At 39.5% G+C, this 72,089-nt stretch overlaps 1 long non-coding RNA gene and 1 pseudogene across 1 annotated transcript; both read left to right on the top strand.

The window, feature by feature from the left end:
- The first annotated feature begins 23,106 nt into the window (after positions 1 to 23,106).
- Positions 23,107 to 58,092, top strand: LOC125243772 (annotated as a pseudogene).
- On the top strand, positions 41,126 to 43,062 carry LOC125243773. The gene is made up of 3 exons (XR_007179118.1): positions 41,126 to 42,143; positions 42,229 to 42,279; positions 42,385 to 43,062. It is a non-coding gene; the product is annotated as an uncharacterized LOC125243773 (long non-coding RNA).
- Positions 58,093 to 72,089: the final 13,997 nt, after the last annotated feature.

Here is a 72,089-nt window from a genome sequence, read left to right as displayed (position 1 = left end):
TCTAACCCTAACCCATATAAGTCAAAAGTCACACCCACCTAAGTCCCAACTAATGCAAGTCCCACCCCTAAAAAGTCAAAGTCCCACCCATATAAGTCAAAAGTCACACTTATATAAGTCCCACCAATAAAAGTCCCACCCCAAAAAAGTCAAAGTCCCACCCATATAAGTCAAAAGTCACACTCATATAAGTCCCACCTATACAAGTGCCACCCCAAAAAAGTCAAAGTCGAACCCAAAAAAAGTCAAAGTCCCACCTATAAAAGTCAAAAGTCACACCCACTTAAGTCCCAACCAATGCAAGTCCCACCCAAAAAAAGGCAGTCTCAACCATAAAAGTCCCACCCAAAAAAGTCAAACTCCCACCCATATAAGTCCCACCCAAAAAAAGTCAAAGTCTCACCCATAAAAGTCACACCCATATAAGTCAAAAGTCACACCCATATAAGTCCCAACCAATGCAAGTCCCACCCAAAATAAGTCAAAGTCCCACCCAAAAAAAGTCAAAGTCTCACCCATGGAAGTCACTCCCATATAAGTCAAAAGTCACACCCATATAAGTCCCAACCAATGCAAGTCCCACCCAAAAAAAGTCAAATTCCCATCTATATAAATCAAAAGTTACACCCATATAACTCCCACACATACAAGTCCCACCCAAAAAAAGTCAAAGTCCCACCCAAAAAAAGTCAAAGTCCCACCCAAAAAAAAGTTAAAGTCTCACCCATAAAAGTCAAAAGGCACACCCATATAAGTCCCAACCAATGCAAGTCCAACCCCAAAAAAGTCAAAGTCCCACCCAAAAAAAATCAAACTCTCACCCATAAAAGTCAAAAGTCACACCCATATAAGTCCCAAACAATGCAAGTCCAACCCAAAATAAGTCAAAGTCTCACCCATAAAAGTCAAAAGTCACACCCAAATGTAGGGGATGCAATGTCATAACTCGACGCCTGGTGGCGCTAGAGAGACGGCAGTAGGTGCATTCGAAAGCCCGCCCCCTAATTAGTATACCTACCAAGTTTCAGCACTCTGGGACTTACGGTTCCCGAGATAAGAGGGGGGGGCACTTTGGGGGGAGGCACTCTTCGCATTTATCTATATAACCTAACCCTAACCCTAACCCTAACCCTAACCCTAACCCTAACCCTAACCCTAACTAACCCTAACCCTAACCCTAACCCTAACCCTAACCCTAACCCTAACCCTAACCCTAACCCTAACCCTAACCCTAACCCTAACCCTAACCCTAATCTACCCACCTTCTAAAACCTAACCCTGAGTCCGCTAGCCCGCTAGCTCGCTAGCCCGCTAGCCCGCTAGCCCGCTGGCCGCGAACCCTGATGACGGTTACCCGCATGGATAAAAAAGCCCTGATTATTTTAATTCCTCTCTTTTGGATCCCTTTTTATTTTAACACCAAAATTCTTAAATGACCTTTTGACCTTTCGGATACACAGGGCTTATACAGGGCCACTATCACTCACAAATAAATTAAAAAAATATATTAATAAGGCTAAAAAATAGCTATTTAAATAAAATCCTTTTACAAAAAAATTCATGAGGGGTTAAAAAAGTTCATATAGAGAAATTACAATTCAGTGAGTACTAAAGTTTATAAAAATGGAGTGAAGTACAGGTAACTCGACACAGAGTTCCTGTAAAATATCTATCCCTTTCTATCACCTTTTTAGTTTGTTAACATACATTGGGGAATTTTTCTGTGATGGTTTTGGTTTATACAATCTTATTTTCCTTCTTTCTATCATCATGGTGCGTGTATATTTTCATTTTTTGCAATGGACGGGGAAGCGTTCTTGGGCTGTCGATGCGACATCTTCCGATTCTCGTTCTTTTATGCACGTGGAGCGGCCTCTGAGAGAATGGACAGTGCACAACCATATTCGGACTCCTTTGGGGTCCGTTTATTGGACTCATATAAGCCTAAACCCTTGGGTGTATTACCCTAGGGTGGTGGTTTTTTCTGATCAACTAAGATCTAATCGGGTACTACTTATAGCTTTATAGGCCCAATGCCCATATAGGAGAGGCTCCGAGTCGGGAGGGTGGTATAGTCTAACAGGCGTCGGCCAGTGCACTACCTCGGTCTCCCTATTCCAAACCTTCCTAGACGGGTTCTAGGTTGGGGGGAGCTGTTGTATTTTACAACTCCTAACCCTAACCCTAGCCCGGTGGGATTTCAAACCTAGTGTTTTTAACCCTTAGATCAATAGAGATCTAAGCCCGTACCTACTCATACCCTAAACCTACCCAGAGTAGCCCGGTTGGATTTCAAACCTAGTGTTTTTAACCCTTAGATCAATAGAGATCTAAGCCCGTACCTACTCATACCCTAAACCTACCCAGAGTAGCCCAGTGGGATTTCAAACCTAGTGTTTTTAACCCTTAGATTAATAGAGATCTAAGCCCATACCTACTCATACCCTAAACCTACCCAGAGTAGCCCGATGGGATTTCAAACCTAGTGTTTTTAACCCTTAGATCAATAGAGATCTAAGCCCGTACCTACTCATACCCTAAACCTACCCAGAGTAGCCCGGTATAGGATAGACCTGATCTAATAAGCCCTTGGGTGCATTACCCTAGGTTGGTGGTTCTTTCTGATCAATTTAAATCTAATCGGATACCTATTATTTTCTTAAACTTACCCACAATAGCCTTATGAATTAATTCTAGGCCCAATGCCCATATGGGAGAAGCTCCGAGTCAGGAGGGTGGTATAGTCTAACAGGCGTCGGCCAGTGCACTTCCTCAGTCTCCCTATTCCAAACCTTCCTAGATGGGTGCTAGGTTGGGGGGAGCTGTTGTAATTTTACAACTCCTAACCCTAACATAATCAAACAAATCAGAACCGTCTAATCAAGCTCTTCAGGATTATTACATAGATTATTATAGGTGTGTTTGATTAGGGTTGTTGAACTCCAGGAACGTAAAGGAATAGCCCTGTACTAGTTAGCTTATTGCCATAGTAAACTTATTTAACCCCCTTTAAAATTATCTTTCTGTGAGTCTTGCAAACCTACCAGAAATATGCACGAAATTTTTTCACAACGCATATCTTCATCTTTGAGAGTGACTCTTTTGTTTCCGTGAAAAAGCACGTATGTATCCATATTATTTGCAAGTGGAGGTGATAAGTGAACTAGATAAGATGAAGTGAAGCCTGATTGAGCGTGCGCCCGTCCGGTCGAGTGGATACTTCCGGTGTACTAATACGCACTTTGCGCATTAAAAACCTTCATTTTTCGTTTTTGGTTTTATTGTATTTTCATTTGTATGGAATTACATTTGATCCAAAAATAATGAACGTATTTTTTCAAAAAAACTAATAAAAATATAAATTGAAACTGAATAAAATGTCTTTGAAACTTAAAAAAATAAATTGCAGGCAAAATGTTTGACTTTGTTTTTAATACACTGCATGTTTTGCTAACAGTTTCTTTTCTTTCTTTCACTGATCTTTACTTACAAAAGCATTTCCAGAGTTTTCATTTGCTTCTGAAGTTTTCGTTTACGATCCCAGAGTTTTCGTTCGTCTTTCTGACACAAATCTCTCGCGGGGGCGGGGGCCAGCAGCGGTGTGTTCTCATTGGCTACCAAGTTTTTGATTGACAGCTTATTCTTGACCTGGAAGTGAAGACGTCAGCGTTGTGTTTACAATTACAATAATTACAATTATTGTGGTGGTGAGCGTCTGTAAGCGGCTTCTTATTTCATTTAAAGATATGAGTTTTGTTTTTGAATTTTATCTGTATTTATCTGCGGCTTCTACTTTGTCGACAAACTTTTAGGAGCATGAGAGATCAAACGCGAGAGAAAATGAATGTCTTGAGGTTTAATTGTACATTAAAGGTTATAATACTGAAGATATTGCATAATGTCCAATGTTTTTGGAGAATATTTGATTATTTCTGATAATTCTTCTCTATTGTTGGGTCTGATTAGGTTGTGCTGTAACAATTTAAAGAGAATACTAGTATCATATACATGTATATTCAGCCGTCAAGAAAGTCTCACTCCAACCAGGTAATCAAGGTTGGCAACCATGGCCATCACTCTACCCATTGTTAGCACATACACCATCACAATTAATGATCACTCAATTCTGAGGGATTCAAACAATATGAAAATAAGTCTTGGCTTGCTGTAAGACAGTATAGACCTCAAAGGGCATTTCAGTACTCCACACAAAGAATGATCTTGTTGCCATTTTTTATCATTCTAATAATTTTATTTAGTTAACATTATCATGTAACATATAAAAGTAGATTTTTTTTAACAATCATCAACAGTTTCAATTGTGACTAAAAAAAAACAGTTGAATAAATGTAAATGAAAATATGAATAAATTCAAATACATTTAAATTCTTTATTGTCACTACAGCATACACACAAGTATCAAAGTGAAAGTGTTGGATGCAATTATGTTGTGAAAGGAACGACCAGAATCCACAAAACACTGACTGCATATTCATGTAATCCACAGTATTCTCATGATATACAGTACATTACTATAAAAATGCACAAGCACCTATTATAGAATACATGTGTAAAATTCATTTTATTACCATTTTTTTAATATAGTGAATAAACTGTATTAATGAATGGAATGAAATGTTCATGTTGTCTGAATACATTTTGGTTTGACTGTATGACTTTCATTCTCCACATAAGCACAAATATCTTTAAGAAAATAGTCCATCTCTGTGAGCCCATAAGTGGACTGTAACCCATACACGTATGATGGTTTGTGGGAAACGATTGTTAATAATTAAAACAGTTTAAATTATTAGCATCTCATCTATTGTTTCATTTCAGAAGACATTGATTCATCCACTGGGGTCACATGGATTACTGTGCCTGCGTCTCAATGTGCATACTAACCATCCTAAATAGTATGTGACATTAGTAATATTCAATACTATTTAGGGCGGATAGGGTGGATAGTATGCACATTGGGATGCAGGGAGTGTCTTTAGGACTCGAAGACATGTATTATTTTCCTAAAAATCCTAATTCATGTTTATCTGTAGAAAGAAAGTAATATGCATCATGGACGGCATGAGGGTGAGTAAAATATATGAGAATTTTTTGGGGGTGAACTATCACTTTAACATTCATATGTTGTTGGTATGCTAATCCAAGATCAGTATGGACTAATAAGAATAAAGTACAACCTCTTGTGTGTTTGTGAACTGTGTCTTGTTTTAATCTAGAGCTCCAAAAAAATTAAAATATTTGCATAATATCAGGTGTCTGAAGATCAAGATCCCAGTCAGTCAAAGGTGATGTGTCTGAACAAAATAAGATTCTTGTCTGATGGGGACAGTGGATCTCTGGGGCTACCACTCCCTCCTCTGGGTCAGCATCAGAATTTTGTTAATGGAAAAGTTGCTCCACTCCCTGGAAAATAAGAAATCAGATGTATTATAATATAACAATACAAACTGCTTTGAATTCCCACATAACAAATTATGCAGACTTAAAATATTTATTTCAAACAAATTATATATAATTTCAGCCATAATTACTTTCATGTATTAGGTTTTGCATTTGGCCATACAGTACTGTGCAAAAGTCTTAGCTTTGTTGTTTTAGCAATGTTTTAATGACCACCCATGTTTATTTTTTGGTCTTTATTACAATGCAAACAGAAAATTCAGGAAATATGCACACAAAAAAATCAGAACAAAATGGATTCTATAAGCAAAAATCAGTATTTAATGTGACCTCTTAGACTTACAGTTTTTTCAAAGGAGAAACTTGTGATCAGATTTTGAAAGTTTTCTTGGCCTTCCAGTCATTTTCCATTCCATTTAGGTTTGAGAGAGCCAGGTTCTCACTATTACTCAAGTGTAAGGAGAGGTCACTAAATACTTGCCACTTTAGCCTGTAGAAGTCTTTTTTTCTGTTTTTTAATAATGCTTACAAATGTAAAGTATTTCCTGGTCATATTCTAATAAGAAGACTGAAAAAAAATGTATATGGTCACTATACCATTGCTAAAACAACATCTAATGGTGTCCTAAGACTTTTGCACAGTACTTTATATGTATTATTATTAAAGACTACCTTTTCCCCTTTAAATATGATCTAATCCAAGGCTGTATGTACAGTACATAACCAGATCCTGTAATGACTGGGTTAAATCAAGACAACACTGCTGTATAAAGTGGTCTCTAAATGAGCTCTAAAATACCTCTCCATCTGAAAAAGCAAAAGCAAGTAATGTTACTTATATTGATTTTGTAAACGTAAAAAAAATACTGTGAGTATCCAGATAACGACGATGATTGATGATAATGATGATTATATCATTCATCTGTGCTAGGCCTAAGAAATCATCTCACTATAGTAGCAGCAGCTACAGATAAAATAATAAAAACGCCTATCTTTACATCACTAAAATGAAATAAGAAGCCGCTTACAGACGCTCACCTCCACACATGTAAACACAACGCTGACGTCTTCACTTCCAGGTCAAGTAGAAGCTGTCAATCAAAAACTCGGTAGCCAATGAGAACACACCACTGCTGGCCCCGCCCCCGCGAGAGATTTGTGTCAGAAAGACGAACGAAAACTCTGGGATCGTAAACGAAACTTCAGAAACATAAATGAAAACTCTGGAAATGCTTTTGTAAGTAAAGATCAGTGAAAGAAAGAAAAGAAACTGTTAGCAAAACATGCAGTGTATTAAAAACAAAGTCAAACATTTTGCCTGCGATTTATTTTTTTAAGTTTCAAAGACATTTTATTCAGTTTCAATTTATATTTTTATTAGTTTTTTTGAAAAGTTACGTTCATTATTTTTGGATCAAATGTAATTCCATACATTTGATGCATTAGAACAACATGTGATGAAAACTAAATAAAAAATATAAATAAAAGAAACTGAAACTCGCTTTTTATGTCCACGGGAAGGTTTGAATATGCGATAAACTATGTGATCCGTTTTTTAAACAAAAATGAAAAAACGAATTATCCGAAAGGACACGGACCCTCCTAATGGAGCTCTTGTGTTCACTGATCCTTTGTTTCTATTGTCGAGATGTTTTCCCCACATAACACGAACCACAGAGACATCAAATAAGGTTGAAGCACATGTAATTACAGAGTTAATTTTATATTTCTGACCTGTTCTTGGACGACTAAAAACAGCAGTTTTGAACGTATTGTTGCACAATTACCACAGCGATAAAAAACGCTGTTTATAATAATAAAATTCTATATCTAGCATGCATTGATAGTGTGCGGGAATACTGCCAGCACAAAATCATCCACTTCTGCTTCAATTATGTCACCGGTTTCGTGACCGGCACTAAGTTTGTGTAGTTGCAGGTAGTTAGTCTATTTTCAGGACAACATGAGGGTGAGTAATTAATGACAGAAATTCATTTTTGGGTGCACTTTGGGATCACTTTATGCCTAAACTTTGACACCAGGAGTAATGATGAAAAAACATGAAAACATATTACAGAAACAGCTGCTGTGACTCTCACTTTTCTGATCATCTTATGACAATATATTTTAAAATTTAACAATGAAAGTTTGAGTTCTCACCAGCAGCAAAATGAACATTACTGTTGTTACTGCTACTTGATAATTTGGTTTGTTTTTGTAGTTGGAAACCCCAGTCCTTTTGCTATCAAAGCAAGTTTCCATCTTTGGGCACCTTGGATTGGACAAAATACTCTGAAGTCTGTCTCTGTCTTTAATACAGAATGGGAAAAAGTGCATCCATCAAATCCTAATCCTGCTTCTGAACTTCCCGTAACTGAGGAAAGGCTATAGATGAGCTGATGACACTAAAAGTGTTACTTTTTTTGTATCGGTACTATTTTTATTGTCATTATTTACTTCTAATGAATTCTATTTAAAAAAATTGTTTTATTAACCATTTATGGGTGGCTGCTGTCTGACGGTTATGTGGATCTTGTGGGTTAAATACCAAGGGATCAAAGATGGACCTCATAATGACACTGAGGAGGGAGATGATGAATAGGTCATCATTTTTCAGAAGGGTTGCACTGTAAAAAGTGAATATGGGTGTAAGTTGGATTATTAGAACTATCTGAGTCTATTTACTTCGTATTTCTGCTTTCCTATAATTGTAAATGATAATTGTACACTCTTTCAACTTAAACGTCTAGAGAGTCACAGATACTCAAATCTCTCTTTCACCCAAAGTATAATTTCCCTTTAAGGACCCCTGATATGTGATATGTGTTCAGTTTGCATCTCGGGAGCATGTGTATAAAATAATTTTAAATAGATTCCTCCGTCTATGCCGCACGAGATATTGGAAATGCTTTGGGCGGGACGTGCTCGGGGAGCGGGACAACATGCTCGAATTTGAATTTCGGCAGTATATTGAGTTTGCTTTTAAAGTAATATTTGTCTGTTCTTTTATTTGTCTTTGAAACTTTAGCTCTTATTTATTCATCGACTTTCTTTCGCCCAAAATGATGACTCATCATTAAGACTTCTCATTTAATTTAAAAACCAAAGTGCTGAAATCATTAAAATGTTAAACATTTTGTGATTATTGAGGTGGCTGGCCTGTTGTTATGTGCCCTGCGGTGTCGTGTGCTGCAAGAAAGAGCAGAAAGTCCAAGTCCATTGACACTTTCTACATTCTCAGTAAATGTACACACCTATGAAATATAGATATTTGGTGGTTATTTATTTACCTTCATTTTGGATTTGCTAAAACAACAAGCCTGACAACCACATAAAGGCATATAAGAGAACTTTTTAAGAGTGTAGAGTGCAGAATTAGATCACTACATAGGCAGTAACTCACACAAATCACACACAAAAAATAAAAGTGTACCATAGCAGCTATATAAATAAAACTAATTTTGACTGAAAAATAAATTTGACTGAATCATTTTTGTTATTGAATAAACTACATTTATACTTGAAATTTTGATTGCTTCTTTTATTTATACTGATTCTTGAAAGATAACTTTTTATGCATTTTATGTTTAGACTCAAATTGTCCACATTTTTTATATTGGTATCGAGTTTAAATGTGTTTCAGTTCAGACACATGAACGAACTCTGCATTGTCTACAATCACAGAAGTGTAGAGAAATATGATACAAACACACGTTAAAAATGTTGTGAGTTCATAAAGCAGAGTCTGAAAAGGGTTCATTTCTCGAGGCTTCACTTGCTCACAGTACCACCTGGTGGTCAAAGAGTGTAAAACAAGCAGATTCATTACAGATGACCACATGTGATCTGTGATACACTGTATTTTGTGGCAGTTAAGGCTTTGAAATAACAGTGAAGAAAAAAATCAATTTGCACATAGGCTAATATATTTATTTGAATTATTTTCTGGCTGTATATAATGATTGTATAACATAAATGTGTAATAAACGTATTGGCTTCAAATGAATGGGGCTAGTAAATGTGTATAATCATTTACATATAATCTATAATCACTAAATACCAAATGTAGATTATAAATGTCTAAATATGAAGTGTTTATTAATTTGCAGCATTAGTTTTGAGAGTTTTTTTAACAGGTCATTTAAGACCGTTCATTATTTTCTTCTTAAATATGGCATTTATTAAAGAGGAGAGTGAAGATATGAAGATTGAAGAAACATTCAGAGTGAAACATGAAGATATTGAGGAACAAACAGGTTGGTTTTATTCTCAGTCATTTGATCATTATTAAAATGTCCAGCTCTACAGAAATAGAGAATATACAGAAGTAGCCAAAAGAATTGTGTGCAACATTAAACCTAATATCTTCTTCTGAATAGAGAACAACTATGGATAAGTAAAGATATTTGTTTTCTTGCCCCCATCTTCTGTGCGTACGTTACAACTTGCATACTATTAAATATTTTTGCATTGCACCATTAAACTGGATTTTGCATGTCAAATAAAATCAGTAATGATCAATACATAATTTCTTCATCAGTATTTATTTAGTCTATCGATCCTTGTTTCAAATACAGTTTCTGAATGATACTCACTTATAAAAACACATGTTATTCATGATTGAGTAGCATTGTATTAATTAGAAACTTATTTTTACCGTTAGTTACATGATGCAAAATAAGTCTGAATGAAGGATAAACCCTGGAGGTTAAGGCCCGGTTTCACAGACAGGGCTTAGCCTGAGCCAGGATTAGCCCTTAGTTCAATTAGGATATTTAAATAGCTATATGTAGTGTACACTAGAAAATAACATTACTGGTGTGCATCCTGGGACAAAACAATGGCACTGACATATTTTAAGACATGTCTGTACAAGTTGCCTTCAGTTAAAACAGCTCAAACATGGATTTTAGTCTAGGATTAGCTTAAGCCTTGTCTGTGAAACTGGGGTTAAGAGACTTCCAGGGTGGTACCGGCCGTGCAGATGACCAGGGTGGAGCTGGCTGTTCAGGATGCCATGGCGGTGCAGGCAGTTCGGGCAGCCAGGGTGAAGCCGGGAGCTCGGGCGACCAGGGCGGAGCTGGCGGTTCAGGGGCCCACTTTTTGGCTGTGGACGGGTAGCCCCCCACTCCCAAAACAATTTCCTGGGGCGGAGCTATGTCTGGGTTCACTGAAGTGGGCTCTGTGGCAGTGTCTGGAGCGGACTTGGGAGCAGATTCATACTCCACTTAAATGCCTAAAGGCACACGTGTGGTGGCCATCTTGACCGAGGGCTCAGGCGTGGCGGCGGGCATCTTGGTCACTGGACTGAGGACTTGAATGCTCTTGGGTCCTGCAGATGGAAGGCAGGCAGATCTCAGCGCTGACCTGACAGTTGTAAATGCTTTGGTCCTCAGGTCAGCGCTGTGGAACCCCATCTTCGGACACAGGGAAGCACCGGAGGGCAGAAATGGATGGATCCATTGGTGCGGTATATGGAGGGCTCCGGCGTGGGGTGAGCTGGCAAGGCCAAGTGTGTTTCAAAGGGGACTGGATGAGGAAGATTCTTCTTTACTTTAAAGGCAGGAACATACCAAGCTGATGCCGATGAACTATTGGCGACGAAAGCAGACTGTGAGGTTGGTTCACGTCGGCAGCGTCTGCGTCCAAAGTTGCCCTGACACACCAAACCGACGCTCGACACCCGACGGCCAAGTAGCACGTCAGTTCTGCACCTGCGTGGGATGAAATGCCTTTCCGTACCAGCAGGTGGCAGTAGCTGAACAGCCAATCAGAATGATCAGATGGCCTGACGCCGATTCAACATTTCAAATCAGCCGAAAAAAGGCGACGAGGACCAACTTCAGCCGACGGTGCGGAACACACTGAGAAAACTGAGAATAAAAACTGCCCAACGGCCGACCGTTGGCTTGATGTGATCTGGCCTTAACTTCTTCTGCTTCAAAAAGTGAACCATTTAAATAAAGAACAATATTTATCAACTCGACCAGACCAGTTCACTTGATGGGAAAGCTCGATAAACTCCTCCACATACCTCTCCAAAGGCCGACCAATCTGCCACAGGTCCTACAGGAGGTCCTCAGCCAGGATAATTTTTTCTTTATTGGTATTTTATTTCCCTGGTAATTAGTTACTTTTATAATGATGTAACTCAGTTACTAACTCCGTTACTATTTGTGAGAAGTAACTAGTAACTATAACTAATTACTTTTTTAAAGTAACGTGACCAACACTGCTCCTAACTACAACACGAATTCCAGAAAACTTCCAGACATTTTTTTCAATTTGAATAAAGTGAAAAATAAAAGACTTTCAAATCACATGAGCCAACATTTATTTCACAATAGAGCATAGATAACAAAAATGTTTAAACTGAGAATTTGTACACTCTTATCCACAAAATGAGTTCATTTCAAATTTGATGCCTGCTACAGGTCTCAAAAAAGTTGGTTTGGGGGCAACAAATGGCTGAAAAACCAAGAAATCTTGAAGAAATTCAGCTGGGGGAACATCTAGCAACTAATTAATTTAATTGATATCAGGTCTGTAACATGATTAGCTATAAAAGGCATGTCTTGGAGAGGCAGAGTCTCTCAGAAATAAAGATGAGCAATCTGTGAAAGAGTGCATAAAAAGATTGTGGAATACTTTAACCCTCTGGAGTCTGAGGCTGATTTGGGGCCTGGAGAAGTTTTGACATGCCCTGACATTTGTGCTTTTTTCAGTTGTTCATAAACATATTAATGACACAAGTGTCATTACACTGTATTCAGCACAAACTAGGCTACCATAATATGTGAGGAACATGTGTGTACATGTTTGTGTTTTTGAAGGAATAACGTTTATGCGTGGTTACTGAAAAAACAAAAAACTTAAGTCACTGATATAAGGCCAATAAAAGTATATTAAATCTGTGTTCACAAGACTTTTGGGTATTGAAGGTTGTAGACTAGAGTTTTTGCTTCAAAATTATGTAAAAATTATGCTGACTACTCTTTCATTTATAACAATATACTGATTTAGTTTTTGTAAGACACTTTTTGCCAAGAAACACGGTATGCGAGGAGGCGTGAATCTCCATGAATAATGGCTCATTCTCACCTGTGAAGACAAAAGAATTGAATAGTAATGACCTGAAAAGACTTGCATATTAATGAGGCATTTCAGTCAGGTAGGCTGTGAAAAAAAACTTCTGTGATGTCTCAAGCTCATCATGGTATATGAAACATACAGAAAAATTTTATTACAATATAAAATAATGGTTTTATATTATACTTTAAAATATAATGTATTTCTGTGATGCAAAGAGTCTGAATATAGGCTTTTAGTTTAAAAGCATGCACATTTGGAGAAATACAGGATTCTCATATGTTTATGTCAATTTTCTATACAGAGGAGTTATTTTTTATTTAATATTCATTGTTATCTCTATGAGCGCTGGTGTTTGCAATTCATACTGCAGCCGGAGGGCGCTCTGTGCATTTTAGTCCACAAATTCACCTAAGAAGAAGACGATATTCCATGAATGGTGTTTACCAATTCATACTACAGCCGGAGGGCGCTAAAGAAACAAAAACTCACTTAAAACTTATCATTAGAAGAAAACAAACAGGAATTTACTGAATGTCTTCCAGAGATCGCTAACCATGGCTTTTTCATCCAGATAAACAATTTTCAAGGCAATAAATACACGATTGAGATGATGAATGCATGTGTTGTCTCTGAATTTGCCTGTGAATAGCGCTGGCTCCGTGGGCGTGGCCGCATTAGTGGGTAATGAGCTGAATCACGGACTTCTGACATGGCTCTCTTTTCATACAGATTACATAAACACAGAATGTTTGTTTTCGATTTGACTTGCACGATTTAAAACCTGACATTTCAACGTTTTGTTAGACATAAGTATGAATTTTTTGTGATTAGTATTCACTAAGTTACACTTCATTTTCTGAGAACTATCAGATTGGACTTCGTTCAGAGGGAGATGAGAGATCACGCATCATGTTAGTTTTCTTTATTTTACAAAAAGCACAACATTTTGTTTTTACTCTGAGTGTATACAAATAAAAGGAGATATTCTATAGTTTCAATTGATGTATTACTTATGTCTCTATGACAAAAAATGACAGAGTATTTTAAGTCTGTTTTGCTGCAATGTGAAAAAAAACCCTGCAAAACGCGCCGGCGCGTTTTTAGACCTCAGAGTGTTAAAAACAATGTTCCTCAATGTGAAATTGCAAAGGCTTTGCAAATCTCATCATCTACAGTGCATAGATTCAGAAAAACTGGAGAAATCTGTGCGTAATTTAATTAGACATATGGTCTAAATCCTAACTGGAAATCCTCACAGATACCATTTCTTTCTAAAAAGGAACATAGTTGTGATGAAACTGCCTTTTCTAGTATTTTTGACAGAAAAGTGAAATTTGAAAGCGGCCTGCAATTGACATTCTCTAGGATCAAGTTGTGTTTTTTAGAATCAAGAGGTTTAATAATAGCCAGCTTATAAGTTTTTGGTACGTATCCTAGTGATAAAGATGAATTGATGATATTAAGAAGAGGATCTATGACCTCTGGAAGCATCTCTTTCAATAGCTTAGTCGGTATGGGGTCTAACATACAATCATTTTGTTGATTTTGATTATTTAACAAGTTTAGACAATTCTTCCTCTCCTAAAGCAATGAATGAACTGAATTTTGCCTCAGGGACACTACAATGCACTGTCTGTGCACTTTTCTCTCCAATATTATCAATCTTGCAAATAAAGAAGTTCATAAAGTCATTACTTGTTGTGCTGTTTGGAAACATCAGAAGTTGAAGCTTTATTTCTTGTTAATTTAACCACTGTATCAAATAAATACCTAGGGTTGTGTTTATTTTCTTCGAAGAGTTTTGAAAAATAAGTAGATCTAGCATTTTTAAGGCCTTTCTGTACTCAATCGTTCTCTCTCTCCACGAAATGCGAAAAAATTCTAGTTTTGTTTTCTTCCAGCTGCGCTCCATTTTTCTGGCTGCTCCCTTTAGGGCCCGAGTGTGCTCATTGTACCACGGCGTTGGATTAATTTCCTTCTTTAAGGGCAGAGGAGCAACTGAGTCTAATGTGCTGGAAAAGACAGAGTCAGTAGTTTCAGTTGCAACATCGAGTTCTTCTAAGCTGTTTGGTATGCTAAAGACCCCGATATACTTCAAACAAAGTTCTTTTTCGTTCTTCGTTTAGGGGTAAAACGAAGTTCAAGACGCGTGAGCTGCGATATACTGTAATCGAAGATCTGACGCTGCTGAGAGCGACAGTTAGATGAATATGGAAATATGTGCTGTACACTTTCTTCTCGGTAACAAAGTAAACACAACAGCAAGCTTTTTTTTTTTTTTTTTTAGAAAGCATAAGAAAAGCGTCTGATCATAACATGGGTATGTTCGCACAAGCTCTGCAAATTAGCACTCCAGTCACGTCATGTTTATTTATATAGCATATAGATGTTTATTGAATAGATTACAGCAGATTTACAGTATCAATCACGAAAAACAGTGCCTCATTTCATCAGAAGCGCAACTTCATTTTGTACTATAAAGCAGCTGTCCAGTGTGTTCATGTTTCACCTGCGGAGATCTTACCTCAACGAATTCGACAGATCAAATTAATCAGAGACGCGTTTCACGCGAATGAAGGCGGAGCCTCAGTGCACACCTCCTATTACGTTATCGTCATGAACCAATGGTGGCATGAAGGTGTTTTGCAGCTGAAGCGAACTTTTCCTAAAAAGTTCACTTTGACAAGCCCTTTCAAACTTCCAAAAAGAACACTAAACAAACTTTGTTTTGGCCTGATTTTGTTCAAAATGACGTCACATCAGTTCGTTCTTCGATTTCGTTTGAGGTATATCGGGGCCTTAAGGCGATAAAATTGATCAGGAAGATTATTTAGTGGTAATTAATCTTAAGTGGTAGAAGTGATGGTTCTACCATATTTATGGCAGGGTGGCATTTTTTAAAATTTTATTCTTGATGTGGTTTTACTTTTAGATTTTCAGAGATTTTTTACATTTATTTTGGTCTAAAATGCATTGTCGATCGAGCTATTGCACTCGAAGCCAAAGTAGAATTGAGAAGTTTGAGAAACAGTGGACTAATGAGCAAGATGATTTACAGCCACAATGATTTACTAAGTCTTCGATATAACATGAAAGTTCCACCGAGTCAACCTTGTGATGTTCCTCTTGAAATTATATACACTCCACAAACAACGTACAGGACGAGGAAAAGGAGAAAGAGAGACTGCTTGTCGAAGCAGTGCATCGATTCTTCAGGTTACGTATATTTTCAATGTAAAGTTAACACCAAGTTGAATAAACACCTCTTAAAATAAGCATCCGCGGGATAGTTTCAAAATCCAGGCATTTTCAGAGACAAGAGAAGAGATACTTTGATGATTGCTGTGTACAGAATTTATCAGAGAAAGCCGTGGACTCGTAAACATTATTTCACCACATGGTGTCAGTGCTCATCTAAACTAGTGACCGCAACACTGAAGTTTGCATGAGACCTTATGAATGAGATCAGAATTAACTCATCTTTTTAATACTGTTCTTACAAGAATTAACCATGGTTTTACTACAAGTAAAAAAAAACATAGCCACAAATCAACCATGGTATTTGTAGTAAAACTGTGGTAATACAAGTAATCAACCTTCGAAAAAACATGGTTACTATATTTTTTCAATAATAAAACCAGTTAATTTACGTAAGGGAGCTCATCAGTCAAATTCATTTAAAAATATAAATTCAACAGTGTAGGAACTGTGGACGAACCAGACAAATGAATCATTCAGATGATTCTTTCAAAACATAATTCTAATTCAGAATTGAGGTTCCGGCTCCGGCCCGTCTGCAGATAAAGCCAGGCTGATTACTTTTACGACACATGCTTCCTGATAGCAGAAGCGACATACCAAAGGTTCACCCAAGAAGACAGAGAGACAATCCAGACCCTTTTGTTTCCCTACTTCACAGGAAAGCCAAAGAGACTGTTGAACAAATAAAACTGCTTCAAAATTGTTCCAACAATTTTAACGGACTTATCAAACATCTTTTAACTACATACATTTTGCATTATGTGTCCACAAGTACTACCTGTAAACAGTTAGGCTTTAGAACACTCACAATTCATGTAAATGTGTTAACTCTTGACTGAATGACTGAAAGTATGCCTTATTTGGACTTGATCTATTTCTTTTCATCTTTCTTAAATCATGGCTTGAATGAAATCTGTTTAAAATGTATTGTATTCCATTTAATAGAAATTATGTTAAAATGGCACTCTCTGCTGAAGCAGAAACAGGATGTAACACTTATGTTTTATTGGGGTCAGAGGAAGGCCCTCTTGAAACAGGACAATGTCTGATTGGCCAGGACTCCTCAGAGGTGTGACAAACAACTAAGTTTAAATGATCATATCGCAAGATAGTGACGGGAGAAGTTGGTCAGTAAACGAGGAAGGAGTTGGTTCTGTCCTGGCAAGAGAAGTCAAGACAAGTACCAAGAACAATGGAGTAACAAGAAAGAACAGACCAGCTGCTCATTCAAGCCATCCGACCTTCACTCACTTTTCTTTTCTTTTACTTAATTTTCCTTTACCGCTGAAAGTCGTGTGTTCTAAGTTTTGCCGCAAAAGTTCAACCAACGACTTTTGCCGCTTCAACTCCAGCGACAAAGAGACTTCCCTTTCATTGTTCCACACGGACCTGATCTGGACCAATCATCGACTTGGGAAACCCTTCTCTGCACGACGAGGGAAAGTCACCTTTAAGTCAACGCAAGCAAGTACCTCCAGATGAAAACTGAACTGGTGCATTTAAATGAATGATTCTTGGTTCGTTCGGGTCTTTGAAATGCATTGATAGGAATTCTGTTAATCAGATCTCTCTCTCTCTCTCTCTCTCTCTCTCTCTCTCTCTCTCTCTGCGCATGCGTGGTGTCTGTCGAGTGAGTGAGGGGTGCGTGGTGAGTGCAAGCGGTCTTTTTGCCCGCTGTGGCAAGAATATTTGCTTTCTCTTTCATTCTTTTTCTTTTCTTTTCTTTTTTGGGCTTTTGACATCTGTGGTGAATCAAGTGGTGAAATAAGTTTACTTTGTGGGGTTTGGCCGTCGCCAACCAGTGTAGCTATCACTGGAAAGCATGGCAGCCCAAAACATAAGCACTAGTTTTGAGTCTCTCACACGGCGCCACGGAGTGAAAGTGGTGTCCGCGGTGAATGTAGAGGAGTGCATTCTGGCTGTTGGTGATGTCGTTGGCCATGAATGTATTTTAGCGGCATCTAGAATGAATAACGCTATGGTTCTGTTTTTGAATTCGGTCGAGAAGGCAAATGAAGTTGTGGAAAAAGGAGTGGTAATTAGCGATTTGTTTACCCCAGTTCTTCCCCTTTCTACCCCTGCGAAGAAGGTTACGTTGTCTAATGTTCCACCTTTTATCACGGACGAAATGTTAAACAAAGAGCTGTCCCGATTTGGAAAGATAGTCAGTCCTATGAAAAGAATCGCTCTTGGAAGTAAGTCAGACTTGATTAAACATGTGGTATCTTTTAGGAGATTTGTTTATATGATCCTGAAAGATAATAGAAATGAGCTTAACCTGAATCTGAAATTGAGAGTTGATGACTTTGATTACACTGTCTTTGTAAGTACTGATGTGATGAAGTGCTTTGGCTGTGGCAAAATGGGACATCTTGTGCGTGTTTGTCCAGACAAAAATGGTACAAGCGCGCAAGATGCCTCAAGTGAAAATGGTGTGCAAGTCAGGGAGGAATGATTAACAGATAATGTTCCTGATCTAAGCCAAGTTGAACCCAGGCCATCCACTAGTGACACAACTGATACAGAGCCTCTTTCAAAAACAGAAGAGGTGAATCAGGCCTCAGAAAAAACTCATGGAGAGAATGAATTAGTTGTCACTGTAGTTGCCAGAAATGAGCCCAAGGCTGATGAGAACATGGATATTTCACATGTTAGTGTAGGGTTGAACAAAATGTCCCCTTCTGAGAGTGTTAATTTAGGTGATAGTTTAATGATGGATATGGATCAGGCTGTTTTTAAAACGCCTTTAAACAGAAAAAAGAGAGACAAGATTTCTGAATCGAAACAAGCTAGAAAGACAGAAAATGAAAAGGAGTCTGATGTGGATGATGTTGGCAGCGAGAGCGATTTCTCTGATTCTGGTGCTTCTAGTTGTTCCCAGAATGAATGGACATGTAAAGATTATGATACTGAGGAAATAAGGAAGTTCTTAAACCTGACAAAAAATCTGAGGGGGGTACAGGTTGCTGACTATTTTCCAGATATTAAACGCTTTGTGGAAAATACTAGGACGTTTATGAGTGAAGGATGTTTCACAAACAAAGAGGTATACAGATTGAAAAAATTTGTGACAAAGCTACAAAGCCAGTTAAAAAGTTAATGGCAGTTAGTTTGCTAAAACTTTTGGCCCTTATTGGCTGCTTTTTTCTTTATGGTTTAAGTTTATTTTTTTATTTTCAAATGGGTGACATTCTCATTGCGTCTTTAAATGTGAATGGCGCTAGAGATCGTGTAAAACGCTCAATGTTGTATGAGATTATGGGTCAAAAAAAAATTGATGTTTTACTTGTACAAGAAACACATAGTGATGTAACCAATGCTGTTGAATTGGAAAGAGAATTTCAAGGTCTTTCTTTTTTAAGTCATAAATCTTCAGTTAGTGGAGGGGTTGCTATTTTAATTGCTAATAGTTTTACTCCCTGTTCCATTGAGACGGAGGAGGTTGTAAAAGGAAGACTGCTAAAGATTCGAGCTCAGGTTGAGAATCACATTTTTGTTTTTATTTGTGCATATGCCCCAACTTTACCATCAGAAAGAATGGTGTTTTTACATGTTCTTGCTGAAACTTTGGAAAAATGTAATAGTGAAGAGTATTTACTTTTGGGTGGAGATTTTAATTGTGTGGAAAGTAACATAGACAGGAATCACATAGAACCACATATGCCTTCTCGTAAACGATTTACTCAGATGGTTGAAACGAATGATTTATGTGATGTATGGAGGTGTCTAAATGGGAACTTAAAACAGTATACATGGACACATGCCCGTGATAATAGGTTGTCTTTAGCGAGATTAGACAGATTTTGTTTTAAACACCATCTTAGCATTTTTAAGAACTGCCTCATAACCCCAGTTGGGTTTTCTGATCATAGTCTAGTTATAGGTACAGTAACTTTAAACCTTGTCAAGCTGAAAAGTGCTTACTGGCATTTTAATACAAATTTATTAAGTGATGCACATTTTATAGATACGTTTAAATTCTTTTGGGAAAATTTTAAGAATGAAAAAGCAAGTTTTCAGTCTTTGCAAACATGGTGGGGGTTTGGTAAAACTCAAATTAAGCAACTTTGTCAACAGTACACTCATAATGTCACAAAAGATATAATAAAATCTATTAGAGTACTAGAAGATGAAATTCTGAAATTTCAAGAAGTGGCACAGTCAAGTGGAAATCAAACACATATTGAAGGCCTTTTTTTAAAGAAATCTGTGTTGTCTGAAATGCAAAGAGTGAAAGCGCAAGGAGCGCTAGTTCGATCACGGTTTCAAGATATAGACCAGATGGATTTGCCGTCAAAATTCTTCTTTAGTCTAGAAAAAAAGAACGGTCAAAAACGTGTTATACATTCTTTATTTTCTGAGACTGGCTCTCTGATATCAGACCCTATTGAAATTCGTAAAAGAGCAAATGTTTTTTATGAAAAACTCTATGGTTGTGAGCACAAGGAGAATCAGGTTGTTGAGCAGTGTTTCTTTGAGGACCTGCCAAAGGTCTCTGAGGACTCTAATGCAGCACTCAAGAGGGCTATAAGCCTTAGGTGAACTGCACGAAGCTCTCCAAAGCATGGAGAATGGAAAGGCTCCTGGGATAGATGGGATCCCAGTTGAGTTCTATAAAACCTTTTGGCCTGTGATAGGGGAGGATCTGCTGGCAGTTCTCAGTGACAGCCTAGTCGGAGGACTTCTGCCGCTGAGCTGTAGAAGAGCGGTCCTTACCCTTTTGCCAAAAAAAGGTGATGTGAGAGACATAAAAAACTGGCGACCTGTATCCTTGTTGTGTTGTGACTATAAGTTGCTTTCAAAAATGTTAGCTACTAGACTAGGAAGGGTTTTGGAGGAGGTAATCCATTCTGCTCAGTCCTATTGTATACCTGGACGATCAATTTTTGATAATATCCATTTAATAAGAGATTTATTTGATGTTTCTAAAATTATGGGTATAGATATGGGTTTGATTTCCTTAGATCAAGAGAAAGCTTTTGATCGTGTAGAACATGACTATCTGTGGAAAACCTTACATGCATTTGTTTTTAGTTATGATTTTATTAGATATATAAAAGTTTTATACAATGACATTGAGAGTGTATTGAAAGTTAACGGTGGTTTATGTGCTCCTTTTAAAGTGTGTCGTGGGGTAAGGCAGGGATGTTCTCTGTCTGGGATACTTTACACATTAGCAATCGAACCACTTTTAAATAAATTGAGAAGAGTTTTAGAAGGGGTATCTATACAAGCCGGTAAAAGCGCTTTAGTTTTATCAGCATATGCTGATGATGTTGTCATAATAGTAAATAAGCAAAATGATGTAGACACATTACTAAGAACACTAAGGGATTTTGAAGTCATCTCTTCAGCTAGAATAAACTGGGGTAAAAGTGAAGCAGTGTTAGTAGGAAAGTGGGAAAGAGGGGTTCCAACACTCCCCAATGGGTTAACTTGGAAAAAAGATGGTTTAAAATATTTGGGAGTGTTTATAGGAGATTAAATGATTGTTCAAAAAAATTGGGAGGGAATAATTGAAAAACTTCAAGGTCGTTTAATGAAATGGAAATGGATTGTAAAGAATTTATCATATAGAGGACGTACCCTTATTATTAATAATTTGGTGGCCTCTTCTTTATGGCACCGACTGGCTTGTATAGACCCACCTGCACATTTACTTGGGAAAATCCAATCCATATTAATAGATTTCTTTTGGGAAAAAATCCATTGAGTACCCCATAATGTATTGTATTTACCAAAAGAAGAAGGAGGGCAAGGGCTGGTACATTTACAAAGTAGGACTGTGGCTTTTCGATTACAGTTTATACAGCAATTCCTTACTGGCCCAGAGAATTTAATCTGGAGGCCAGTGGCCAGTATGATTTTAAAGACTGTTGAAGGACTATGCTTGGATAAGTCTTTGTTCTTATTGGATCCCAAAAAAGTCAACAGATCCAGGATGCCGGCGTTTTACAGGAATCTTTTTAAAGTATGGGATCTCTTCCAGGTGAAAAGCACTGATCCTTTGTCATCTCTATTCTGGCTATTGAAAGAACCCCTGATCTATGGATCACGTTTGGACATTTTGGGTGCATGTGGGGCAATGACTACAGCATTCATTAAATCGAAGACCATAACGATTGGATGTTTAATCAAAGTGGCTGGGCCAAGTTTTGGTAAAGCTGAGGATGTAGCTGTTCTTTTAGGAGTGAAATCCATTCGAATTGTTACACAAGTATTACAGAAATTACAATCTGCTTTTATAATAGAAGAATTAAAAATGCTTCAAGGTTACAGTGAAGGAGAATTTATCCCTAATGAAAAGGACCAGTTTCCAAATCTGCTTCTTTCACAAGATTTAGGTGATTGTACAGGATTTTTTTTGGAATCTGAGAAGGTGACAGATATGGATTTGTATGAAAGTAATGGAAAATGTTTTTATAAAGCTTGTGTAAAAGTTTTTAACAAAAAGGGATTACATGGAAGAATTGACACACCGTGGCGTACTGTTTTTAAGATGAGTAATGATGTTAGACCAGAATGGAGAGCAATGTACAAGCCACCGTTAACTAAAAGAGCTGGAGATCTACAATGGCGAATTCTACATGGCATTATTGCTGTAAATGCTTTTATTTCTGTTTTGAATCCAGATATTAGCAATGAATGTCCTTTTTGTTTTCAGACAGAGACCATTTTCCATACTTTTTTGTATTGCTCAAGACTTAAACCTTTATTTGATGGTTTGCAAAATCTTTTTAATTGTTTTAATGAGAGTTTTTCTGTGCAGACTTTTATTTTGGGTTTTAAATATGTTCAAAAAAGAAAGAATGATTGTCAGTTGCTTAATATTATTTTGGGAAAAGCCAAAATGGCCATTTACATTAGTAGAAGAGAAAAAATTGAGCAAAGAATCGATCATAATGTTGAAAGGGTGTTTGCAGCTATGATCAAATCAAGGCTTTTAATTGATTTTCGTTTTTACAAAGCTATGGACTCCTTAAATATTTTTGAAAGAATATGGTGTCATAGAGGAGCTTTGTGTTACATTATTGAAAATGAACTTCATTTTGCACTTTTTTTATAATATGTCTTAATTTTGGTGGAAATTTTAATGTTATGTGACTTGATGTGATTTTTTTGTAGTTTTGTTAAATAAAGATGATTGAAATCTCAAAAAAAAAAAAATCTCTCTCTCTCTCTCTCTCTCTCTCTCGGGTTTCCGGTTTCCGTTTACCGTTGGTGTGAGTGAGTGGATGTGGATGGAGAGCTAGAGTTTTGTATAATTTTCTGGTACACTGACTGCTGTGGTGAGCTTTTTTCCTTTTCTTACGTGGATGGAGAAGGTAAGACATCATTTATTTTTTGTTTGTTTTTGAATTGGCCAGAAAAGAGTTGTGAAAAAGATTGTTTGAAATTTCGCGGGGAATGGCGTCTTCTGTGACGCCGCCGCTGTCCATTGGACATGGGGTTCGGTTTCTTACTGATCCTGGTGTTACGATGGAAGAGGCTCTGCTCGCAGTGGGTGAACAGGTTGGTTATGATAATATTTCTCATGCGTCTCGAATGAATAAAGCGGCGGTTGTTTTTCTAAAAGAGGAACGCCTAGTTCACGATTTGATTGAAAGCGGGGTATTTATCAATGATTTGTTTGTTCAAGTTTCACCGCTATCAGTACCTTCTACAAGAGTAGTTGTTTCAGGTGTTCCACCTTTCATTCCTAATGAAATAATAGAACAAGAGCTACGTAGGTTTGGAAAATTTGCAAGTGGTTTTAAGACGGTGACTCTGGGGTGTAAAGACGCGCGTTTAAAACATGTAATCTCGCTTCGCAGACAAGTGTTCATGTTCCTGGATTCTCCAACACAGTCTTTAGATATCTCCTTTAAGATAAAGCATGGAGGAGGGTATTATACTGTGTATGCCAGTTCCGGGAGCATGAAATGTTTTGAATGTGGGGATGTGGGGCATAAGCGGCTTGCTTGCCCGCACAGAGAACAAGTCGAACGCGCAGAGAACTACACTGAACAACTACATGATACTGATAGGCAAGAAGTTATTTCACCTTCTACCAGCAAGTCTATTACTCAGGGAGAACGAATGTATAGTGTGGTAAATGAGATTGTTGAGGTAAATCGAGATGGTGAAGGAGATGGTGATATTTTGGAGCAGTCAAATTCGGATTATAATGCTGTGATGCTTTCAAAAGATGTTGAAAATACAGGGGGAAAAACTTGTGCAATTGAAAACACAGGTGAAAGTGTGTCTATTGAACAGAACGCAGCTAAGGAGATTGAGGCGAATGCTATGGCAGTTGTTAGGAATCAAGTTGAAAGTGATATTGAAGAGATGGAACAGGATGAGTCAGATGGTGAAGGATTTGATGGGCCAAATAGGTTGAAGGATTTGTATTCGTTGGAGGAAATTAATCATTTCCTAGATGAAACATTTGGACAGTCTGTTAAGGTTGATGAATATTTTGCTGACACAGAGAAATTTATCAGGTCAGTGGCAGTATTGCAAAAAATGGTCAGTTTTGATTTGCTAGATGAACGGAAGCGGTATCGTTTGAGGAAACATGTCACTGCATTGAAAAAGATATCCAAGTCAAATAAAACTAGGAAATGCAAAAAAGCTATAGCTAAAAATAAGTGATGTCAGCCTTGATCTTGCTGCACTTCTTGTATCTACCTTTTCTCTGTCTGTTCTTCTTTTTCTTTTTTTCTATGGGGAGTTTAAGGGTGGGCTCTTTAAACATAAATGGTGGGAGGGATAGACAAAAGAGAGAAATGGTTAAGGAGATAGTTAAAATTAATAGACTTGATGTAATTTTTTTACAAGAAGTTCATAGTACGATAAAAGATGAAGTTGACTGGGGTTTACTTTGGGGTGGTCAACTTTTTCTAAATCATGGAAGCAATGTTAGTGGTGGGGTTGGCAATATTGTTTTCTAGTAACTTAAAAGCTAATGTTTTAAGTTCCTGTGATTTAGTTAAAGGTCAAAGTCAAATAGTTAAAGTTAAAATAGAGGGTTCAATTTATTGTTTTATTAATATCTATGCCCCTAATATTGGTTTAGCCTCTTCCAAAGACCTCATATGAAGTACCTTTACACACAGAATATAAATCTGTTTCTTACCCAGTTCTTCAAAGGAACCCAACTGTACATTTGAAAAAGATAGAAAACTGTTCTCTACACCAAGAGTGGCTTCTACTTTTAGAGAAACATCAAGAAATGGGAAAACATATTTACACCCATCCTCCCAATGACTAATCACATCACAATCACTAGCAAAATCCTTCAGTGACTGTGGCAATGATTCGCAGACCTCCTCCACTATTTTTTTAATCAATCTTTCAGATCTTATATTGGCTAATTTCCCCAATTCAACCAGAGATGAGTGCATGGCTTTAAAGAGATGGCCTATCTTTGTACAACCTGCCTCTCTCAGTGCTGAACGTAAACTTGCAGACTTTAATGACTTCACACAAATAAAGTCATTATAAAAAAGCGGCTCTTCAAAGAGCCACATGCCAGGTAAGGCATTTTCATCTCTTGATACCTTCAAAATCTGCCATCCATGCACAACTGAATCATAAAAAGATGTCAAACCTCCAAAATCCACTTCCTCAGTTTTTAACAGAAAAAGTTGTTTACTATAACCAAACCTTCCTGCCTTCTGTAGAAGCAATTCTGCAGTGTCATGCCATCTCAACCCATTGCCATATAAAAATCTTTGTACAGTTTTCAACCTAAAAGTCACAACACGTGAAGATAAATCAACAAGTCCCTGGCCCCCCTCACAAAGAGGAAGATAAAGGACTGCCGCTCTCACCCAATGACAACCTGACCAAAAAAAATCTAACATTTTCTTCTGTAGACTTTGAATCAAAGCCTTTGGTGGATTTAAAACCATAAATTTGTGCCAAAGCATGGAAGCAACCAAATTATTGATTACTAAAACACGTCCTCTATATGACATCTGGGGCAGCAACCATTTCCATTTGGACATTTTTGCACACACCTTCTCCATTATTCCTTCCCAATTTTTTTCCTGATATTGTTGTGTGCCAAAAAAAATACCCAAAATTTTTAGTCCATTATTTCCCCATTTCAAACCTCCAGGTAAACAAGGTGTCTTTTCTTCTTCCCACTTTCCCACTTGTAAAGCCTCACTCTTATCCCAATTAACCTTTGAAGAGGAGGCCTGCTCATAACACTTCAAAGCCTTTACAACTGTGCATACATCGTCATCATTTTTAATAAAAACATTAATATCATCAGCATATGCTGATACAATTAAAGGGGAGTCAAATTTACTGCCTGGCAAGTTAAAACCATTCATGTGATTTCTTAAAAAACATAAAAGGGGTTCAATAACCAGTGAATACAACTGTCCGGAAATAGGACACCCTTGCCTTATTCCTCTTTCTACTGGTATTGGTCGACTTAGCCCCTTCCCCACTTTAACCATACATGAAGCTCTGTTATAAAGGAGACTTACCCAGGCTATAAACTTCTCTCCAAAACCAAAAGCTTTTAAGACTGAAAACAAAAACCTATGATCGACTCTGTCAAAGGCTTTCTCTTGATCCAGGGATAAAATTCCAACATTCTGATCATAGACTTTACACACATCTAGAATATCTCTTATTAAAAATAGATTATCCATTATGGTCCGATCTGGAATACAATAGGTCTGATCCATATGCACAAGTAAACCAATATAAGGCTTCAGCCTATTAGACAGAACTCTAGAAAGCACTTTATATTCAGTACATAAAAGTGCAACAGGTCTCCAATTCTTGAGTTGAGTTAAATCTCCTTTTTTAGGAATTAATGTTAAAACAGCTCTTCTACAGGAAGTTGGAAGTAGATTTTCTTTAAAAGAGCTCACCAGGACCTCATGTACATCATGTCCTATAATGCTCCAGAAATGTTTATAAAAGTCTATACTGAGTCCATCTATCCCAGGTGAGCGCCCCAAGGTCAGCTGATTAACAGCTATAGTGAGTTCCTCCAAACTTATTTCTTTGTCCAGCTCATTTTGTTCAGCTCCACTAAGCTTAGGAAGATCCTTTAAAAGCTCTTGAACACATTCCTGATCACATTGTTCCTTCCCATATAGTTTTGTATAAAAAGCTGTGGCGCATCTCCTCATTTCCCCTCCATCTGCTGTTACATGCCCATCTGGACATCTTAGACATGTCATGCGCTGATCTTTCACATTAGTTTTTTCCAAATTGAAGAAGGTACTTGAGGCATCCATGTCTTTTAAGTGAACGTATCGTGATCTCACCAGGGCTCCTTTAACTTTTTCTTGCAATAAGGAACTCAACTCCCCTCTTTTTGTTTTCAATTCATCATTGTTCTCAGCATTCCCATCATTTAAAACTCCATTTTCAATCTTTCTTATGTCCTCCTCAACCTCCTTTATGGCCTGTTTTAACATAGCAGAAGAGAAACAAGTATATTGTTGACAAAAAATTCTGATTTGAGCCTTTCCAACCTCCCACCACTTATTTAAAGACTCAAAAGAACATTTTTTTTCTTTCCACTTTTCCCAAAGAATTTTAAAATTTCCACAAAAAATTCCATCTTGGAGCAATTTATTGTTAAAATGCCATTGAGATCTACTAACATCTTGTTTCAGAAAAATATTCACAATAATAAGGTGATGATCAGAAAAACCAACTGGTCTAATTGCACTATCAATTAACTTCGATCTAAGTTCCTGTGACAAATAGAACCTATCTAGTCTAGCTGCACTTACTCTTCCATCTAAAATTTTGACCCATGTACATTGCTTTTCATTCGGAAATTTAATTCTCCATGCATCTATCAAATCAAACTGAATCAATAAACTTTTTAAATTTTTACTAGACTGTAAGTGTGGCTCCTCACTACGCCTATCCATATTAAAATCAATGGTACAATTCCAATCTCCACCTATAATAAGATAGTCAAAATCGTTCACTTCAAGAGCTTCCTTTATGTTATTGAAGAAAGAAATTCTTTCAGACCCAATATTAGGGGCATAGATATTAATAAAACAATAAATTGAACCCTCTATTTTAACTTTAACTATTTGACTTCGACCTTTAACTAAATCACAGGAACTTAAAACATTAGCTTTTAAGTTACTAGAAAACAATATTGCCACCCCACCACTAACATTGCTTCCATGATTTAGAAAAAGTTGACCACCCCAAAGTAAACCCCAGTCAACTTCATCTTTTATCGTACTATGAACTTCTTGTAAAAAAATTACATCAAGTATATTAATTTTAACTATCTCCTTAACCATTTCTCTCTTTTGTCTATCCCTCCCACCATTTATGATTCAAAGTCTACAGAAGAAAATGTTAGATTTTTTTTGGTCAGGTTGTCATTGGGTGAGAGCGGCAGTCCTTTATCTTCCTCTTTGTGAGGGGGGCCAGGGACTTGTTGATTTATCTTCACGTGTTGTGACTTTTAGGTTGAAAACTGTACAAAGATTTTTATATGGCAATGGGTTGAGATGGCATGACACTGCAGAATTGCTTCTACAGAAGGCAGGAAGGTTTGGTTATAGTAAACAACTTTTTCTGTTAAAAACTGAGGAAGTGGATTTTGGAGGTTTGACATCTTTTTATGATTCAGTTGTGCATGGATGGCAGATTTTGAAGGTATCAAGAGATGAAAATGCCTTACCTGGCATGTGGCTCTTTGAAGAGCCGCTTTTTTATAATGACTTTATTTGTGTGAAGTCATTAAAGTCTGCAAGTTTACGTTCAGCACTGAGAGAGGCAGGTTGTACAAAGATAGGCCATCTCTTTAAAGCCATGCACTCATCTCTGGTTGAATTGGGGAAATTAGCCAATATAAGATCTGAAAGATTGATTAAAAAAATAGTGGAGGAGGTCTGCGAATCATTGCCACAGTCACTGAAGGATTTTGCTAGTGATTGTGATGTGATTAGTCATTGGGAGGATGGGTGTAAATATGTTTTCCCATTTCTTGATGTTTCTCTAAAAGTAGAAGCCACTCTTGGTGTAGAGAACAGTTTTCTATCTTTTTCAAATGTACAGTTGGGTTCCTTTGAAGAACTGGGTAAGAAACAGATTTATATTCTGTGTGTAAAGGTACTTCATATGAGGTCTTTGGAAGAGGCTAAACCATTAAGGTGGTTTGATTTCTTTGGACAAGATCAGTCTGTGAAATATTGTTGGAGATCTTTGTATAAATTACCAATAGATAAAAGGACGGGAGATCTTCAATGGAGAATAATACATGGGGCTATAGCCACTAATAAACATGTAGCCCATTTAGATCCTAGTCAAGGGGTGGAATGTCTATTTTGTAACCAAAATGAAACATTGGTGCATTTATTTTGTGGATGTTGTAGATTAGGAGTGTTATTTAATGTATTAGAACAGTGGTGCTTGAGTTGGGGAGAATGTTTTTCTTTTCCTTTGTTTGTTTTTGGACCAAAGTATTCTGTAAAGAAAAAACAAAAACACGTTTTAATGAATTATGTTTTTGGAGTGGCTAAACTTTCTATATGGCTTTCAAGGAAAAATATGATTCAGGATAAAGGCTCAAAAAAGGTGTATGATGTATTTTCAGGACTATTAGCGGCACGTCTTAAAATTGAATTTGCTTATTATAAATTGACTAATAATCTGCAGGTCTTTATTGAAAAATGGTCTGTTGCAAATGTTCTTTGTGTTGTTGATGATGATGGAGAGATGGTTTTATCTTTTTAATAATTAAAAGATTTTGTAAGATTAATGTAATGATGATGATTTTGGAATGTTAATTGTGAATTAAAGGATATTTTTGAGTCTCTCTCTCTCTCTCTCTCTCTCTCTCTCAAAACTCTTTCTCTCTCATTTCCTTCTTACTGCAACGCGTATGAATGTGTGTGTGTGTATGTGCGTGCCTTTGTGTTAGATTAGTTTGTGTTAGAATAAAAAAAATCTCTTGTAGATTTTAAAAGAAAGTGTCTTGTATTATGTGCTTTATGATTTAATGTCTTAAACTGTGATCAAGCTACCTGCTTTAATCAGGGTTTTCACGAGTGTTGGATATTTATGTCCGTTACAAGAGCTTATTACGGCTCGAGCAAATGAATGCTGGACGAATCAGTTGCTCGGTCATAATCTAAACAACTCTTTATAATTCCCTATAAATATTTAATTTGAGCTAATTTTACTTCCTAGGGTGTTTTCCCTACAACAGGTATGAAATACGATCAGTAAGAGAAAAAACAATGTTAATAATAAGATGAACACTGGACTGCAGCAGGGTAATTGGAAAATACATTTATTTATTATTCAGAATGCACATTTAAGGAAAATACATTTATAGGAACATTTCAGCAGGTATAAGATATGAGATGTAAATGTCTTCAGTTTGGAAATGCGTAGATCTTCTAAACACAAACGTACGTGCCGCGTATTATTTTAAAAAAATGATCTTCATCCTGTCGTATCAGTCTCACCCATGCTTTCCTCTATTCTTGTTGTGTCAGGAAATAGTGAAAACTGAGCAAAGGGTGTCATTGTTTAGAATTAGAGCCGCTGGATCGCTGCAGTAACACCGGCGAGAGGATTCAGCCATTAGTTTTGATTGTGTTGCGATGGGACCGGAAGTAGCAATACACTGCTTCGCTTACCAGAAATAGGAAGTGTGATAAAGGCCTAGAGAGAGTGAATTCGGAATCAACTTGAATGACTAGGCAGCCATTTCCCGTTGCCCAAAATAACTAACAAATGCCCGTTCACTTAAAAATAAGATGTCTGAACTTGCAGCATTAATGAAATATAATCGAGACTTCAAGAGAACAAACTTGCTTTGCATTACTGAAATATGGTTAATGGAGGAGACTGATGACATAAATCTCGAGGCATATTCGTTAATTCGACTGGACTGCGACAGCCAGAAATCATTTAAAAGGTGTTTGTCAACGACAGCTGGGCAACCAATATTACGGTACGTGGAACCTACTGTTCAGCCGATTATTAATTATTATCTGTTTCATTCAGACCACATTATTTGCCTCAAGAGTTCGGACAAATTACTATTATTCTGGTCTGTGTGCCTGGGTCAAATTTTTCACTTGCAGCCGAGGGCATTGTGCAATTCATCGGACGATCCAATGTTTCTTCTTGGAGATTTTAATAACTGTAAAATATATTAGCGGTTTTGCCAAGCTTGGAACAGTATATAACTTGTCCGACAAGATTGAACAAAACTTTAGACAAATGCATATGGTGGACAGTGCTTATGTATCACGGTTATGTCCATGTCCACGTCCTTCTTTCTTCAGTCGAAAAGAAATTAAGGTTTTTGTTGAAAACATTCCAGGATTTTTCTCCATATAGTGGACTTAACCCTGCATATGCTGGTTAAGGTAGGTTTTGGAGCTGGTATGCTGGTTTGAGCTGGTTTATGCTGCTTAAGTGCTGGTCCTTTTTTCAGCAGGTTTGACCCCAAACGGTTGAAGGTCAAAATTACAGTTTCAATGCAGCTTCAAAGGGCTTTAAACGATACCAGATAAGGAATAAGTGTCTTATCTAGCGAAACCATCTGTCATTTTCTAAAAAAGATTTAAATGTATATGCTTTATATAAGCAAATGATCAAGTGCTCCAGCCAGACCGTACTTTCATATTCTTCAAAAAGCTTACGCTGTATGTCCTACACCTTCCCTATTCACATTGCTTAACGAACGCGGCGCCAGTTAAGATATTAACTTCATTACGAGTTCATTTTAGACTAGGAAATACACACAGTATAAATTCAATTAAAAAAGAAAAAAAATCATTGTAAATTCAAATGTGTTTTCTAAAAATTTTGGCCATTTTTAATGCACATTTTGTAAATTCAGTAACTCAAACACCAAAAAATCTGTGTTACGCTTAAATAACGTCCTATTAGGGGACAGATTTTTTCTGTAAAGCTGCACTATTGTTAGGTACTGACAGGCGGTATTTAGCCTTTCTGTGTTTTAGGCTTATGTTAGTAAGTTTTATAGAAGACAGATAAGAAATTTTCAGGTTTGTCATTTATGACATGAGGGTGAGTAATAAATGACAGAAATTTCACTTTTGGGTGAACTAAACCTTTAATTTGATACTTCTACTTACAGGATTCATTTTTAACTAAATATTTGAAAATGCCCAAATCATGCATTATAAAATGTGTAGTGTTGCACTTGAATCACAATGTTTCACATAGATTGTAATTATAATTTAATTTTATATAGTCAGTAATGAACACCATCAACTATTGAGTTATTGACTGATGAATAAAGTACTGTACACTACCATTCCTGTTATTTTTAGTGTATTTAATGTAAAAAGTGAGAACTAATTCCAAGAACTGTTCTCAAGATTAAATTCAAGAAATTTCATTCAGAACTTCTGGAAGTAAGTTTACACTAGCAAAACAATGACTGCATTTTTGATCACTTGTTTGTTGATTTGTTTGTGGACAAGTGCAGTAAGGCAATTTCAGATGGAGATACAGATTTGCACAACCAACATATTCCAACACAGTTACCATCATAAACATGACTATATCAACAACATTAAGAGATGACTCTGGGGGTGGAGAGGACACTGAGGATTGGGATTGGGATTGGGATTTTTTGCAACAAACCATCTTGTCAAGATTGTTTATTTTTGTGCACAAAAACAAACCAAAAATATTCTCTTCACTTCATAACATTAAGTTTGAGCCACTGTAGTCATGTGGAATATTCTAACCATGTCTTTAATACCTTTGGACCCTGGACCATGAATGTGGTCATTGTGTTGCAGTCTATCGGAGGTCAGATAATGTAAAACGAGTGTGCCAAGAGACACAGTGTGTCAGACTAAGAAGATCACAAGCCCAAAAAGACAATCTCAGCCATAAAGGGTCCTTCGGGGCACATTTGGGCAAAAAAAAAAAAGTTCCCAAACTGGGGTACGTGAAGCGACAAAAGGGGGTACGCGAACAAAATGCTGAGTAGTTCATTTAATTCTATCTTAAAGTAATATTAAAACCGAGCATGTATTTCTAACTGCCAAAATGTTGTAAATCCAGTACATTTAATCAAATTACCTCTTCATTTGCAGTCAAAAATGACTGTATCCACACAAGCAGCATGCATATGATAGATTGCGTGCAGAATCTGCTGCCTTAAATCGCGCTAAATTACTGCTGTTCTCGACAATGCAGCTTTGTAAAAGTGGGGATTTAGCACTTACTCGCATGAAGAACAAATATAGACACAGATAGTGGATTAATTTCGATTTAAGACTCAAACTTTCTCATATCTTGTGTGAGTTCTTGTATTTAATGATGATAACGAGCAAGAATGCAATTGTTCCCAAATATCCACATGACTGCAAACGTGACATTATTATACAACAGGTCAAAAAATAAAACGTAGCCAACATTTTAAACGCAGTACTGTCAGTATACGCAGAAGGATGGTAATCCCTTCAGGAGGTATTCCAAGCTAAAAAGTTAGGAAACCACTGTCCTAGTCTATATAACATAGCATATTGGCTACAACTAGATGGGAAATATCAGACAAAGACTCTTCTCCAATCTTTAAATACATAAAACATTTGCCTTCATTGACAGTGTTTCTTGAGCAAAGAAAATGCTGTACTTTTTTTTGAGGATCCAATGGAGTTTCGAGGTTTTGTCACAAGCTCTTTAAAATCCTCTTCATTTGTGTGTAAACCCACATACAGTCGTAAAGGGTGATCAATAGCATTGATTTTTTTTTTAAAATAAATAAAACAAAAATGGGGAAATATGGAAGAACCAAGGCCCAGAATAACAAACAAAACAGGTGATTAAACAAAAAGATCCAAATCAAAATCCAACAAATTTCACCAACTACACTAATAAAAACAGAGCGAACGTAATTTCAGAGGAAAGGGCAGGTCAACCCTACACAACACCATCACTGAAAAGAATATCATGTATAATGGTGGTCTGGTGGCTGGAGAGGAGACAGGAGAAGTGCAACCGGCCCAGAATCACAAAAGGTAGTTTTAAACCCTCATCCATGGTCGTGATCCAATCCCGCAGCTGATTACGGGATCCTGGTTACAACAAACAACAGAGCAAAAAGAACACACACACAGAGATAGCAAAACAGAAAACACAAACACAATATACCAAATCTGAACGCGATATACAGAATCAAATCATAATATACAGAATTACACATAATTCCATAACACTACAGAGCCAACCTCTCGTATCTACAATATTGTGATCCACACATATGCCTCACACCTTTTTCTATGTGGTGGTTGCTGTGCTGCTCTAATTGGTTGCTAGGGTATTGCTAGGGTGTTGTTAATTAAAACAAAAAATAACATTACTAACCAATTATACAATACAATGTTACTGTTCATCCTACGGAAGAGGATTAGGGCCAAGCAATAATAAAAAAATAAAACCATCTCGAGATTAAAGTTGTTCAATTTCGAGAAAAAAGTCGAAATAAAATGTTGAGAATAAACTCGTTAAATTACGAGAACAAAAATCGTTAAATTTCGAGAAAAAAGTCGAGATAAATTGTTGAGAATAAACTTGTTAAATTACGAGAAAAAACTCGTTAAATTCCGAGTAAAATGTCGAGATAAAATGTTGAGAATACAGTCATTAAATTACAAGAAAAAAACTTGTTAAATTGAGAAAAAAGTCGAGATAAAATGTTGAAAATAACGTCATTAAATTACGAGAAAAAAGTTGTTAAATTACAACTTTTTTCTCAACATTTTTCTCATAATTTAACGAATTTGTTCTCGTAATTTAGCGTCTTTTTTCTCATAATTTAATGACTATTCTCAACATTTTATCTCGACTTTTTTCTCGAAATTTAACAAGTTTTTTCTCGTAATTTAACGAGTTTATTCTCGTAATTTAACGAGTTTATTCTCAACATTTTATCAACTTTTTTCTCGAAATTTAACAAGTTTTTTCTCGTAATTTAATGACTTTATTCTCAACATTTTATCTCGAAATTTAACAAGTTTTTTTCTCGTGATTTAACGAGTTTATTCTCAACATTTTATCGAGTTTTTTTCTCGTAATTTAATGAGTTTATTCTCAGCATTTTATCTCAACATTTTTCTCATAATTTAACGAATTTGTTCTCGTAATTTAGCGTCTTTTTTCTCATAATTTAATGACTATTCTCAACATTTTATCTCGACTTTTTTCTCGAAATTTAACGAGTTTATTCTCGTAATTTAACGAGTTTATTCTCAACATTTTATCAACTTTTTTCTCGAAATTTAATGACTTTATTCTCAACATTTTATCTTGAAATTTAACAAGTTTTTTTCTCGTGATTTAACGAGTTTATTCTCAACATTTTATCGAGTTTTTTTCTCGTAATTTAATGAGTTTATTCTCAGCATTTTATCTCAACATTTTTCTCGTAATTTAATGAGTTTATTTTCAACATTTTATCTCGACTTTTTTCTCAAAATTTAACAACTTTAATCTCGAGATGGTTTTATTTTTTTATTATTGCTTGGCCCTAATCCTCTTCCATATCATCCTGATTAAACTTGAGTTTGCTTTCTTTTTTATTTAAATCACTATTAAATTTGAGCAGTTTCCAGTTTTAGTTAAGAGCCCTACAGCCCAAATGTCACTTGGTTTATAAGTTCAGTAAATCTTTGTTTTGTTTTATCACATGACACAGTGATATTAAAATCGTAATCATTTACTATTGTACAAAAGCTGACTTGATATTCTTGTCTGCTCAGTGTCATTTTAAATTTTTTATTGTGCTTTTATACTAGATGCTTTTCTACAGATGTTTTCAAAGCAGCTCTTAAGTGAACAACAGAAGGAAAGACAGTGACAATTACCAAAGCAAATCAATAAAGAAAAACCCTAGCAGTGACCCTGCTTTCACCCTGCACCTCACTCTTACTTGAGAAGATGAGTTGACTCTACTGAGGAAGTCACAGCGCCCACTCAACCCCACAACAGTGACATGTCAGCCTTGCTCTACTGTCGTCTACCTGGTGATGAAGTGTGCTTTGTGGCTTTCAGGAACATGCAGTGCCACTTGCTGTTTGCAGTTCACGTGTGTTTGCTCTCTCACACTGTCATCCTAAAATGAATATCACACAGGCCATAATACACACAAAGAAGTAACTGATATAGCTTATTTTTTGGATTATCCCCATTTAGGGAGAGATCACATTGCAGTGGGACAATGTAAGCAACAGCTTTGTTTAGACTGCTTCTTTCCTTTAGATTAGATTCCTTTAGTTTACACAAAATACCCTTCTGGCAGAGCTATGTCTATAAGCTTTCTGCTCCTGCGCATAAGTTTGAAGCCTCCAGCATGCTTTATTAGAGGAAAAGCCTCCTCAATTGTCATAATAAACTTGCGGTGTGCACTACACATCTCAAAAGTATTTTTTGTCAAGACAGTTTGCCTGGAGGCTGGTCATTTCTTCAAAACGTCTTGGGTTACGAGTGTAACCCTTGTTCCATGAGTAAGGGAACGAGACGCTACGTCAGTGACGTGATGGGAATCCTCTGCATTTTTGTGTTCGTGAAGCACTATTGTATCCAACCAATGAGAGAACGTGACGTCAGAGGCGGGCGACGTCGCGGACCGGAACCTATAAAGCATGCCCAGAAACAAAGAACGCTAGCTTCTGAGATATGTCTGAAGTAAGCGCTCCAGGCATGCTGGAGGTACGGCAACGTGACGTAGCGTCTCGTTCCCTTACTCAGGGAACAAGGGTTACACTCGTAACCCAAGACGTTTCCTTTCGTGGGAACTATCGACGCTACGTCAGTGACGTGATGGGAACGCTGTCCCCACTACACCGTGCCTCCGAGTGCCTGGCTGCTATCTTGTAACACCAAAGCACCCGGAGTACTACTCACATTAAGATTATAAAATCTGATGAAGGTGTGCTGGGATGACCATCCAGCAGCGCCACAAATATCCGCCAAGGAAACCCCTGACATGTGAGCTCTTGAAGCAGCCATACCTCTTGTTGAGTGTGCCCTAACATCCAAGGGGCACGGACGCCCCAGGGCTTTATACGTCAATGAGATGGCCTCAACCACCCATTTACTCATCCTCTGCTTAGACGCTGGGCCCCCTCGACTCGGGGACCCATAACATACAAATAGTTAGTCTGATTTTCTCCACAGGGCAGCTCTGTGGACATAAGCGTCCAGTGCCCTCACAGGACACAGCAGATTAAGTTTTTCCTGATCCGGATTAGTGAACGGAGGGGATAAAAAGCCTCCAAAACGATAGGACCTGGGACCCTAGTGGGGACCTTAGGAATGTAACCAGGCCTTGTATGTAGAAAGGCCTTAACCATGCCTGGTGCAAACTCTAAACATGATGGTGAAACCGAAAGAGCTTGAAGGTCACCTATCCTTTTCAAGGATGAGATGGCCAGTAAAAACACAGTCTTCAATGTAAGCATTTTATCTGACACATCTTCCAAAGGCTCAAAGGGCGCCTCAGCCAACCCTTGTAACACAATGGCTAAGTCCCAGGTCAGAGATTTTGGGCGTACTGAAGGCCTCAGCCTCAGTGCGCCACGAAGGAAGCGAACAACTAAGGGGTCTCGACCTACCGAGACACCACCCATAGGAACATGATAGGCTGAAATAGCAGCCACATACACTTTTAATGTGGAGTGAGTTAAGCCTTCTGAAAGCTTTTCTTGAAGGAATTGAAGCACATAGCTGACTACACCATGTAGCGAAAACCTTCCACTTATACATATAAAGCTTCCTTGTAGATGGAGCTCTGGACTGAAGGATGGTCTCCACAACCTCGGTTGGAAGACCGATTCTATGAGCCTTGCCCCCTCAGAGGCCAGGCCCACAGTTTCCACATTTCTGGACGGGGATGTAAAATCATGCCGCCCGCTTGGGACAGGAGATCCTGTCTGACTGGAAGCTCCAGAGGAGAGCCGTGAAGAAGTGATACTAGGTCCGCAAACCATATTCTTGTTGGCCAGAAAGGAGCCACCAATATCAGGTCTACCCCTTCCTGACGGACTTTGTCCAGAACTCCCGGGAGCAGAGAGACTGGGGGAAAAGCATACAGATGTCGCCTCGGCCACGTCTGTATCATGGCATCCAACCCCAGAGGAGCTGGGTGCCTCAGAGAATACCACAGAGGGCATTGAGTTGACTCCTCTGTGGCAAAGAGATCGACTTCCGACGACATGAAGTTCCCAACACGGGTCCCTGGGACAGGAACCAAGGCTTTTTCCACATGACCAGAGCACGAAGGCACCGCCGCGTGACTTTGATCATGCAAAAAGGATTTCCCCTCGGAGAAAACCCTTTGGTCCTGAGCCACCACTGTAAGGGTCTCATGTGCAGAAGGCCAAAAGTAACAACATTGGACGCAGCTGCCATCAGACCCAACAGTCTCTGAAACTGTTTTACAGTGAGTGACCGGCCTAACTTCACCCCATTCACGGCCCCGAGAATGGAAGTCACACGAGCGGGAGTCAATTGCGCCCGCATCGTGATGGAATCCCAGATTACCCCAAGATAGTTGGCAACCTGACTCGGAACCAGCACACTTTTCTTGGCGTTGAGCCTCAGCCCAAGCCTCTTCATGTGCGACAACACAACATCTCAATGTTGAGCTGCCAGACGTTCTGTTTGAGCTAAAATCAACCAATCGTCGATATAGTTCAGCACGCGGATGCCCTGGAGTCTCAGCGGAGCCAAGGCTGCATCCACGCACTTCGTGAACGTGCGGGGTGATAGTGATAGGCCGAAGGGAAGAACCTTGTATTGGTATGCTTCGCCCCCGAAAGCAAACCTGAGGAACTTCCTGTGAGAAGGATGGATGGAAATGTGAAAATATGCGTCCTTCAGATCTATCGCCACAAACCAGTCCTCGGATCTGATCTGTGGAATAATCTGTTTGAGTGTAAGCATCTTGAACTTCAACTTCTTTACAGATCGATTTAGTATACGAAGATCTATGATCGGACGCAACCCCCCATCCTTCTTTGGAACAATGAAGTAGCGGCTGTAAAAGCCCGACATTTTGCTGGGAGAGGGAACCCGTTCTATAGCCCCTTTTTGCAAAAGCGTCGTAACCTCTTGTTCCATTACCAGAGACTGCTCTGGAGCTACCACAGTGTGAATCACTCCACTGAACCTGGGCGGACGAGAACCGAACTGAATTCTGTAGCCCTGTTCTACCATGAGCAGCACCCATTTCGAAATATTTGGAAGACATTTCCATTCCTCCAAAAATTCTACTAAGGGAACCAGCCTCTCGAGACTGGTCTCTGGTATTTTTTGAGCACTTGGCTCGTTTATCTGACGCGGCGCACCGGCAGATAAGCGAATCACGTGCTGGCCGAACCTCCTCGGAGGATCGACAGGGACTGCTGCGCCCTGTCGCACACTGGGTGGCAGGGTTGGCAGAACAGTCCCTTGAGGGCGCCGATGGGGAACGATAGAAATTAATCGTCGAACCCCTTCGGAGGGGGCTGCCCTCAGAAACCCTGGCCCATGAGCGTCAGGATTTCTTTTGGGAAGCCTTCCGGGAAATAATGACGGTCCTCAGATCCGCCCTACCCCCGGAAGGCTTCGGCTGTGCAGCACGCTCCGGTCCCCAAGCTTTCCGCGGGGGAGCACGGGCGGCCACACTAGCCTTTTGCTGGGACCTGTGTCCCGAGGAGCCGGCTATCGGCTGAGGCTGCCCCCGCCCAGCAGCCTCAGGGGGATGAGATTTTCGGGGGAGGAATCTCTGGAACGCCGCTTTCTGTTTTTTTCGCCTCCTCGAACCTGTCGACGACAGTGTTAACTGCGTCACCGAACAGGCCCTCGGAGGAAAGCGGCGCATCCATAAGGATATGTTTGTCCTTATCCTTGATATCAGCCAAATTGAGCCACAGATGTCTCTCCGTGGCCACCAGGGCTGCCATAGAGCGGCCTACTGACTTGGCCGTCTCCTTGGTGGCACGGAGAGCTAAATCTGTGGCTTTCCTCAGCTCATGAATGGCCTCAAAAGAAACCTCCCCACTCTCGTCAATTTCCCCCAGCAGATCAGCTTGGTATGCCTGCAGTATTGACATAGTGTGCAGACATGCCGCAGCCTGACCCGCTGCCGAATAAGCCTTGCCCACCAGATTCGATGTTTGCTTAACGGTCTGGTGGGCAACGTCGGGGATTTCAGGGACGATGCAGACTCGGGCGAGAGATAGCTCGCAAGCGTCTCTTCAACCCGAGGCATCGCCCCATAACCGTGTTGCTTCAACCCAGTAATATTGCTGTACATTGATGTCTGTGGGCTGAAGACACGGTACTGCACAGGTCTATTCCACGACCTCGACACCTCGGTGTGGAGGTCGGGAAAGAACGGCAGTCCCCGACGCTGGGTAGTGACCTAGCTGGGAGGAAGCGTTCATCCAACTTGCTTTTAACTTTAGGAACGCTTTCCTCCGCGGGCCAGCTTATATTTAGTTTCTCTACTGCCCGGGTCACTACCTCCATAAGCTCCTCATGGGCTGGAGATGAGGATGACGGTCCCTCATCACCACCCTCGACACCTTCAACATCAACCTCCTCGGAGGAAGATATATTCAGTGCCGGTGCCTCCCTTTGAGGGGAAGAAACCGCAGCGCGTGCTTCCACCACCAAAGGAGAGACACTAGATCTAGCAGGTAAGGGGAGCGATAAGGCAAAGCCCGTCTCTCCCCCCTCTGCTAGATCCATTTGTGAACCCCACGAGTGCAGCCTTCGCTGTGCCTCGGCAGCAGCGGGACCAGACCCCCGGGGAACACTCGCCGCGGCGCCCTCCTCAAAGAGCGCCCGGCGTGAGCGCAGCGCCCTGAGAGTGAGCCGCTCACAGTGCACACAGACAGCCCCCTCAAGAGCTGCCTGTGCGTGCTCAACTCCCAGGCATTTCACACACATCTCGTGTGTATCTCCCTCCACGATGAATCGCGGGCAAGGAGGTGCACACTTAGTGAAACGCTGGCTTTTCTCTGTCATTTTCTTTATATATATATATATATATGTCTTTTATGTGTCTTATTTCACTTGTTAGAAACTCTTGTCCTCAGACGAAGAGATCACTTTCTGGCGAGATGGTAGACAGACAACAGTAAATAAGACAGACAAGATACAAATAGCGCTTACTGAAGACAACAGAAGCTAGTGTTCTTTGTTTCTGGGCATGCTTTATAGGTTCCGGTCCGCGACGTCGCCCGCCTCTGACGTCGCCCGCCTCTGACGTCACGTTCTCTCATTGGTTGGATACAATAGTGCTTCACGAACACAAAAATGCAGAGGATTCCCATCACGTCACTGACGTAGCATCGATAGTTCCCACGAAAGGGAACTGGGGATTTGTTTTGTATTCATTAGTGCACAGCAAAAAAAAGTGTGTTCCCATGGCTGGGTGGCAATAATTAGATTTTTTTTTAACCTGTGCTGTATGACTGAAACAGTCAGCTCAAAGATGCCATGACCTTGTTTGGTCAGTTTGTTAAAAACTGTGACACAGGGAGGGTAATAGGATCAGACCAGTTGGAGACGCAACTTTTGGTGCTGGGGACAAAGCAGTGACAGATCCAGCAGCCGGCACTGTAGTCGGTCCAGTCATACCAGTGGTCAGTCCCATCTGTCCAGCAGTGGCTTGTGCTTTCTGTAGAGCAGGTATGCTTGAGGGGGTTGGTGACAGCCCATCTTGTACCTCTGTTTGCTCCCTCAGAAGTTGACCCAGCTCCATTATAAGTACTGATATTAATCCTGTATCAGCTGACAAATAAAAAGACAAAAATCAAATATAGCTGCGAGCAGCATTCATCGGGGTTCAAGCACTTTAAGGCCTCATTAAAAGACTAGACTAACCTTTGCTCAGGGTGGCCACGGGTCCTTAAAAAGTCTTAAAATGTCTTGAATTCAGATTCGACAGGTCTTAAATATTTTTTGTCGCACTACAGCAAAAATTTCTCCAGTCTGGAGGACCCAATGGCTGATCATTGGACAGAAGATTGTTTTAAGCTGAGCTGAGGTGATTTGGGTGCTGAGAACGGTAACGAGCCATCGCTCATTCAGCTCAAATGACGGGATCGAGGAGGTCTTCGGGGCTTGTTCAGACATTTACGTGTGGAAAAGATAAAAGCAGATATATAGCTAAGTTTGGACTGGTGCCATATATAAAAAAAGAACTTCTAGCCGAGGTCAACAGATGTGGAGCTTTTGTGATCATGTCCCTGAACCAGACAACTAAAAGCAAGCAACTGGACCTTCATGTGCAGTATTGGTTAAATGAACATGTTCAGTCAAGGTTCTTTGGATCTCAGTTTATGGGCCATGCAACTGCACAAGGTCTACTTCAGCATTTCAAAGTAAGTTTTCTTTTAGAGTGTATCATGTAGAAAATGTAGGCTAACGTAAGGCCACAGTATGACAGTGTTTTTTTTTTTTTTTAAGCAGCTCCAGATCCAGAACTAAGTTTTTCAGGTTAACTGGGTTTCTATTCAGGTAAGAAATACTACAGAAATTCAAAGTAATCAAATGTAAAATAACACATTCAGTGTACATTAGTTACCTTAATTTCTGTAGTTTTTATTGTATATATTAATACAGATCAATTTGGCAGTTTGAGCGCAGTAAGCCACTCCTTTTGGTACTTGTGACTCTGTTTGACTTCAGTCTGAGACTGAGCGTGGCTTGATCAGTGGTGCTGATCATCTTTTGGTGTGACCTGACGCTCGATGATGGAATCAGGGAGAACATCGCTGCACACCTCGTGTCGCTCAGACAACAGTTCCGTGATTATTTCCCAGTGATGCCTGAAGCTAGCAGCTGGATAAGAAACCCTTTCAGTATCGACAGTGTCTTCTTCAGAGAACTTAGCTGTTGCTGAGCAGGAGAGATTGATAGAGTTGTCTAGTGACGAATCATTGAAGGCAGCTTTCAGAAAGAAGACATTGTTGGAGTTTTGGATAAAGCAGCACAGTGAATACCCCGTGCTGTCCGACAAGGCAGTGCGCTTTCTCCTTCCTTTTGTGACCAGGTATCTGAGCGAGAAGGGCTTCTTTTGACAACTGCTTTGGATTCAGAGATGGCACTGTACGACCCATTGCCAGACCAGGTGTGACACAGAGGATCCTACAGTATATAATGGTCACAAACGAATTCACAGTCTAAAATATCAGGCAGTAGCCATTCCTAATGGTTTGATTGCCCATCTCTACGGCCCTGTAGGTCAGTCTGAATGCTTTACCATCTTTAGAAACATTGTCATTACCTTTTAAAATTATATATATATAATATATATATATATATATATATATATATATATATATATATATATATATATATATATATATATATATATATATAATATATTTAAAATAGGCTATTGACACAGCAGGAACAGTGGTCATCCAATGTGTGTGTACGGCGACCCAGCATCTGCAAGCCCCATTTCGGCATGTTCACCTCACCCCTCAGATGATGGAATTCAACAGAAGAATCAGTGAAGTCAGAGTGTCTGTGGAACGGTTGTTTGGGGACATAGCAAACTACTTCAAGTTCATGGACTTGGTTTGAGTAGTGTTGGAAAACTGTATGTTGTATCTGCTTTGTTAAGAAATGCACTTAATTGTCTGTATGGTAATCAGACATCGCAGTTTTTCAACTTGGATCCTCCACACATTCGTGACTATAAATTTAACTTTAAATTTAAGATCTTGAGAGCAATTCAGTGTGTCTGCTATTGTAGACCAGGCCTTGCCCTTCTTGTACCAGTATGGTTCTGTGAGTAGGATTTCTCTACAGAGAAGTACATCATGCTTCTCTGTCCACTCCATAGGGGATCTAATCAACAAGAAACATCAAGTAGCTATAGCTCACTTTTGAAAAGTAAGTATAATTAACTGTCTTGGCAGACATTATGCATGGGAAGATATGTGGATGTTTTGTGATATATCTGGTTGTTGTAGCTGTGTTTCTGATACCAGGGGCTCTCGTGTGTGATCTTCTACCTGTGTTCTGTACATCCTCAGAAGATGTTCTGATCATGCAGTTTGTCCCAGAAAAGCTGCTCTTTATGTCACTTACAGTAAACTGCAAACTCTCTCACTCCCTAGGTAGGTCCTCCAGGACTAGAGTGACTTTATGATTACTTGTATTTTTCAGGACCTGCAACTCTTTGAAATTAGGAAATATTTTGTTTAGTGCTATGTAAGTAACGTTCTGATTTTTTTCTCTTTATGAATTGCTATGATAAAATATATATTTAGAGATTATTTTATTTTTCAGACAATGTTTCATTTGTCTCCTTTTTCCTCTCAGGGCATTCTCTAGATGCTTTATTCTCTGACAAAAGTTGAAATTAATGCAAGTACAAGTAACTAATTAGATTATGTTGTTCATATGTTACTTAAAGGATTAGTCCACTTTTAAATACACTTTTCCTGATAAATTTACTCACCCCCATGTCATCCAAGATGTTCATAACTTTCTTTCGTCAGTCGAAAAGAAATGAAGGTTTTTGAGGAAAACATTCCAGGATTTTTCTCCATATCGTAGATTTCAATGGCTACCAACAGGTTGAAGGTCCAAATTACAGTTTCAGTGCAGCTTCAAGGGCTTTAAATGATACCAGATGAGGAATAAGGGTCTAATCTAGAGAAACGATCGGTCATTTTCGGAAAAAAATACAACCGTTTATGCTTTATAAACAAAATATCGCCGTGAACGTACTTTCCGCTTCCGCATTCTTCATAAGGCTTACGCTGAATGTCCTACGCCTTCCCTATTCTACTTACGGAACAAACGCGGCACCAGTTTCGTTTTTTTTCCGTAAGTAGAATAGGGAAGGCGTAGAACATTCAGCGTGGGGTGAGTAAATTAATCAGGAAAAGTGTATTTAAAAGTGGACTAATCCTTTACAGCATCGGTTCCCTACAGGGGGTTCCGGTCCACAAGGGGGCCTCAGCGAGCTCTGTAGGGGGTCGTGTCATATTTGATAAGTGAGAGCAATCTTGAGAACAGAATGGGCACAAATCCACTTCTAGATTCAGAAAGAGCAAGACTTGAACCAACACTTCAGTCCTCTACAGCATCAGTATGGACAGTCTGAGGCAAATTCCCCTTTTATAATCCTCAACTGATCAACTCCAACTACTGAGAGACTTGAAGAAGAAAAATACTCTTCTTCTGCAACAGATATTGTTTTGGCCAAACCTGAAGATTGCAAAAGTGTACTCAGATGTCCTGTTACATCAGCCACAGGAACAACAGTTGTCAGAGACGCTCTCATCTGAACAGAGCACACCTTCTATCCAGCACTGACTAACCTGTTTTTCCTTTAAAATGTTTAAACAACACCTCCAGCCTCAAAAAGTTGAGACAGATTTCAGCTGGGCAATGATTCATGAATGTGTTCATGCTTTCCTCCAGAATGACACACACATGTACCTGTCTCAGATGACACACTGCGTAATATCAGCAGAAACAAAGGGAAGAATCAGAAGAGATCTGCTCAGAGGTATTTAACTTCTACAGAAATATTTGTTAATATTTTACAAACATAAATAGTGATGAAAGTAAAGGAGTTAAATGTCACATATGTGTATTTAGTAATTTTGTAGAGTGTGGTCAAAATTACAGTTTCCAAATTGCAAGGGGGTAAAAATGGCATTATACTGTATATCACAGTGGTCAAAACCCAAATGTCAGTCACTTTGCATACAGCTGATACTTTATATGCTGTTCAGATATTCCCCTTTAAAAGTATAATGTTTCATCATTATAATTTATTCAATTTCTGACGTGTGAGCCTCACAATACACGCATGTGGTGCGGACATTTAAATATAATATTTAAATATTTCTAGTTTATTTAAAAACACCTAACTTGTCATGAACTTTCTCATTTGTGTAAACTAGATGTTTTCATTATTAAAATGTTGCATGAATCTTTGTCGATGAAAAATAAGGTTTTTGCATTGAAGTTTTGAACATGCATCACTGAATAAAACTTTGGACTGACTGTCTATAGGACGTAAACAGTGTAGAAGAATGACAGGGAGAGGAGAAAGAAAAGGTTAAAGTGAAGGAGGCAGTTCAGTCATTGTGAGGGAAACCTTGTGTGGCCACAACGATATTCAACCGCTTTCTTAAAACTGAAATTATCATTGAGAGAGATGCTGATCACTCACTCATGGCCTGATTACTCTAGGCTCCTCCCACTCGTCCTCCTCCACCAATCAGAACGCTGAAAGACTGATCACAGCTGCACTGGAGTACAGGAGCTTTGAAAAGCTCTCGTGGTGAATCTGACGCTCGCTCAGATCTCTCTCATTTTCATTGATATTTTTCAGCATTGATGATATTGCAGTAAAAGATGGTCAGTGAATCCTGAAAACAGACGCTGTGTGGCGGTTTCCACACTTCATGAAGCAGCACAGCCATTTTCAGCTGTGAGGATAAGAAGAAGAAAGGTTTCATCTCAGTAGGATTTCTGAAGATCAGTGTTTGTTTGAAATGAACTCAAGATATAATATTGTATGAATAAAACACAGACTAAGGTTCACATTGCATCGGTAATGAATGGGATCCAGAATAACATTAATTTGTGTCCTAAACTATGATATGTAATGTTGAGTCAACAATATTACCGTTGATATTTGTCCAGCATTGTTTCAACATTAAACGTGATACTGAACCAGCATCACTTCATAATGTTGATTCAATGATTGATTTTTGTTAATCTCAATATTGTTTCAACAGTAACTGAGGGTGCAAAAGTAATGTTGAAAGAATATCACTTTATAATGTTGAATCAATAACATTACCATTGATTTGAGGTTGAAATTTCAACATTGTTTCAACATTAGCTGAGGGTACAAGAATGATACTGAAGCAACATCACTTTCTAATGTTAATTCGATGCAACTGGCATTGTAAGACTTGGTTTTCCTGCGGAGACAAAAGTTGAAATCAAACAATAAAGCTCATCAGGAGAGAACATCTCAAAGAAACAGCATAAGACACTGCCTTGCCCAAACTCTCCTCACTCATCTATACAAACACTTGCCCCCAGACTTCAGGCACTGAAAGCTCTCTAAGAAAGACTTTACACTGCGTAGGATGCATTATGTGAATTTATTGTTTTTCACTTTTCATGTTTGGAATCATTTTAAAGGGTTAGTTCACCCAAAAATGAGATTTGTCACCCTCATGTCGTTGGACGCCCGTAAGACCTTTATTCATCTTCAGAACATGCTCCGACTATCAGTAGCATGTGGTGACGGACACATCCGTGCTTCATCTAAAACAGGGGTTTTCGACCTGTGGGGCGCGAGCACCAGATCTTTAGTCTTTCACGAGAGGGGCAGTTTGACTCTTCTGCCAGCTAATTGTTGGCTATGTTACAGCAGGTTTGATGCAACTGAATTTGAGCAAAAACAGGAGTGAAATTCGATAAACGTAGGTGTGCGTGTGTACAAAAGGTTGAAAACCTTTTTATTATCTTTTTAGTGTGTGTGTGTGTGTGTGGTTATAAAAATAAATCAACAGTGAACAACAGTCTTTAAAATGACTTAAAACAATGAGGCAGTAATAAATGTTTTAATGAAAGTAACAAAAGCAAGTTATTTTATGGTTTTTAACAACACTGTAAAAATACATAATACAATACATACGTATTATATCAAAAGCCTGCAGCTAGATGATGGTTGTTACACTTCTTGCTGTTGTTTTTACAGCAGATCAAATCCTTTTTTAATATTGGCCAAGCAACATTTAATTCAAATGTCCACTTAATCTTTAATATTTGGACACTTCTTTATGATATTAATAACTGTAATTTCTTCAACAAGAACATGTTATCAAAACATGCAGAGTCAGAGCGAGAGTTTAAACGAGGGTTTAAACTTTTATTTTGAAACCGCCGTGAACATTTAGAAACATGTATTCTTCTGTGTTAGCATAGGTTTATATATGATAGCACTGTTATGCTATATTATCATCTTTTAAATGGTTTAATATATATAATTATGATTTTACTTTTTATTGAATATTTTGGTGAAATTGAGCACTCACAATTAATCGAGGAATCATGAAATCAGGCTACAAATATCTTTACCATGGTTCAAAACCCAATGCATAGCACATTAAAATATAGCTATGAAAAATTGCATTAGTATCAAATCAGATGTGTTGATGGTGGTTAAATCATTAACTTCGTTAAACACGTTTAATTAATCTCACCCGTTAACTACAATAGTCAAAAATATAAAGTTCCACATGTTTGTGAACGTACCTGAAAATGATGCACGTGGTTTATTAATATATATTTAATATGCGTATAGGGAGCGGCAGTACTGATGTTTAATGTACCTGGAACAGTTTAATAAGCTTGTGTAGCCATTAACACTATCCTGCAGACAATACGAACTAACAATACTTTTACAATGTTGGCTTCATTCTGCAAATGCCAGTTTTAATAAGCTATTAAGATAATGTAGCATCATTAAGGACTAACATGAACAATGGACAAAAGGTTTTTACCCTCTGACCTCCTGAAGGCAGCTGTGTAATTCACACCCTGACTAAGACACATTGGGGGAAGCATTTCAGTAACCCTGTGAATGAATATAAAAATGCAGAATCAAATCACATTAATTGAATCACACTGAATTTGAACCTAATTGCAAGGTTAAAAGGAAAAATATATGGTGTTTTTATCCTAAAATTGTACGAAGTGAATGTGTTAATTCAGTCAGGGACGACTGCACAAAACATGCAGACTAATAAAAACATCATACACTGTTATAAAACGATCAACTATTGTAGTTTAGGCATAAGTTTGTGCTGAAACTATATTTAATAATCCATTAAACCTACTGAGATACAAGGAGAAGCTGAACTAAATTTCTCAGCTCCACGTGAATATCCGGGAAACTCATGAATATTCATGTACGCTCCGCCCACTGAAACCTGAACTCTCGTAACAGTCGTAACACTCGTAACACATTTACTTGGCGTTTTTTAATCATTCAAATTTGGCTGGGTGGTTAATAACACGTTTTTCTGTGGAGAGACAGACTCAGAACACATATTGAATATGTCACTTATGTTATATTGAACACATATATTAATATTGCTTTACAGGGACTTTAATACCGTCACCTCACAGCAAGGTGTTTCCACCATACAGACGTGTGCTTCTGACGCATTGAGGATTCAAAGTTTTCCACATTTGAACACAATGCATGCTGGGATTCATTTCAGCGCTTTCAGCCCATTCTCTCCATGTTCTGCTTTTTCCAGTTTCAGACGTCTCAGTCTAGAGTTTCTGTCACAAATAACAAATGCACATTCTGATCAGATGACATGTAACCAATTAAGATTGGCTGTGTGCCATGAGTGTGTTTGTGAAGGTTTATGGGTGTTTTCTGGGGTGTTTGCTTGTAAAAAAAAAAAAAAATTTGTGTGCTTTTCTTATTTCTTATATACAAAGTTTTTATGAAGCAGTTTGGATCCACTGGTGTGTGGGCTGAAAGTCTCGACCTGGAGAGCTCTTTAAACACACCATGCATTGTTTGGTGTAATGAAAAAAGATTGCTATATTTGGATCCACAATTACTGACTTTAAATGTAAAAATACACCTAAACATAAAATTAAGAAGATTTACTTTACAAATTACAAAGAGAAATGTTAAATTGTTATTATGGACATAAACCTTTAATATAATGATCTACATATTTAATCACAGATTAATTTTGTAATTTTACATAATTACAATAATATACATAATTTGTTTTCTTAAATTGCACATTTGTATGCAATTTTCCTGTATAAACAAAGAGAATTACTGTAATTTGTCCATCAACTCAACAGTGTGGACGGTCCTGTTTGATAAAGGTGGGGTTTGAACTGAAACTAAAACCATCAAACAGGTTTGAAACCCACCAAGCAGCTCCATCAAACAGGTTTGGGCACAGGAAGCACATCAGACCCCCAGAAAACAATGGTCCCAGCCCGTCCCCAGAGTATAAGACCACCTGTGAACCCTTCAGGATCAAAAACTTTTGTGTCACGAACAGACGAGGACAGACCAGGTGAGTTCACACACTCTAAAAAATCCTAGTTTTATGGAAAATAACTTGACCTTTTTTACAGTAGTTTTCTGTTATTGTAAATTATATTCAAAACTCTGTAAAATTACAAATCTGTAAAATAATCTTTTAAGGATTATTTCATTAATGACAAAATACAGTAATTCTCATTTTTTATACGGGAAAATTACTGCATTACTTTTTTCAGTTTTCTTAAATTACAAATTCATGTAAAATTTCAAACAGTATCTGTAAAACAACAATTTGACTTATTTTAAATATTTTATCATTAATGACACATTGCATTTTTTCTGGCTTAAATTAGATACATATGTATGTAAAATTACAGGAATAATCAATCTGTAATTAAACATGTAGCTCATTATATTAAAGGCTGATATCCGTACTAACAGTTTCGTCTTATTGGATTTGTATTTGGCTGTATTTTTACATTCAAACTCTAATTCTGGTTACAAATCTAACAAACTAAATGAATTAAATTTAATGAGTTGGTCAAATGGTGTTTTCACACATGCAGGGTTACAGCCAGGGTTAGGTGCTGCTGTGCTATTCATTATTCACTGTCATTTAGGGTTAAATCAGGGTTAGGAAAGAGTGTGTGTGCGTGTTTGTCTATACTCTATATAGTTACATTCACTTGACCAATAGTGACCCTTTCACATTTGAGCAAACTGAAAATGTTGAAATGTACTTAAGGAGGTCTTGCAGTCATTTACAACGAGAAGTGGAAAGTGTTGCATGTAAGTGTCCCTGAATTCCCTTCATTTGAGTCCATTGTTTTACAGATTAATTTCCCAGTTCCGACTGTTCTTGTTATCGTCCAACACTGAGTTTTTAACCCTTAAATGCATCAATGTTTCGCCAATCATTTTTACATATTTGGGTCTTTAGCGACCCGGATCTATATCTAACACGGATGGATCTCCACCTGCTGCGATAATATAAAACTCACCTAATATTAGAGTAAGCATTACAGAAGAATAAAACAAAGCATATTTTGTTTCCTTTTGGAGCTTGGAAGGGTTCATTTTGAGCAGATGTTTTATACCATCATCACTGTCCTCACCAGAACTCATTTCCCAGTACATTCAGCAAATGATAGTTTTGAGAATATACATTTGAGGTCATGAGTATGAGCTCATATACAATCTCAAACATATTCTCAAAACTATCATTTTCAACATCTTCAAAATCAATGTTTTGATCGCTGCCAGCTTCACCAGATCCTCCATCAGGTGACAGTGACACTCATATTTGATTTTCATGTCTTTGCAGAAGAGCCATGATGATCTACACAGTGACGGCGCACACAGGAAAGCAGCTCTTGGCGGGCACAACTAGCCTCATCTACATCCAGCTGCGTGGTACTGAGGCTAAGAGCGAGGAACAGAAGCTGAACCACCTTCAGGGGTTTCGGCAAGGATCGGTAAGTGCGCCCAATTAAACCAACTTGAATATTCTGTGAGTAAGAAAAAAACTCATTAAAATAGTGCCATGGAACCACATGGCTCCCCCAACTCTGTACTTGTATTATTATTATTTGTATTTTACCTATAATGGCTCTAATAAACCCTAATGAACATGTCTGTGCAGGAGCGAGCATTTAAGATACGCTGCAAGGCGTCCCTGGGAGAGCTCGTATCTGTCGAGATCTACTCCAAGCCGTTTATGGGTCTTCTTCACAACCAGTGGTTCTGCGATAAGATCTTGATCAAGACGCCCGAAGGTGACGAGATTTTGTTTCCATGCTACAGCTGGCTTGACAGCAACGAGAGGATCGTTTTAAGACCTGCTAAAGGTAGGCAACTCCAATTCAGGTCATGGGCAAAATTATCATTTACCTGTGTACTTGAAACACACACACACACACACACAGGTTTGTTTTGCTATCAAATGGTTTTTATACTGTACACACAGTACATTCTCTCCCCCTACACTACTCCTAAACCTACCCCTCACAGGAAACTGTCTGCATTTTTACATTTTTAATAAAACATTGTTTAGTATGTTTTTAAAGCTATTTTATATATGAGGACTCATGAAATGTTTACGTTGTAATACCAATGTCATTATACATATGTGTTCTCATAAATCACAAAAACGCCCACACACATGCGTGCACAAGCACACTTTTGTATATTGCAGAAGAATTCCTTTGTGTCTTCATATGATGGAGAGATATACTGTATGTAGTTGTCATTCATTCATGAGTTAAAGCATCTTTTTTATGTATCTCAGAGGACTGTGATTTAGCTATAGGCTAATACTATAGGCTGGTTGATTCAGTTTAATTGTAATTTAATAAAATGGAAGCGTCTATGATAAAAAAAATTACATGGATGACAAGTCATCATCCTATGATCAAGTAATGATACATACAAAATATAGCCCACATTTGTTTTGCAAACAAACAAGTTCAGACTGTGAATTAATGTTGGCATTTGCATTGCAGCTTCACTCGTGTTCCAGGACATCAACCCAATAGCCCAAAGACAAAGGACGAGGCAGCTAGAAGAGCAACAAAAGTTATTTAGGTTTGTGGGCAGCATACCAGCACAAGTGTCTGTGTTATATTAGAATAAACTCATTGAAATTAAATTCCTTCCATTGAATCACATTTGAATTTTCCACTCCCAGGTGGCGCATGTATGCTGAGGGCACACCCCAAGTTATCGATTACGACACTGCCATTGCTCTGCCAGCTGAAGTCCGATTCTCTTTCACAAAGGAAACCGAGTTTAACTTCAATGCTGGAAAGCAGTAAGTGACCCTCCTGTAGTGTTCATCTCTTTGTTATACACTCTAGAAGCCGTAAGGTTCTGCTTTTATTACATTAACTGTTTTGTTTTTTACCATGTTTGTCATTTCTTACCTACGGTTTACAAATTTCTGTTACATCTGGGTTCCACGGACCCAAGCACCACAGGAGACATAAGTTTTATATAGGGGACGTAGAGGCCCCTATATAACGTAGAGTATGCTTTATTCAAAATGAACTATGATACATTTTCAAGGATGCGCCATGTATACTCAGCTAAAAGCAGGGTACCCAATGTAATGGTAACTCCAGAGATGAATTTAGAGAGTTCATCAGTAGTGGGCCCATGACAGCAAGCTTAACCATTTCAACATTACTGTTCGGACAATGGACTGTATCAGTGGACTGTTTTTGTTTGTAGGTTAGCCTAAATATGGTGTGTTTGTAGTTATAGATTGCACTGGTGGAAATGCTGAATATTTACTGCTAGATTTAATTTTTAGAATGCTTTAGTGCAAAATTAACTGTGGTGATTTAAAAACAGGATCCATTTATATTCAGTATAGTTTGCATGTAAGTGGATGGCATTCGCAAAATAGCTTTGTCTTACTGAAGGCAGTAATAATATAATATCTAATAAGTACAAAAATGCTCACAACTAAAGCTGTAAATCATAGATTGTATATCAAGGTTAGTTCCACTATTAATGTTTTAACTGTGTCCCTGTGTATTCTGTGTGTGTAGGTTAGCTGCTCTGAAACTAACTGGATTAGCTGACAGCAGAAGATCGTGGGAAAGCATGAGCCAACTGGAAGTAATTCTTTGTGAAAACAGAGGGAAAACCATTGGTAATCATCTTTAACTGAACTGTTCAAAATTACTGTATTACAAGTAAAGTACTGTCTGTACTGCAGCATATGGTCTGATATAGCATGCTTTGCAGAATACATTCAGGAGCACTGGGATGAGGATGAGTTCTTTGGCTACCATTTTCTGAATGGCCTCAATCCCATGATGATCCAGCGCTGCTCAAAGCTGCCTGAGAATTTCCCCGTCACAGACGACATGGTCAAAGACTCCCTAAGAGGGACCAGCTTGAAGCAGGAGATGAAGGTACACTACTTTCTACTGGCATTACTTGGAATTACTGGGTCTGGCTTGCATTGGTTGTCTAATTTTCTGTGTTTCTTCATTATTTGGTATGATCTACCCACACACCCAGAAAGGGAACATCTTCCTGTCTGACTATAAGATGTTGGACGGGCTGGTGGGAAATGTAGTCAATGGCAGGCAGCAGTACCTCACGGCTCCCCTGGTCCTGCTGTACAGTAACCCCCATGGCATGATGCTGCCCATCGCCATACAGGTGAATATCTTGAATTTGAAGTCAAGTTTTTACAATGCAGATTGTGTCAAAGCAGCTTTACAGTGAAAACTGGTAAATAATATTGACTCTTAAAGAAAACTGTGTAATTTCCCATTATTAAAAATTAAATTAAATTCAGATGAATAAATCTTGAAAGATGAGGTAAACAATCTAATTATTGAAAAGAATGGCATGTGTCATTTTCTTAAAGGGAGAAAAAACATAACCCAGATTCCCTCAGAAACCGTTTGTACAATTTTCATGCATGTTCAAATTCATTCTGCACAGTTAAGGCAAGAGCCCAGCAAAGAGAATCCGATCTTCCTCCCAACGGATTCAAAGGCAGACTGGAAACTGGCCAAGATCTTCGTTCGAAATGCAGAGTTTGCCGTTCACGAGGTCGACTTTCACCTGCTGAGAACTCACCTGCTGGCAGAGGTGTTCACTGTGGCGACGTTGCGCAATCTTCCGCCTCCACACCCTCTCTACAAGGTATTGAATCTGTCATGCATGAGTTGGTTTGATTTGTGAGCTCTTAGCACAACGGGTATGTTCCAGACATGCCACATCCACAGAGAGAGAGAATGATAGCGAGTTAATTAATATTCAAACGTCAACTGTTAGTATTAAAACAAGTGGAAGCAATTGGGAACAAACTTCATGTGGCCTTCAGATTAGCTCAAGAACAGTGCATAGAGAGCTTCATGGAATGGGTTTCCATGACCGAGCAGCTGCATCCAAGCCTTACATCACCAAGTGCAATGCAAAGCGTCAGATGCAGTGGTGTAAAGCACACTGACGCTGGACTCTAGAGCAGTGGAGACATGTTCTCTGGAGGGACCAATCACCAATCATTCTCTGCCTGGCAATCCGATGGACGAGTCTGGGTTTGGCATTTGCCAGGAGAACAGTACTTGTCTGACTGCAATGTGCCAAGTGTAAAGTTTGTTGGAGGGGGGATTATGGTGTGGGGTTTTCAGGGGTTGGGCTTGAACCTTTAGTTGCAGTGAAAGGAACACTTAATGCTTCAGCATACCAAGACATTTTGGACAATTTCATGCTCCCAACTTTGTGGGAACAGTTTGGGGATGGCCCCTTCCTGTTCCAACATGACTGCGCTCCAGTGCACAAATCAAGGTTCATAAAGACATGGATGAGCAAGTTTGGTGTGGAACTTGATTGTCCTGCACAGAGTCCTGACCTCAACCCGACAGAACACCTTTGGGATGCATTAGAGCGGAGACTGTGAGCCAGGCCTTCTCGCCAACATCACTGCCTGACCTCACAAATGTGCTTCTAGAAGAATGGTCAAAAATTCCCATAAACACACTCCTAAACCTTGTGGAAAGCCTTCCCAGAAGAGTTGAAGCTGTTATAAATGCAAAGGGTGGGCCAACTCCATATTAAACCCTATGGATTAAGAATGGGATGTCATTAAAGTTCATGTTACTTGTATACTTTTTGACGGTAGGGAGTTTTTGCAGTTGTAGTCTGTGGTCGCAGTTGTCTATTTTACCTCAGAGGTGTTGCTCCCCTTCACTATTTGCCTTTTGGAGAGCGGGTCTGACTCATCTATAGCCTGTGAACAAAGCCTACGCAGAACATTAAAATTCATTAATCATATATTTTTATCTTCAAATAATAATGGCAGTGAATGCAAATCTCTTACTTTTCCTTCTCTAGCTCCTCTTTCCCCATATCCGATACACGCTCCAGATCAACATCATGGCCCGGAATCGGCTGATATCCAAGGATGGGGTCATTTCCATGGTATGCAAATAGCATTGTTAAAGAGGCACTAGAGGTTCAAACTTCAATTATCATCCAATACACATTTTTGTTGAATCCAGCAAATTTCTCCTCACAATGGCGTTTGTGGTGCCAGATCTTTGTTTATAGCCTTTAACCTAACTTTATGTCATGTGTCTTTTCTCCATTAACTCTTAGTATGCAGGAGTAGGTGGAGAGTCATTGGCAAAGTTGCTGAAGCGTGCTACTGCCTCCCTGACCTATAGCGCCCTCTGTCTTCCTTATAACATCTGTGAGAGAGGCCTGGAGAATGTACCCCACTACTACTACAGAGATGATGGGATGAAACTGTGGAACATCATCAACAAGTATGACTACCAGTGGAGTTTAGTCTAGTGTTTTTAATAGGCATTATGCTTTATACTCTCTAACTATGTGTATGTGTGTGTTACTTAAGACATCCAGTTTTTAGGGCTGAACTAATACGTCCTGGTGCACTTTCTGATTCATATTTCAACAAATACAGTGTCAGTTATACAGGTTCATGGGTTTAATAGTCAGTAAGCACATGCTGTACTGTTGCAAGTCGCTTTGAATAAATTCCAGCTTAAGAAATAAATGCAAAGCAAATCTAAAAAAAAAAGAAAAAAGAAGGTAAGCTATAAATATGTAAACCTGAAACATCTGACTGTGTTACTTACAGGTTTGTTGCGGCTTTCTTGTCACACTACTATCAATGTGATGCACACGTGCAGAAGGACACAGAGCTGCAGCAATGGATCAGTGAGATATTCACCAATGGCTTCCTGGGAAGAGATGGCTCAGGTGTGTTATCATTTCCAAAGGAACTGTTGCCATATCAGGACATTTAATCCAACAAAGGTTTCCTTTTCTTTTTTGTGATCATCTCAGTATTTGCACTGCATAGCATAAACATGTTTGAGGCACAACCTCTTTTGTAAACCCCACTGCAATTAACTGTTTCATTGACTAGAACTGAACCAGGTCAACAGTCAAAAGTAGTTTGTAGTTTATGGCTCAACTCGCACGCATGTATAAACATCCCAAATTGAGTTCCTCACAGAAACAGCCTTTCATTCTACTTCACAGGAATACCATCATCTCTTCAGACTGTGACAGAGCTCGTCAAGTTTGTCACCATGGTGATCTTCACTGCGTCAGCCCAACATGCCGCTCTAAACAATGGACAGGTGAGTTAGTACAAGTCAATTCACTTCCAGTCACACAGAGCCATTAAAGCTGCAGTCCCTGATCCTAATCCCATACGCCTTTTCTCAAATCCAGCGTATTGCTCCATACATTCCTCTAGCTGTCCGTTCAGTGTCCGAGCTCAAAAAACCCTCTGTTGTCCTGGCTCCTTGAATGAGTAACAAACAGGAGCATGAAGGGGAGGAGTTTCAGTTGATTGGCTATTGAGCTCAACAGATTTGTGGACTTTTAACTGTTGTCTGTTATTTACATTACCTCACGATACTTCAAGCCCTTAGAGCAAGTATTCCACAATGCCAAGAAAAACTTGTCCATATCCACTTTTCATGGCCTAAGTGATGTTTATTATATGCTCTTATTATTCTTTGTGAATATTTGGGTTACATGTCATAATTTTTCACCACTTTGTTTCCCCCCCAGTTTGACTTTGGCAGCTGGATGCCTAACTTCCCCAGTGCCCTCAGAAAGCCCCTCCCAAGGAGAAAGGCCAGACCACTGAGGACACGATCCTGGAGACCCTTCCTGATGTGAGCACGACGGTGAATATAATGGCTGTCCTGAGACTGCTGACCCAGGATTCTGCAGACCAAGTGAGTTTGTACATCATCAGAGGAAATGTTCTTGTGTATGGCATGATATTACTCTGGATGTCAATGTCTTACTTACACTACTTTGCATTACCTGACCGTTACATTACAAAGGACATTTAGCAAACTGTGAGCATAGTGTTGCAGTGGACTCTTGCAGAATATTAGTGTTCTGTCATACGCAGCGTGTTAAACATTGATATAAACATGTTTATTATCAACATGTTATTTACTAACCCTATCCGTAGTACCCTCTGGGACATTTCCCAGAAAATCTGCATGATGAAGAGGTCCCCTGCAAGCTCATTGAAGAGTTTCAGAAGGATCTGAGGGAGTTGTCGGATCTCATCGAGGAGCGGAACAAGAATTTGGAGCTTCCCTACACCTATCTGAACCCCAAAAATGTGGACAACAGTGTAGCCATTTGAAAGGAGACAGTAGTCCTTCTTAACGTGTTTGTATTTCTATTCATAACTTTGTCAATAAAAATAAAGACCAAAGCAAAAATAACTCAAAGTGAGATCATGGATATTTCCTTAAATAATGTGAAAGGCACTGCTTGCATTTAAGTTGTGGGTTCTGAGATAAAAGTTTTTACTACTGTGCTGCAGTGTTAATTTCGTCAACAAAAAATTGATGAAATATGTTCGCCGACGACCTTAATTTCCATGACTAAAGCCCGGGATATGCCGCACGATTTGTGACTGTCCCAGTCTAAAGACTGCCATCGTAAAACAATCGTGGTGATTTCTGTGATCGTGGCTCTGAATCGGTGGTCCTATGTCGTACAGTGAGAGAGGTTCAAAGATGGCCGTTTCCCGGTCTTGCGACACATAGCCTACAATCATTTTCTGACCGTGTCATAAATTCAGCATGATCATCGCACAGTGTGTTTGGCTGGTCAGTAGACGTAGGTCGTAGCAGCAATGAAAATGTGACATGAAATCAACGCGACATGGTTGTAGCATATGCACACGTATCAGGATAATCAATAAACTTTGGAATGTTCAGAATGCTTTTAGCATGCTGGACTGGGTTGTAAAATCTCATCTCAGCTCCGACCGGTCTGCAAAAGATGAGCCCACTTGACAACTTTGCGGCCTGGCCGAAACTAAACAGAGATGTCCACTTCCAGCTCTTGGGACATCAAAGGGTCACTCATGTGGACTACGGACCAGATCACATTCCAACACACACCACACACAGACACATACAGAAACACACAAACATACATTTTTGACTGTATATGTAAAATACAATGATGCCAAAATATACCCATCATGTATTTCGAGCGTATGCATGTTTCCTAGTGTTTAAATGAGTGTATTTGTGCTAGTGTTAGTTTTAATGATGGAATTTTGTCTGTAAACCATAACTGCTTCTACATGTTTTGTTTATATATCAAGTTTAGATTCATTTTAACGCTATTTCCATGTCTCATTCATCTATGTATATTACATGGCTGTCAAATGCATCGTTTGATTTGCTTAATGATATTGTGAAGAAAGTACTCCATCTCGAAATCCGATCTGATAGTCATAAGGTATGCAAATTCAGCTAGGAGACCAAACAAAGGAACTTTGCCCGCCAAATAGTTCTGCGCATCTATTGGCCACTACAATTCAGGAAGTGTGTTAGCTTGGGTTTCCATAAAAACAACGACACACACCTTTTCCGTTGTCTCCCGATTGTCTCTCGACTGCCCCTGAACTGCCTCAGGCGACAGCACTGCCATCACGCGCTCTCCTTCCGGGACGACCATCTCCTCGGACTCTCTCTCTCTTCGTTCTTCTCTGTCATCTTACGCATCAGTTAAACCTCGTTTGAAAACCCCGCCGGAGAAACCCTCTCGGAAAGGACCAACCAAGCCAGGCGCATTGAAACTCTGCTGCACACCGACTTGAACCATAAGCAAGTATTATAATTTCTCTGAAATTTGTTTAAACTGATTTCTGTGTTGGCTCTCTTTCAAAGGGGTTAACTGTTGTAATTTGCCATTCTTTGACCATCCTCCCTGTCCTGTCTCTACGTTCCCTTTGTATATATTTGTATATTTTTCTGTATTCGGTATTTAGATGTATAACCTCTGTAGTTGTAGTTTGCATATATTAAACACATTATTCATGCTCGATTGTTCTTTTTGCTCATTTCAACAAAAGCCAGGTCACTTTAACGTTTCGATCCTATATCCTTGCTTTACGTTTGGATGCTAGAATAGGAAGTCTTTCTCGTGGCCAGAGAACAGACCCTCCTTTTTTATAACATTCTGGAGGAGCTATAGTTTGCGGGACAAACGAACAGTTTCTCTAAATAATTATTAAACTAGAACTAAGCATATATGTAATTGATTATAATTCGTTGTAATTAATTCACCATATATGGTTAATTCCCCCTTGGGTCGGTATATGCATAATAATTATTCATAAAGCTTTATGAATTATTATATTCATATTCCACCCATAAATTGATTAATAACTGTTCAAATCGCTACATGGTGCTAAAACTGAAAACTGCTTACCTCAAGCGCTTTTCGCTTCTTTTGCTGCTTCCTTTTTATTTTCAGCACACATAAAATTACAACTGCTGAAGTGTGATTCTACATAGTGTTTACCAGTAGCGCATGATTTCAAAAGAGTGATTTTGGTATTGTCGAATAAAGGAGACAAAAAAATCAGACTGTTTTTACGAGCGTTCATGTTTACGGTTCCCAGATTTCCAGAATTTAAACCCCCCAATCTGAGCTTTTCTGTTAAAAGAACACGTTTTACTTAAGCTTACTTATCTGAGGAAGAAGTGTGGATGATCTGAAAACAGTGTAGACAGAGCGTTTGCCAGATAGCAAAGATTAAGTTTTATGAACATCATTTGAGATTTTGTACTTGATGTGTCATTCAGTTGGTCTATATTCCACTGCTCGTTTGCTGATTAAATCTGCGACCAAAGTGCAGGCTGATATCCAACAGTGGTGACTGACGTACGACAAAATGCTGAGTTTTGCCATTCATTTTATTCTACTCCACCTTAAAATAACATTAAAACTGGTCATGTATTTCTAGCAGTTAAAATCCCGTAAATACACGACATTCAATCAAATTACCTCATTTTTTGTGGTCAAAACTGACTGCACCCACATAAGCCAGCAAATCGCACTACATTAAGTGCTGTTCTCGACAATAAGTGGTTAGCACTTACTAGCATGAAGAACAAATATAGACACAGACTGTATAGTGATTCAAAGAGGCTCTGCGTAGGAATGACACCCAGTATACAAATCAACATAACATGAAAAAGTTTTATTCAAACTTATTGATCTAACAATTATGCATTTAAAGTCCTGCTGCCATCAGCTGTGCCAATTCTGCTGCTGAACTCCTTCATCCATCATGTCCCTCACTGCTGCTCTTCTCAATGGGTACATCGTTGATCTAGAGGATGAAGAAGATGATGATAATGATGGACCCCTGAACCCCTCAACCTTGAAGCAAGAGTGGGAGAAGATGTGAGGGACAATCTGGCTGCAGCAAACATTCATGTGCTCTCCATCAGCATGATTAAACTGTTTGACAGTTCATGTTTTCATAGCTCTCTCCATTTATTCCTGAAATCTGAGCTGCTGAAGACAAGGTGGATTCATTTTGTTTTCCAAGGAAATGCTCCCTCAACTCTACCGAAATTCATCTACACGAATCATTTCACAATGGACAGCTTTGTGAACGAATGTCAATACAAAGGGACAATAAAACAAACATACAGCCTCCAGAGTTATTTTATTATATTTGTCTCAATAAAACTGAACATATCAAAAATATGCCATTACAAAAGAAGAAAAACAATGATAAAAAAAAAAATGAACTTAGTTGCATAAATTTAACAAGCTCTTCAATTATGCTTCATTCTTTGTTAATGTTTTTTAAAGATTCATTTTCACAAATCGTGGATTCTGAAAACATTGCCACAGGTTTCAATTACACTTCACAGTTTTTCGTTTACTGTTTTGGCACAAACCTCTCATGGAGGTGGGCTTAACAGTGCTCTACTCTGATTGGATAGTGAACTTTTGATGGACAGGTGCTCTCTGACCTGGAAGTACAGATTGTCACTCAGTGGCGCGCATATTGGAAAGCTCTCGTGGGGATTTGTGTGCAATACCTCGTGCTTCGTATTACTAAATATGTAAATAATATTTGACCTTTGATCATCTCAGTCTGTAAAGATGAGCTCTCAGCAGAGACACAGAAGCAGCATCATCTTTCTCCGCTTGTCCTTCAAAGCAGCTTGAAGTAAGTTTGTGTTACTGAAGAAACCAATAACATCGATAAAAGCTTTATTCATGTACAGTGTGCAACAGTTCTGGCTTTATTTGACATTTGTTTAAAAACTTGATAAAGTTTTATTGATTAAAAACTTGTATATCATGATACCATGTATAGATATAAACAAATTAACTGGAGAGAAAGAGAAAAGAGGATGATTGGTTTAAATATCCTAAAGGAGCTGTTTTTTTACCTGTAGGAAAAAGTGCAAGAAGACATTTTACAGCATATGCTGACAAAGTTTAGCTTGATTATTCGGATTGAAACTTTAGATTACCTCCTGGATCCTGCTCAGCAAGAACTGGATTTGGCAATTACTGCATTAAATCATGTCAACATCCCAGAAGCTTTCTTTACAGGTCTACAGGAGCTAATCAACATAATTCATGTAAAAGTAAGTTCTGAAGAAACTTCATCAACTGCATCTGATATCAGTGAAAAATGTGCTTGACACTCTTGAGGCATACCAGTGCCTCAAGTGCACAAAGTTTCACTGCCCACTTTGTCCAAAGGACAAAATAAAATTTGAGGAGTGCTTCCAGGCAACAGGTCATCTTCAGTCGCATTTATCCTGAGTGGTACACTGAGTGGCTGTAAGTAGACCAAATCATTTTTATTACATGCTACATTAACTATGTATTGACAAAAGGTAATTTTTGTTCTCATTTTTTAAATAATACTTATTTTAGGTTTCAAAATATGTAAATGCAACCTCTTATGTCACAAAGCTGCACATTACCATTGTTGTTACTATGGCAAACCAATAATACGTTAGACAGACTTGGAAAAACACGTCCTTAGACACAGCACAAATATAAGTGCAGAAAGACAGTCAACCAGGACAATCCGAAGACATGATCAACAACCATCTACTGTGACTAGAGCAACAGGGCTCCATAAATCCAGCATGGTTGTAAAACAGCAGCACATTTGCAGACCATTGACCATGGCCTATGAACTGGTGATCCAGCCATCTAGTTTAGTTTATATACTAGGTATGTGACAAACTGACCGGTCCCACTTTATATTAAGTGGCCTTAATTACTATGTACTTACATCAAAAAATAAGTACAATGTACTTATTGGGTTCATATTGAATTGCAAAACACTTTTGCTGCTATTGAGGTGGATACGGGTAAGGTTAGGGACAGGTTTGGTGGTATGGGTAGGTTTAAGGGTAGGGGTAAGGTGTAAGGGAAGGGTCAACAGTGTAATTATAAATGTAATTACAGAAATTAATTACAGATGTAGTTACATGCATGTATTTTAAAAATATAAGTACAATGTAAAAACATGTATGTACACAATAAGTGCATTGTATCAAATGATTAATTTAAATGTAAGTACATAGTAGTTAAGGCCACTTAATATAAAGTGGGACCAACTGACCTATATACGCACGAGCGCTTTGTGTTCCCAGCATGTAATCAGCGCCAGACGTGTCGGTGACTTAGGAAATCTGTCTTATCTTTGCTTTGTGAATACCTCTAAAGCCCATATACTAGTGACGTAAATTACGTCATCATGTTGATTCTCACGTTCGAATTTTCCAAGATGGCTGCCGTAAGAAGAAAGTTATAAGCGAAGCAACATTTCTCTCGTGTTTGGCATCAAAATCCGCTATGAAGGTAAGTATTTTTTTGTTTCAAACCCAATACTTTTGATAGAATATACATTTAACTTGAATTAGGTGAAGTTTGGGATTGATTGTAATATTCGCATGTGTTTTTTTACGATCCGCAAGTGACGTTGTTGTCAAAAGCAGAATCGGCCATTCAATAATCGTCAACTATTTTAGTAATCGTTTTGTTGACAGAATTGTCTGATTTTGAGCCAGAATTAAAATAAAAGTTTGTATTTTTTGATGAAAACCCTGTCTCTTTAGATGTTGTCATGTAAACTAATCTCTATCTTATCTAATATGTAAGCAGAAGTAAAATTGCTTTGTAGTTATAGATTAAGATGTATTAATATTTGACCATTTAAATTGCTTGCCAGCATTATAAGTCAATTAAGAAATACTAAAGAAACAATGAAATTCATGTGGCAATGCCAATTGTCTGTTTAATACAATAAATATGTGAATATAGCTTTTATTTGAGAGGATTTTGATTTCATATGGAAATATATGCGTGGATTGATGCTCTCGGATTCATTAATTAGTGGTTAATTAGAAATAATAATTTTTTTATATATACCTTTTAAAAGGAGGTTTTTAATTACCTACACTGTGGTGTTTGAATTATGCAAATAGACCAAGAAATGAGGAAGTTATGATATTTTGAAGTGTTTGGTCAAGCGGAAGAGGTCACAGTTTTTCATTGTTTTATTGTTTTAATTAGGTACAGAAATGACCCCTAATTTCCGAATTTAAAAATTTTCTTAATAATCATCCGATTTTAATCATTTAAAAAACATTTTAAAGGTATTTTTATTATCCATCATATGGTTATGATTATATATTAATTTTCTAGTATTGATTTTTTTTGTCACATACCTATATATACCAACAAGGCCTATGAACAGCGGGACCAGCCACCCACTGTGGTCCATGTATCAACTGACCAGCCATCGACCATGAACCAGAAACACTGGGGTCTACCATCTGTGGCTCAGGAGCAGGGACATCAATTACAGTGAAATTTAATATTGTAAGATGTACGTTGTAGATGTAGAGTCATGTGAATCCAAGAAAATATGTTTTTATTTTTTTGTATTGAACATTTAATGGTTTAAATGTGTGTATATTAGATTCAGAGAGGTTTTTTAATGAGTTTGATTTTTTAAATTCTTTAAATAGGTAGCTATGTGCTGTTGTGGGCCGTGTTGTCCATGTAAGCCATCTTACGGATACTGTCGAATGCAGAGGGTGGTCAATGGAGACCCAGGCGTGTTACATTGAAGATTGCAGCGGGAATATTAAACTTCAACTTTGGGACAAATTAATTGGGAGGCTTGTTTTTGGGCAAACTTACAAAGTGTCCAATTTAAGTACTAGAATGTACTTTGGTGGGAAGCTCTATGTGACGACAACGCGCCATAGTGAGATTGAATTGGTGACCCCCTTGCCTGGCTTGAAAAAGCAGACTGAGTTCAACATTGATGAAGGTGAAGGCAGTGTCACCTCTGTTGAGGTTGTGGTGTCACGCCAATGTTCCAGATGCCAGGCTTGGCAAGAGGAGTTTGACGTGAATTTCATCGATGTTTACACTGCATGAGATTACAGTTCCCTTTCAGTCGGTCACGTTCGACGTACGTCAGTAGTGACCGACGAATTGGGATATCGCTTAGAGAGCCCTATCATCTTCGTGTAAACTAAAACAAGCCAATGGAATTGGCGTGCGATATTTGCATAATGCGCACCGCCCCCGACAGGTGTATATAAATAGGAAGCAGATGCAATCGCACTCTGTCTTTCGCTTCGGAGCCATTCACTGGTGTCCTGTTTGAAGACTCCTTTCTTCGTTTGTTTTTTGTACTAAAACATTGCCTCAAGAAGAGGGTTACAGCGAGCTTCAGTGCTGGTGAAGAGGGCACGTTCAGCGAGGTCGCGAGTGTCCGAGGAGCTGAGCTATAAGCTCTAAAACTGCTGTTTTCACAGCAACACAAAGAGTGTGTGTGTGAGCGATTTGGGCCGGTTCCTCGGTGTGTCAGGGAGTGGTGTACCTGACACATCGCGTCGCTCCCTGGGTGCTTCAGCACGAGTGAGTTGACTTCCCCTTCTAAAAGAGCTTTACAGACGAACCCTGACAGTATGTCATTTCGTCTGTGCGTTACTGGGTGCGGTCGTTCCCTGGTCCCTGCTGATGGGCACAATCGCTGCATCTCGTGTTTGGGCGTTCAGCACGCTGAGGCAGCTTTTGTGGATGGTTCATGTTCCCATTGCGGGAACATGACCATCGCGGTGCTGAGGTCGAGGCTCTCCTTCCTGAAGTCTCAGGAAGCGGGAGTCCCCTCTCCTATGCCGCGTACGACCGTTTTTTCCGGCCCTGGGAACCGGAAGGACGGTACGGCGCTGTATAGGGAGGGAGGCCTGAGGATAACGGTCAGGGCTCCCCCGCCGAGCGGAAACGCTCCTCGGGCCCCTGCCCCCTCGCCAGCACTGCAACCCATCTTTCACCCGTTGGTTTCCGCTGGGCCCTCTTCGGACTGTCCAGCCGTTACCTTTGGTGCGCCGGCGGAGGATCAGATGTCGGTCGCTGCGTCGGAAGGCGAGTTTGAGAATTCGGGGGAGGAAGATCCGGACGCGCTGCCGCCTCCGGGACGGTAGCGGTGGCCGAGTCGGATCCCGAACTCTCGGCTGTGCTCTCTCGGGCAGCCTTGTGCGTCGGGCTCGAGTGGAACCCTCCACCCTGTCCCGGCCCATCTCGGCTGGATGATTGGTACTTGGGGGGGGTCGCGCTGGGCAGCCTCAGCGTCCCGCCCCAATGCCTTTCTTCCCGGAGGTGCATGATGAGGTGACCAGGTCTTGGCAGACACCGTATAGTGCCCGTACCAGGCCTGGCCCCCCGTCCGCCTTCACCTCCCTGGACGGCGGGGTAGCCAGGGGGTACGCGAGGATCCCGCCAGTCGAGCGGTCTGTTGCGATGCAGTTGTGTCCAACAGCCACTGGCTGGCGTGGTGAGCCGCGTCTCCCGTCCCGGGCCTGTAAGTTCTCAGCCGGTCTGACTGAGAAAGCTTACAGTTCCTGTGGGCAGGCTGCCTCCGCCCTGCACGCGATGGCCCTCTTGCAGGTTCACCAGGCAAAGGCGCTGTCGGAGATGCCCCAGGAAGGTCCTGACCAACAGCTGCTGGGGGAGCTGCGCGCTGCCACTGACCTTGCCCTCCGGGCAACGAAGGTGACAGCACGCGCTGTTGGTCACGCGATGTCTACCTTGGTAGTCCAGCAGCGCCACCTCTGGCTGACCCTCGCGGACATGCGGGATGCCGACAAGCAGCGGTTCCTAAATTCCCCCGTGTCCCCGGTCGGCCTATTCGGCGACGCGGTGGAGAGCTTCGCCCAACAGTTCTCCGCTGCACAGAAGCAGGCTGAGGCTATCAGTCACGTCATGCCACGGCGGTCCGCTGCTGCCTCCACCCAGCCGCCCGTGGCTCAGCCTCAGCCCGCTCGTCGCCGAGGGCGCCCGCCTGCATCGTCCTCCGCCCCTGCTAAGACGGCAAAGCAGCAGCCTACACCAGCCAGACAGCAGGGTGCCGGTCGCGGGCGTGGTGCCCAGCCCGTCTCCGCTAAGCCCGGTGGTAAACGCAAGTGCAAAACACGGCACTGAGACGGGCAACCTGGAGGGGAAGGATCTTGCTCTTCGGGAGAGTTTTCCACCATCTCTCCCACCCCCGGAGGAGGGCCGGGGGAATTTGTGTTTGTCTGTCCACCGCCGCTGGCTCTCTGGAGTCCAGCGGTACCCACTTTTTCACAAAAAAAGCAGTTTCCTCAAACTCCAGGTCACAACAAGGGGTGTCTGCCAGTGTGCCAGGCTCCGCCTGTGGATCCGATCTGTGGAACCTCCACGTGTGGTCCCTGGACGGGATGCGGAGGTTCTGAGTGATCTCCCGCAAGCGGTTGTAGACACAATCACTTCCGCTAGAGCTCCTTCCACTAGGAGTCTCTATGCGTTGAAGTGGAACCTGTTCGTCGAATGGTGCGCCTCTCGCCGAGAGGACCCACGATCATGTTCGGTCGGATCCGTGCTTTCCTTCCTGCAAGAAGGGTTGGAGCGAAGGCTGTCTCCCTCCACCCTGAAGGTGTATGTTGCCGCTATCGCCGCACATCACCACGCAGTTGAGGGTAAGTCCCTGGGGAAACACGATCTGATCGTCAGATTCCTGAGGGGAGCGAGGAGATTAAATCCTCCTCGCCCTTCCTCCGTACCCTCTTGGGATTTGACCCTGGTTCTCACAGCTCTCCGGGGTCATCCCTTTGAGCCTTTGCAATCAGTCGACCTGAAACTATTGTCTCTTAAGACGGTTCTTCTGGTTGCATTGGCTTCCCTGAAGAGGGTAGGGGATCTGCATGCATTTTCGGTCGACGAAACGTGCCTAGAATTCGGGCCCGGTGATTCTCACGTTATTCTGAGACCCCGGCCTGGATACGTGCCCAAGGTTACTACCACTCCCTTCAGAGATCAGGTAGTGAACCTGCAAGCGCTGCCCTCGGAGGAGGCAGACCCAGCCCTAGCTTTGCTCTGTCCCGTCCGCGCTCTGCGCGTTTACGTGGATAGAACGCGAAGCTTCAGGACCTCAGATCAGCTCTTCATCTGTTACGGAGGCCAGCAGAAGGGAAAGGCTGTCTCCAAGCAGAGGATGGCCCACTGGATAGTGGATGCCATCGCCTTGGCGTATGAATCCCAGGGCGTGCCTTGCCCGCTCGGGTTGAGAGCCCACTCCACCAGAGGGGTGGCCTCTTCCTGGGCGCTGGCTCATGGCGCCTCGCTGACAGATATTTGTAGAGCTGCGGGCTGGGCGACACCTAACACGTTCGCTAGGTTTTATAGCCTACGTGTAGAGCCAGTATCTTCACGTGTACTCGCATCCACTAGTCGGTAGACGTGTTGTACCTGCTCTAAGTGTCGGCTTGCAATGCCATTCCCGCCACTGGCCGGATACGTGCATACTTCACTCCAGTCGAGTTCCCCGCTTGGCGAACCCTGTCGAGTTCCTCCGCCTCCCCCTTCGGCTCGGACATTGCGGAGTGTCTGATGCCAGGCCTACATCCGTCGCTGACGCTGTCTGTTGGCTGGGGCCCATATGTCGTGACCCTCTACGTGAGCGGTCCCATATGTGTAATTTTCCACGGTTTAAAACTCCCTACGGCGAGTCCGTGTCTTTCCCTTAGCAGAGCCAGCTCTGCTGTCACCTGTCAGATGAGTCTCCCCCTAACCAGGTGGAGCCATCCCAGGGACTCCATATGCGTACTGCCCCCGGGCCAGTCCATATGTGTATTCCCACGTAAACTCCTCCCCATTGGGTAGGTAGTGGTCTCCGCAGCGTCCCTTACGGGTTCGCTTCCCCAGTGTAGTCTAGTTACTTAGTGGGTAGTGGTTAGACAGCAGTAGACTCTCTCGGTGTAAGCTCGCCCCCTTCAACTGGTGTCCCTTCACCGTCAGCCGGTGCTATGGGCGGCTGAGCTTGCGCTGGGCACTGGAAGGGGTTTCGTAACTGTGGCGCTTTAGTTGGGATCCCAATTCGTCGGTCACTACTGACGTACGTCGAACGTGACCGACTGAAAGGGAACGTCTCGGTTACGTATGTAACCCTCGTTCCCTGAAGGAGGGAACGGAGACGTACGTCCCGTCGCCACAGTTTCTGTACCCTCGCTGTAGCGCGGACACCAGTTGTCTCCTCAGCGAAAAACAGAGTGCGATTGCATCTGCTTCCTATTTATATACACCTGTCGGGGGCGGTGCGCATTATGCAAATATCGCACGCCAATTCCATTGGCTTGTTTTAGTTTACACGAAGATGATAGGGCTCTCTAAGCGATATCCCAATTCGTCGGTCACTACTGACGTACGTCTCCGTTCCCTCCTTCAGGGAACGAGGGTTACATACGTAACCGAGACGTTTTTACAGATGTATGAACCTGCATCTGTGACGTTATCTGGCAAATCTGGGGAGGAAGAGTTGACGGTGCCAAATTCAGTGGTTAAAAGACATGTTAATTATAATTACGTAGTGTTTTGATATCTGCACAATTTAGATATACGTTGAAAAAAAAATATAGGATAAGTGTACTCATGTCCATGCTGTGTCAGGAGACTTAACAAAGACATCCAAAAACTTTGGCGTTTTCAGATTTTAGCTACTTCGTTGCCAAATACATTGATATTACATTTACATTTAGCAGACGCTTTTATCCAAAGCGACTTACAAATGAGAATAGTAGAATCAATCAAATCAACATGAGAACAACAGTACATAAGTCACAGTTATGACAGTGAAGTGCTCGTAGCAAGGATTTTTTGTTGTTGTTTGTTTTTTAATACACAAATAGATGGAAGGAAAATAGAAATCAAGGTAAGTGCTACTATTACTGGGTCAAGTGCTGGCGAAAAAGATACGTCTTTAGCATTTTTTTTTTGAAAATGGCTGATATTAGGTCAAATAAGAGAGAAATGTTGTGTGTGTGTGAACAAATAGTACTTTTTCATATTATATCATTTTAATTAAATGGAAAGATGATATTTATTAGCTTGTGCACAAAGGTAAATTCAACCTCAAACCAATAGCCTTACTGATAAACTACTGTGACCGGTCTGCACCTTCGCTCTGCGTTGTGATGATCATTAACAGACCACTAACTACACAAGTATCAAAAACACCTAATAATATTTTACACATTAAGAATATGTTCAGAATTAATCATTTTAATATTTATTTTACCAAATTTAACTAGCATAGTTGTTGGTTTTTTTTGTACAACTGAACAACAATTTCAGTAAAATAATAACAAATATTTAAGAAACTTTATAATCAGGTGAATCATATTAATGAAAAAAGTGTTTCTTTCCATTTCACAATCTGCAATAATCTGTGAATAGACTTTCAGAGGTTAGTCTATATCTATATTTCATGATTTTTATATTTAGAATATAATTTTTTTATTTTTTGATAGTTTTTGATGTATGTTAAAATTAATTGTAAATCATGTCTGATAATTACAACAACATTATATTGAATCAATACAAAATCTTACTTTGCATATTCATTATATACACGTCTCTGTGCATATTATATTTCTTAATTCTTTTAGATATGGCAAGTACAAGTGCACAAGAAATTCAGTCAGTGACTGGATATCTACACAATGTTAGTCCATTGAAACAAATTTGTTTTTTGATGCTATACTTCAGCAAAAGGACACCATTTCCTCAATCCGAATCTTTAGGCCTGAGCTACGTGGCCAGTTCAAGGCCTCAGAAAATGACCGGTAAGTCTTTCACAAATGCTGATCTTTTGAAAAGCATATTTAAAATGAACTTTAAGCTCTGTATTAGCTCTACATTCTTAATAAAATAATGTTCTAAACAGTACCAAATAAAGGTTCTTTGAGAATTGCAGAATCCTTTTTAGATGTTAATAAAACCATTTTTGTAATGAAAGGACTATATACCCAAAGACAATCCAAAAGTGGTGCCCTTGGAGCAAATTCTCAAAACAAGCTCTCAATTTGAAAGGGTAAGTATATTTTATAACAAAATGATGTAAGTGACTGTATATGTCTGTTTTAAATGTCTGTTTTAAATGTATACAATTCTTAACACATTACTTAAACATTATATATATCTCATTTAAATATCCATGCTTTGAAATAAACTTACATTACTGAAACTGAAAAGAACAGCTTTAACTTACTCTGTTATACTAATCTGTGTTAATGTCTCGATTTCAAAAGGTTTCAATGCATGTAAAAATTGCCCGGCAAGACAGTGAGGGACACAACATCATGAGGGACGGGAACTTTACCCGAGAAAACCATTCATACAGTAGCTGACAAAACATCTTGTGCAGAACTCACAGTCTGGGGGGAACACTGCCTCAACATCAACCAGTGGTACAGTAACATCTCTGAGAGACAATATGACCAAAAACCATGTCTCAGCACAACAAGAGACACGGCGATTGGAGCCATCTCACCTGAAGGCACTGCATTCTACAACAACTTCCATTACCACAAACTGTGAAATAATCGGTGCACAACTTAGGAACACATACATATGTCCATTAAAACACCTTAGTGGTAACATGTCACTGTCCAGTACTGAAATACTGTGTCCAAAATGTCAAATCGACAGCAGTTGGAGTTAAAACTTGTGGAAAACCTTGACACTAAAGCCTACATCCGGCAATATCTTCAAAGCACAAATAGGCAATAGCATCATCAGTTCACTGGTTGATTTAAAACGCAGCAGATCTGATGAAGATATTGTCGATGCACTGCTGGAACTACCCCAAATGACAATCACAACCCACAGTGACTTTGTCATAAAAATTGAACGCATGAATTCATTAGACACTGACACAACTGCAATCACTGTGCATGACACTACAGATAAAACACATACTGAAACTGGTACACAAAACATTGAAGATCTAGAATTTGATCAAACATTTCTAGAAATTCATGCACCACCACACATCCAGCACCTACAGAAACCTCACCTGTTGCTATTCAAGATACACCAACTGACACACCCAGAG

The sequence above is a fragment of the Megalobrama amblycephala genome, linkage group LG13 (genome assembly GCF_018812025.1).
Source record: "Megalobrama amblycephala isolate DHTTF-2021 linkage group LG13, ASM1881202v1, whole genome shotgun sequence".
In the NCBI taxonomy this organism is placed as follows: domain Eukaryota; kingdom Metazoa; phylum Chordata; class Actinopteri; order Cypriniformes; family Xenocyprididae; genus Megalobrama; species Megalobrama amblycephala.
This window is presented reverse-complemented; position numbering and strand designations above follow the sequence as displayed.